The sequence below is a fragment of the Choloepus didactylus genome, chromosome X, assembly GCF_015220235.1.
Source record: "Choloepus didactylus isolate mChoDid1 chromosome X, mChoDid1.pri, whole genome shotgun sequence".
Lineage (NCBI taxonomy): Eukaryota > Metazoa > Chordata > Mammalia > Pilosa > Megalonychidae > Choloepus > Choloepus didactylus.
Window position 1 is genome coordinate 47,408,562 of NC_051334.1, and position 72,089 is coordinate 47,480,650.

Sequence of the window (72,089 nt, forward strand, 5' to 3'; positions counted from 1 at the left end):
GTGCCCAAGTTTAAAGAAAGAAGGGGGGACTGAGAAAGTTTCTGGAATTGGTGGGGTGCTGTGAACTGTGGGTGAACTCTTGTGCATCTCAAGCTAAGGGGCTGTGCCGGGAACTGTTAGAAGAGGAGCCTGGTGGATTAAAGTGGACAGAGGGGAGATGGAGGCCTTGGGGGTGGGCTCAGATATGTGCTGGTGCGAGCTCCTGTTCTGGCCCTCCCCTCCCTCAAGGGGTCTTTCCACCTGTTTGTTACAGTAAATAAAAGAACAGCCTTAGGGGTACCGACCCAAACCTGGGGAGGACAGAAAAGAACTATCGCCTTCCTTTCTAAAATTTTGGGCCCTATCTCTGGAGGGTAACCTGGATGTGTTCGGTCTGTTGCAGCAGCCACTCTCCTGGTGGAGGAAAGTGGGAGGTTGACCTTTAAAGGGGCATTGGTGGTCAGCACCCTTCATCTCAGGGGGCAGGGAAATAGCTGGCTAATTCCCAAATCCCAGAGTGTAGGGTGGTCCTAACGGAAAAAAAAATTAGCCCATGAGGAATTGGTAAAACAAGTGTTAGCTAATTTACTCTTAACTAGAAAAATATTGGTGGTGCATGTAAATGGACACCAGAAAGGTCATACTTTTAAAGCAAAAGGCAATAGATTAGTGGATGAAAAGGCTAAGGGGGCCTCCCTCTGTCCCCCTTTAAAGTTAATGGTTCTAATACCCTCCATTCCCAAAGAGTTTGGGGTCCCTACATTCTCTACAGGAGAAGTGAAAGAACTGGAGCAATTAGAAGAGACCTTAGATAATCAAGAAAAATAGTTCCTCCTGAATGGCAGACAAATGTTGAATACACAAATAATGAGGGAGGTATTAACAGTTTTACACCAGGGGAGTCATTGGGGAGTACAGGCCATGTGTGATCTTGTTCTTAAGCATTTTGAATGTGTGGGCTTTTATACTGTAGCTAAGCAAATATGTGAACGATGCATAATTTGCCAAAGGGTTAATAAGAAAGTCCTAAGGAAACAAGTACACGGGGGAGGAGAACCAGGCCTCAGACCATTTCAGACTCTTCAGGTTGATTACACTGAAATGCCCCCAATGGGTCGGCTAAAATATATCCTGATTCTTGTAGACCATCTGACAGGATGAGTGGAGGCCTATCCTCTTGCCTCAGCCACAGCATCAGGAACTTCCAAAATCATCCTAGAACAAATCGTTCCCTGCTATGAGTTAGTGAAGGATATAAACTCAGATAATGGTAGCCACTTCACCTCCCCTGTATTACAAAACATTATGCAAAGCTTAAATATTGCATGGGATTTCCATATACCCTGGCATCCACTGTCCTCAGGGAGGATGGAGAAAATAAATCAAACCTAAAAAAAAATATCTTTCTAAAATAGTCTTGGAGACAAAGTTACCCTGGACCAAGTGCTTACCCACAGCCCTATTAAGGATTAGAACTGCCCCTAAAAAAACAAACAAACAAACAAAAAAAAAAACTGGGAATTTCCCTTTAGAAGATGCTTTTTGGCTTGCCTTTTCCCAGAAGAACTGGAGAACTCCCTTCCCTATATTCAAAAAAATCTCTTCCTTAAGAATTATATACTGGCCTTGTCTTCTACTTTATCATCCCTCAGGCATCACGTTTTGCTAGCCCAGACCCCACCTCTTGAGTTTGCCATCCGTCAGCACCAACCTGGCAGCTGGGTCCTAATCAAGTTGTGAAAGGAGTCCAAACTTCAACCAGCCTGGAAAGGACCCTATCAAGTCCTGCTAACAACTGAAACTGCAGTCTAAACAGCAGAAGGAGGCTGGACTCATTATACCTGAGTGAAGGGACAAGTACCTAAACTGGATGATAAGTACCCAGCAACTCAGCCCAAATCCTAGAAAACAATTCAACCTCAGATCCTTTAAGGATCACTCTAGAAAGACAATAACTGAGAGGGTATATCAGGAAAAGGAGAAGGGGTGGGTCAAACCCTATATTTTACTAATCCAACCAAAAACTAATAGATGAAGGGTTTCAGGCTCAGCCTAAAAATGAAAATAATTATATTAATTATGGTGTTTCCAACAATAAGCCTTGCCAAAAACAACTTAGTAATAACAGTAAGTGAGGGCCTAGAGTCCCAAACCGTGCAGTTTAACACTTGCCAGGTAATACCCTGTGGGAATTTAAAACATCAGCGGGAGCTAAGTGGGGAAAATAAGTACCTTTGTCCAGGGGTAGAAATAAAAAAAAGTATAACATCATTTTCTTTTGCTCCAGATAAAAAAATGTATGGTGGACCACCCAGTATAAAGGGTGGACTGCAGAGGCATGGGGAAAGTGAAGCTTACTAAAAAGAAAATAATAATAAAATAACTTTTTACAAAGTTAGTGCCCCACTGGACTGCATAAACCTTCAGTGCAACCCAGTAGTATTAAAGGTCAAAAAAGCAGACAGCCTAATTAACAGAGTATATAGAATGGAAGCAGATGTCACTGGTGAGGACCCTCTAGGAATGTTCTGTATACAGGTCCTCCCCTCGCCAACAAATGCACTCCCAAAAACCTCTTCTCCAGTTAGTTTGTCAGTGAAACCAGGGAAAACTTGGCTAAAGACCAGCTCCCCAGTTCAGAATAATCCCAAAGACATTAGAATACTCAAGGCAGAAGACTTAAAGCAGACCATAGAAATAGAGACAGGTTATGGAAATACAAATGCCTGGGTAGAATGGGTAAAATATACAGTCCAGAATCTAAACAAAAGCAATTGCTATGCTTGTGCCACAGGCTGACCCACTGCCCAAATTGTGCCCTTTCCATTAGGTATGGAAAAGCATGAAAAGGAGTTTGAGTGTATAGTACTCCTCTTTCAAAATGCTACTCCTGGTGAAAATTGTAGCACGTCATCCTCTCTCTTCCCTCCAGTCCAAAAGGGAAATGTCAAGGCTGTACCAGCTTCTCGCCTTGGTCCAGGAAACCACTCTGCCTGTCTCTCTAAACAGGAAGAAGGGCTCCAGGATCTTAAAACCATGGCCTTGTGTACACAAGTGTGAAACATAAGCAAGGATAGTCCTGGCAATTTCTCCAGTTTAACCACACCTCTGGTGGTAGTGTGGAAAGGGCATCCTCCAGCCAACCTTACCTGAAAAGAGGGGAGGGACCTGTGCTCTGGTTCAATTGGCTATCCCATTCACCCTGGCATTTAAAAAGAAAAAGACAATGCAAATCCAGCAGGAGAAAAAAAAATACAACTGGCTCCTTTAATGAATGAATTTACCTAAATAATATAAAAGTTCCCCAGGGAATCCCAAATGAATTTAAGTCCAAAATTCAAGTAGCTGCAGGATTTAAATCATTTTTGTTCTGGTGGGTCACTATTAACAAAAATGTGGATTGGATTAATTATATATATTATAGTCAGAAAAGATTTATCAATTACACCAGAGACAGAGTTAAGGGAACAGCAGAACAGCTAGATGCTACTAGCAGAATGACATGGGAAAATAGGATGGCCCTAGATATGATGCTGGCTGAAAAAGGAGGTGTCTGTGTCATGACTGGGGGTAGTTGTTGCACGTTTATCCCCAATAATACGGCACCAGATGGAACCATCACCAAGGTTTCACAGGGCTTAACAGCCTTGTCTGAGGAATTAGCAGGAAATTCTGGCATTAACAACCCACTCATGGGATGGTTGGAAAACTGGTTCAAAAAATGGAAAGGAGTCACACTATCCATCTTAACTTCCCTTATCATTTCAGCTGGGGTACTCACAGCAGTTGGATGGTGCATCATCCCATGTGCCCAAGGGTTAGCTCAAAAACTCATTAAAACTGCCCTTACCAAACAAATGCCCATGCAGTATAAGCAGAACAACCTATACCCCCTCAAAAAGGAAGACCCCTATGATAAAAAAAAAATGTTAAAAAGCTCTTAACAAATTTAAAAAACTAGAATGTGAAAATTAAAAGAAGTTTAAAAGAAAGAGGGGGGAATCTGTAAGAAAAGGGTTAAGTTTAGCTTTCACATAAAGGTGACAAGGAATAGGGGAAATAGAAGCTAAACACAACTAGCACAAACTGACTCTGCGGTTAGAGGGAAAGAAAGGGCCTCTGACATAAGACTAGAGTTAATGCCAGTAACAACCAAGGTCACTGAAATGTGAAGGAATATGAGGTGTAATCAAAGGCGGGTTAGTCAGCTCTCTCAGATAAACTGTAACCTCTGGAGTACCCAGCCAATGGGGAAACAGGGAAGGGACCTGCGTGTTAAGCTTAGGAAATAAATTATGCTGCTTTCCTTTGTTTGGGGCACCGACCATTTCATTTTCTTTTGATCATGCACCCGCTCTTACAAGAACAAAAATAAATTTCTTTCCTCCTCCACAATCGGGTGAATTTTTGTTTTCTTCCAGTACAACTCTCTTTCTAACAGTATATACCCAGAATATCTGAGATCAGTGACACAGACATTTGCCCATTGATGTTCATAGTGGAATTGTTCACAATTGCCAAGAGATGGAAAACATCCAAGTGTCCTTCAACAGACGAGTGGATAAACAAAACATGTTATATACATACGATGGAATACTATGCAGCAGTAAGAAGGAACAAGGTTCTGAAACATATGACAAAATGGATGAACCTTGAAGACATAATGCTGAGTGAAATAAGGGAGACACAAAAAGAGAGATGGTATATGTTACCACTAATGTGAACTCCCTGAACGATGTAAAATCAATGTCTTGTAATGTAGAATATAGGGGACCTAGAGATAGAACCTAGTGAAGTGGGATAATGTATTTTGTACAGACACGATAATGAAGATGACCGTAAAGGTATGGGAATGGACAGGGGTGATGATTGTTCGTTAATGTGATAAGTATCAGTGCTGCATTGAAGCTGAACATGATCAAAATTGGTTATTTAAAGGTATGTATCCCACAAATTAGCACTAGAAATATAAATGCATGATATACTTCTAAGGTTTGACACTTGTACCAAGAGTTAACAACAGAGTAGCATATGGCAAAACTACCTATTACATACTATAGACTATATTTACTAGGAATACCTTACCATACTACACTAATACTAGGGATGAATCATTAGGGACTGATAAGGGCTTTGGGATGTTTTGTGTTTTGATAGTTTAAAATTGAGAGTGATGATGGTTGTATAACTAAGTGAAGATAACTTGAGACACTGATTGTTTATCTTGGACAGAATATATGCTATGTGAAATTAGGAGCCCCCTACTTAATAAGGCAAGCCCTCAATCTTGTGAAACTTACAGCTGTAAAAGGAAGGCTAAACCTTCCTATAATTATGCCTAAGAGGCACCTCCAGAGAACCTCTTTTGTTCCTCAGGTGTGGCCTTTTTCTAAGCCCAACGTGGCAAATAAATTCATTAACTCCCCCCCCCCCACATGGGACATGACTCCCAGGGGGTTAAATCTCCTTGGCGACATGGGACATGACTCTCAGGAATGAGCCTGGCCCTGGTATTGAGGGATTGAAAATGCCTTGTTGACCAAAAGGGGGAAAAGAAAGGTAACAAAATGTTACAGTAGATAAGATATTTCAAATAGATTCAAGAAGTTATCCTGGAGGTTACTCTTATGCAAGCTCCAGCTAGATATCCCAAATGGTCACAGTATGCCAAGCCCTAACCATCAGTAGTCCCAAAATACTGAGACTCTATAAAAGTTTCACTCACAAAGTTTTTCAGAAATTTAAATTCACCAGAGTGTTCCTATGCCAGAAGAGTCCTAAAACCCAGAGGCAACAGCCTCTTTAAGAACATCAACCAGATGCAGCCCCCTTCCCCATAATGTTGACACCCCTTTTCAATATGAACAAGTTAGGGTGGTTGCTGCCTAGACACCCCTGAAGATCAAGAAAGTGATTAAATGAGAGGAAGGGGTAGCAACAGACAAGATAGGATTTAACAAAGGATTACAAATACTGAATCTTTATATAATTTTTTTTCTTAGTTGTTAGGGTATCAGAATAGCTAGAAGAAAATAACTGAAACGGTGGAACTGTAACCCATAATATTCTTTGAAACTACCTATATAACTACTTGTTAAATTGTATTTTGAATGTTATCACCTTTCTGTATATATGTTGTATTTCACAATAAGGAATTAACTGAAATTGTGGAACTGTAACCCAAAACATTCATTGAAATTTTCTAACTACTTTTTAAATTGTACCTTCCAAGTTATCACTGTTCTGTATATATGTTAAATTTCAAAATAAAAAATTAAAAAAACAATACCATCTTCTACTGATAACTTTTCTTTGGAAAAAAGTTTCTAGCTTGCTATTGACTCTAATCAAGGATCTCTTTGTCCTTTCCCAATCTTACCCCTCAGAGTTAATAAATATTCCAAATTCTAACAACAGAAAAAAGGGGGAGTCCATGGATTAGATAATACGTTTGGAACCCTGGAAAAACAAACAAGGGGGGAAATGGCAATTAGAAATTCCAGGAAAATTTAAAAACTAACCAAAGAAGGAAATTATTGGAAATAATTAATTTTCTTAAGATTTTCATCTTACCATATATATTCATGATCATTGTGCCAGTTTGAATGTATTATGTCCTCCAAAACACCATTATCTTTGATGCAATCTTGTGTGGGCAGACGCATTAGTGTTGATTAAATTGTAATTCTTTGAGTGTTTCCATGGAGATGCAACCCACCCAACTGTAGGTGATAACTCTGATTAGATAATTTCCATGGAGGTGTGGTCCTGCCCATTCAGCGTGGGTCTTGATTAGTTTACTAGCATACTATATAAGCTCAGACAGAAGGAGGGAGCTTGCTACAGCCAAGAAGGACACTTTGAAGAACACACAGGAGCTGGGACAAGAGCTGCAGCTTACAGAGACATTTTGGAGATGGCCTTTGAAAGCAGACTTTTGCTCTGGAGAAGCTAAGAGAGAACAAATGCCCCAAGAGCAACTAAGAGTGACATTTTTGAGGAACTGCAGCCTAGAGAGGAACATCCTGGGAGAAAGCCATTTTAAAACCAGAACTCTGGAGCAGACGCCAGCCACATGCCTTCCCAGCTAACAGAGGTCTTCCGCACACCATTGGCCATCCTCCAGTGAAGGTACTCGATTTTTGATGACTTACCTTGGATACTTTATGGCCTTAGGACTGTAACTTTGTAACCAAATAAACCACCTTTATAAAAGCTGATCCATTTCTGGTGTTTTTCATTCTGGCAGCATTAGCAAACTGGAGCAGTCATATTATTCACAAAGTCCATAACTTGTAACTCATACCTGAATTATCTGCAGGTGTGCTTCTACTACTTTTTTCTTAGTCCTGACTCTGGGTATGCCTAGAAATGTTTGATTGAAAGTTACTAGGTATGAGAAACTGTAGAGCCTCTAGAGGACCTTTAGTTTCTGACAGGCAATTATAGTCAGGACAGATTACCTTAATTCAGTTAGCTAGTGAGCTAATTCAAGTTGGATGATCGATCATTTTAAGACCTGGTCTATTTTTACTTCCCCCTAATTCCTAAGTAACGTCCTTCTGAGGTTCCAACTGAAAGCCTGTGGTATTTACCAGGGCCCATCAACACTGGTAGGATCTAAACTACAGGTTTGATCGCTCTGGTATATAATACTGCTGAAAGCGCTGACTAGTACCTCAGCCATTTGGCTGCTATCTCCAAATTTTTTCCATGCCACTTACCAAGTCAGTGAACTCCTTCAGAGGAAAAGTAGCTGAGACTATTGGGATTACTTCTCTCCACTTTTCTTGTCTCCAGGGTCTTGTCATTCAAGTCCCAGCTGCCTTAGGTGCTCAGGGATACCTCAGGTCCTAGAAGGCACCTAGTTTCTTGCCACACAGGGCTTCCTCACCATGGCTATTTCCTCATCACACAAGCAAGGAAAATCTCACTTCTGTCTGCTAAGGTAGTCTTATACAATGTACTATAGTCATGGGAGTGACATCCCATCACTTTTGCATAATCTACTGGCTAGAAGTCACAGGTTCTGCCTGCATCCAAGAGTAGTGTATCATATATGGCATAGATCATTGGGGTTATCTTATGGTGTGTCCACCACATCTGGTGACAACGGGAGAGGAAGAAGACAGGGAATGCAAACATTCAGCAGTCACTAATATAGTGAAAAGAGCTTTGTATTTGGTGTCAGAAGTCAGTTTTGTCTCATTACTTGTGCTATCTTTTCCATTCACTTCATCTTTCCTTATCTGTAAACTGTGTTTTATGTCACAGGATTTGGTGAAGACAGAGTAAAAAACTACAGAGATATTTTAATTTTTATCAGAAAAATCACTTCCAGATTTTAAAATTACAGGATACTCATTCTTAAAGATGCAAAATATATACTCATCACCATAATCACATGAAAAAAATAATAGAGAATATGTACACATGTGAAAATGGGGTCATCTTTACAAGAGGATAATGTCATATATTAAAGACAAGGCTGAAAGGGAAAACAGATGGGAAGACAGAATCATCAAAGTATGCACAAGGTTACTTTAAACAATATATTTTATTGGTAGTTCCTGGAGACTACATTTAAAAAAGAATTTAAAATAATCAAGAATTCCAGTACTCAAAATGGTAACATACTTAACATGGCATATTTTCTTCCTAGCTTTTTTCTCTATCTACACAAACACACGCAAATGCACACGCACATGGCTAAAAGAGACATAATACAAATATATATGTGTGTGTGTGTGTATATATATATATATATATATATATATATATATATAAAACTTTCACTAATCATAAAATTGCCTATATTCCTACCACCCAGAAACACTGTTATCATAATGGTGCATATCCTTCCTCTCTCTGTGTATTTTATACAATGCAAATCATACAGTACACCGTTTTAAAATATTTTTCACTTAACAGCTTACTATGGACATTACCCCAAATCCTCAAACATAATACAGAAAAGACAGAACAATAAGTTGTAATCATTGTTCTCAAGCAAGGCACATCAAAGCTTCCTATATGCCTTTTCTGTAAGAAGTTTGCTTTTTGCTCTGAAGAGGGAAGAGTAGGTATAAGCTCTCCTGTCTGAGTTCCTTTGCTTTGGGGATCCTGCTGACTCATCTCTCACCCTATTTAAGGAAGCACTTTTTCTATTTGTTTAAGGAATAAACGTGGGAGGTTGCCCCAGCAAGGACAGATATATTTTGTATATATTGTTCTCCTTTCAAAAACTTCATACTCTACCCCACAGTGAACATAACTTTATAATTGAATGCTTGTTTGCAACTTCTGCAGCCTTTTCCACAAAATGCTTGTTACAGAAGCTGGAACATGATTTCCCTCATAATTTCTAACACAGTTTTATGAACTCATTAAATTTTTCATCAGCATACTCTTTTAGACAATGTTATTTAAATTCTTTCTTACGATTTACCATATTAGGACACTTACAGTTTTGCCCCTTTAAGAATCTTTGATATACAATTCTTCGAATTTATCATATTTATTGCATGCTTTCTGCCTTTTATGAAGTTAAATGAACATTAAACAAATATATAAATAATTTCTGATATTCTTTAGATTTACAAGGTTACTCCCCAGGATGAAGGATTTGGTATATAATACAATGAGGTAAAACTACTGGTAAAATTATCCCAATCTCAAGTATCAAGTATATTCAAAGATTTTATCTCTTGCATGACTTCTCTTGATGTTTAATAAGAGTTGACTTCCCACTGAAGGCTTTCCCACATTCCCTGCATTCATAAGGTTTTTCTCCTGTATGAGTTCTGTGATGTACAATGAGAGTTGATTTCACACTGAAGGCTTTTCCACATTCACTGCATTCATTGGGTTTTTCCCCGGTATGAATCCTCTGATGTTTAATGAGAGTTGACTTCCTACTGAAGGCTTTCCCACAGTCACTGCATTCATAGGGTCTCTCTCCTGTATGAATTCTCTGATGTTTAATCAGTGGTGACTTCTCACTGAAAGCTTTCCCACATTCATTGCACTTGTAGGGTTTCTCTCCTGTATGAGTTCTTTGATGTACAATAAGGGTTGACTTCTCACCAAAGGCTTTCCCACATCTTTTGCATTCATAGGGTTTCTCGCCTGTATGAGTTCTATGATGTACAGAGAGGTGTGACTTTCCACTGAAAGTCTTCCCACATATGTTGCACTCATAAGGTTTCTCTCCTGTGTGAATTCTTTGATGCACAGAGAGGTGTGATTTTCCTCTGAAACTTTTCCCACATTTACTGCACTCATTAGGTTTCTCTTTCGAATAAACTTTCTCACGTGCAATGGGGGTGAGCTTCTCATCAATATCTTTCCCATGTTTACCGCACTCAAAAGGTTTCTCACCTGTATGAGTCCTTTGATATGTAAGGCTGGTCTTACCACATTTGGAACCTTTATAAAATGCTTTTCGAATGTGTGTTTTTTCATGTCTGATAAGGTGATATGAACTCTTAAAGGCTTTTTCACATTCACTGCATTCAAATGGCTTCTCTCCTGTATGAGTTCGCTGATGTTTAATTAGAGTTGACTTCTGAATAAAGGTTTTCCCACATTCACTGCATTCATAGGGCTTCTCCCCTGTGTGAGTTCTCTGGTGTGCAATGAGAGTTGACTTCTGGGTGAAGGCTTTTGCACATTCACAGCATTCATAAGGTCTCTCTCCAGTGTGAGTTCTCTGATGCACAACAAGGTTTGCTTTCTGGATAAACACTTTCCCACATTCAGTACATTCAAAGAGTTTCTCCCCAGTTTGAATTCGCTGACTTTTATTAAGGGTTTGCTTATGTTGGAGGGCTTTTCCATGTTGATTAGGTTCAAAGAACTTCTCTCCAGGTTGAGCTTTATCAAGACTAGAATGGAAGCACAATTTCCAATGTGTCTTACTTTCATCGTCTTTCTTTCTTACATAGCTTCTCTTTTGACTAAGAAAGTTTGAATTATGTTTTAAACACCTTCCACATGAATGAAATTTAGGGAGACTTTTTCCTATAGAAACAAAGCCTGTGCTCAGATAAATGAATTTTCTACATGTTCTGCATTCTTGACCACTTTCATCCTTCAGTGTTCTCTTGTCTATGGATGCAACTTGCCACAGAGGATTGTCTTGGCTTTCCTTGTAGTCATCTATCTGGTCATCAACTTGACAGACTTCTAGAAAAAAATACAATGAAATGTCATAGTTGTAAATATTGCCACCATAACTTTATGGGATAAAATTAATTCATAAATATCCTTCTCTGACCTCCTAACAATATGACTGGGCTGCCCCACACCCACCATCTCTCCTGACTACAAATACAAAGAAATGCTGGCCCAAATTAAAAAAAATAATTTAGTATGCAGCCAAGCTCAAAACCAAGAAAATAAATTTATTATTGTCAGAAATGAAATAGGAATGTACAGTGATGGGGTGAACAGAAATTGAAGCTGTGAGGCTTGGCAGGGAGAATCCAGACCATAGGGTACAAATGTTCAGAAAACTAGAACTTAATTTCTGCTTCAAACTAGAATCAAAAGGGGCTTCCATGCTTATTAAACGGGAACTATAAAGACTCCCCACTGGCCAAGGAAATTGGCAAGAAAGATGTTATACGTAAGAAATCAAAAGCCTAGTTCTGTACCTCAATCCAAATGATACAACCTTAGTACAGAGCCCACAAGCTGGAAAATTAACATAAAAATTAGTCATGTATTAGTAGGCTCTTAGAAGTGGCAAACTTTCCAAAACAGCTATATTATGATGTTTTTATAACTCAGGGAACACAGAACTTCCACAGAAAACCAACTCACTGAAGAGGAGTTCACAATAAAAAATGATCAATCTCAAAAGGAAATGAACCATCATGAAGGATAATCAGCAGATATATTTAAAGATACTCTCATTCCTAACTGTAGCTAATAGAACAATCTGTATTTTTTTTAAAATACAGGCATAAGAAACTCTAAATAGAGAGGTTGAATATTAGACTAGTCAAAGATGAAGACAGATTTAATGAATTAGATGACAGATCTTGGGAAATCACCCAGAATGTAAAATAGAGACAGAAAGAAATGGAAATATAAGAGAAATACAAATATAATAAAAGTTCCAATATAGGTTCAAGAGAAGAGAGAGAAAAGAAGATGGGAAATGTGCCAAGAAAAGGGTTAACATAGCATCCCTTACTGCTATAATTAGAAAGGTAAGCTCACAAAGCTGGCCTTTGGCTGACACTTGGAAATTTGGATTTGGGGGAATTTGGATTGATTCTCTGTACTTTCCTGCAGTTTTGAAAGAAATGCCTTGAAGCAGAACTTCTGGAATAGCAATGAAGATCTCTGTAAATCCCCTCCCCAGTAAAAAGCAAAATTATCAAATTCATCCATTTCTGGACTTTGGAAATTACCAAAAGGCATACATCAAATAAAATCAAGAAAAATCACTGAATGTCAGAAAGAACAGCCAATAAGAACTTGGTTCTACTTACATCCCACTCCACCCAACTCTGTGACACAGGAGCTATGAAAACTGGCAGCCTCACAGCCACCAGAGAGGGCTAACCTGTTTTGAAGCTCCACCAAAAGCCCTATCCCCAGAGCACCATCATTATTTGACCTAACTTGGAACTCAGTAACAAGAAAAGAAGGGACACTATATGGTAACTCAAACTACACAAATAAATAAAGAGTACCAGTAAAGGTGATGTACAGGAAAGAGTTATCAAAGCAAGCCTGTGGTTGCTATTTTTTAGAAAGGCCTACTTGCAGGGTTGGCTCCTGGCTAAAGTCTGGAAACTTGACTTTGGAATGTTCCCCATGTTGATAAGACTAGTTTGCCTGCCTGGGGCACTAATCACCAGTTTTCCTTTTAGAGTCTGTATGCCTGACCCTTAGAGGCTGAGGATTTTCTCATGTGGCTATTTTGCGTCTATTTTGAGTGGGGGCCAATTTGAAATCTCCACCCAAAAAGGTGAAAAGGGTTTTTTTTTTTTTTTTTTTAAAAAAAGGCTTGCTTGCCACTTGGACTTGAAATGCAGCTGCCTCTCCCTGCAGCATCTTGGCTTTGCAAGAGAAGGGGGCAACTATCCCTGCTGGGGTTTACCCCCTACCAAGTACCCAGCAATATTGGTGAAAATGAATCCATATCAAGGAATGTGGCAAAATGTCAGAGCACCTGAGATAAAGAGAAAAAATCTTACAAGCTTACAGAGAGATAAAAACTCAGGTTGCAAACAAAGTATCAATAATCAGAACAGCTTCAGAGTTCTCAAAACGAACACTGGATATCAGAATCCAATGCAGCAGTGCTTCAAAAGTCTAAGGGAAAGAAATTTCCATCCAAGAACTCTAGTCCATGCCAAACTCTATCTAGGATGAGAGTATAACAGAGACTTTTAGACATTTAAAAATCTCAAAAAAAAATTCACCTCCTATGGACCTGCCTCCTTTCTTAAGAAAGTACTGAAGAATGTGCTCCAATGAAATGAGGAAGAAGACATGGCACACTGACCCTGGCATTGACGGATTGAGAATGCCTTTTTGACCAAAAGGGGTGAAAGACAGGCAACAAAAAAAGGTTTCAGTGGCCAAGAGAATTCAAATAGAGTCAAGAGGCTGTCCTGGAGGTTATTCCTGTGCAAGCTTCAGCTAGATATACCATAAAGAATACCTTGGTCCCTATCTGAGACTCTATAAAAGTTTCACTCACCAAGTTTATTTTTCAGAAACTTAAATCCTCCTGAGTGTTCCTATGCCAGATAAGTCCCAAAACCCAGAGGCAACAGCCTCTTCAAGAACATCAACCAGATGCATCTCCCTTTTCCATAATGTTGACACCCCTTTTCAACATGAACAGGTTAGGGTGATCACTGCCTAGACATCCCTGAAGATCGGGAAAGTGATTAAACTAGAGGAAGGGGTAGCATCAGATAAGACAGAATATAACAAAGCATTACGAATACTGAATCTTCATATAATGTTTTTTCTTAGTTGCTAGGGTATTAGAATAGCTAGAAGGAAAGAACTGAAATGGTGGAACTGTAACCCATACATTCTTTGAAATTTGCCCTACAGCTACTTGTTAAATTGTACTTGGAAAGTTATTACCTTTCTGTATATATGTTATATTTCATGATAAGGAAATAACTGAAACTATGGTACTATAACCCATAACATTCTTTGAAATTTCCTATATAACTACCTGTTAAATAATACTTTGAATGTTATCACCTTTCTGCATATATGCTATATTTCACAATAAGGAAATAACTGAAACTGTGGAACTGTAACCCATAACATTCTTTGAAAATTGCTCTCTAAATACTTGTTAAATTGCACTTTGAAAGTTATCACTTTTATGTATATATATTATATTCCATAATAAAAAATGAAAAAAAGAAGAGATGGCATAAAGAAAACAAGAAATCCAACAATGGAGAAAATAAATGGAATCCCCAGAATGATGGGGAAAGATCTCAGAATGACAGTTGTACAAGAAGGAACAAGGAGTATCTACCCAGATGGAGGTAGATCAGAAGGCTCTAGACAAACTCAAGGATATGAAATTGATAAATCACTTGACATCTCAGAAAATATTCCAGAGTCACTCTAGACAACTAATGATGTAGTGTTTAAGTTGAAATGGTGGTAAGTATATAGGGAAATAAGCAAATGAAATAAACCAAACAATTAACCAAAGAAAACAAAAAGTTACATAGGAAAGGTAAATTAATCATAGATTACTACATGGTGCAGGTGAGTACAGCATTTATATAGTCATCATATTGTAACCAATAGTATTGATGAAAACCAAATTTATGGTATAATCATATAATCGGGGGTAGTGGTGCAGAAGGCAATGAAGTGAGCTAAATCCTAATCTTCCATAGCAGGAAATTTTAAATAATATTGGTAAGATATATATAAGTTATAGAGAATAGTGATATAAAAATAGGAGTCAGCAAGATGGCGGCTAGGTGAGACAGACCAAAAATCACCTCCGTGGAAAACACTAGATAAAAAACCAGAAAGTGACCCAGAACACCCCTTCCAGAGTAGCACCAGCCGGACAAGGTCTGCTAAAGCCACAGGGAACGTGCGTTTGGTGAAACCAGGAGTCTGCATTCTGAAATGAGTGACTGAGTTGGCTGAGTCCCTCGGCCACGATGAGGTGTGGGGAAACGGTGGGTTGGCATTTAAAAAAAAAAAAAGAAGCCCGGGAACAGCCGCAGATAAGACGGGGGCGGTCTGGACTAACGCCTCGGTGTCTGGGGTGGAGGATACCCCTTCCCACACCCACTGCTGATTGTCTCGGGTCCAGGGGAGCAAAGGGGAGCCAAAAGGGGAGAAAAAAAAAAAACAAAAAACGCACGACTTGCAGCCTTCTCCCCAGCGGGTGGGGCTACTCCTGCCTGGGGCCGAACACACAGCACAGAGCCGAGCCAAGAAACCCAGCCTGACAGGGAGTCTTTCCCGCAGCACCGCTCACACAACACAATATCGGCTGTGGACAGTGGCCTTGAATACACCCACAGCTGATTGTCTCAGAGCTGGGAGGGCAGAGCTGTGCGGAAAGGGGGAAGTTAACGTGTCCCATTCAACCATCTTCGAAGCAGGCTGGGAACACCCCTACACAGCTCAGTGGCCCAGGGCTTCCCTGGAGGCCGGCGCTCACTTGTGATGTGGCACGGCCCTCCCTGCCTCAGCAGAGGTCCTGGAAAAGCACAGCAGGGAGGGGGGAACCACTCGGAAATCCCAGGTAACCTACGCCAATACCAAGGACTTTTGGGTCAGGGGCAGAGAACAGCCTTATATCTCCGGGAACACCTGGGAGGTTTGACTATTAAACCTGCCCTTCCTCCCTAACCGCTCAGGCACACGCCCCTCATTGAGGGCAGACAGCACCAACAACATACCCAAATTAAGTGCACCAATTGGACCCCACAAGAATCAGATCCCCACACACCACAAAGTTGGGGAGAACTGACTTGAGGGGAATAAGTGACTCACGGACACCATCTGCTGGTTAGTTAGAGAAAGTGTATGTCACCAAGCTGCAATTCTAACAAATTAAAGATCAAGTAAAGCAAATGCCAAGAGGCCAAAAACAACAGAAAATCTTAAAGCATATGATAAAACCAGACGACATGGAGAACCCGAACCCAAACACTCAAATCAAAAGATCTGAAGACACACGGTTCTTGGCCCAATTAATCAAAGAACTACAGACAGGCAATGAGAGCATGGCACAGGATATAAAGGACTTGAAGAAGAGCATGGCACAGAATATAAAAGACATAAAGAAGACCCTAGAAGAGCATAAAGAAGATATTGCAAGAGTAAATAAAAAAATAGAAGATCTTATGGAAATTAAAGAAACTGTAGGCCAAATTAAAAAGACTCTGGATACTCATAATACAAGATTAGAGGAGGTTGAACAACAACTCAGCCTCCTCGAGGAGCACAGAACAGAAAATGAAAGAACAAAAGAAAGAATGGAGAAAAAAATTGAAAAAATCGAAATGGATCTCAGGGATATGATAGATAAAATAAAACGTCCAAATTTAAGAATCATTGGAGTCCCAGAAGGGGAAGAGAAGGGTAAAGGTCTAGAAAGAGTATTCAAAGAAATTGTTGGGGAAAACTTCCCAAACCTTCTACACAATATAAATACACAAAGCATAAATGCCCAGCGAACTCCAAATAGAATCAATCCAAATAAACCCACTCCGAGCCATATTCTGATCAGACTGTCAAATACTGAAGAGAAGGAGCAAGTTCTGAAAGCAGCAAGAGAAAAGCAACTCACCACATACAAAGGAAACAACATAAGACTAAGTAATGACTACTCAGCGGCCACCATGGAGGCGAGAAGGCAGTGGCATGACATATTTAAAATTCTGAGAGAGAAAAATTTCCAACCAAGAATACTTTATCCAGCAAAACTCTCCTTCAAATTTGAGGGAGAGCTTAAATTTTTCACAGACAAACAAATGCTGAGAGAGTTTGCTAATAGAAGACCTGCCCTACTTCAGATACTAAAGGGAGCCCTACCAACAGAGAAACAAAGAAATCAGAGAGAGATATAGAGAATTTCAACAGACATATATAGAATATTACATCCCAGGTCACTAGGACACACGTTCTTCACTAGTGATCACGGATCTTTCTCCAGAATGGACTGCATGCGGGGACATAAAAACAAGCCTCAATAAAATAAAAAACAAAAAAATGAATTTGTTCAAAGCACATTCTCTGACCACAATGGAATACAAATAGAAGTCAATAACCATCAGAGACTTGGAGAATTCACAAACACCTGAAGGATAAAAATGAGGGGGAGATGAAAACACTCCCGGATAATCAAAAGCTGAGGGACTTCATCACCAGTAGATCAGTCCTAAGCAGGCTGAAAGGAAGGGACACGAAACAATTGACTGAAACCACATGAAGAAATAAAGATTTCCAGTAAAGATCACATGGTAAATATAAATACCAATACTACTGGATTGTTGATTTATAACTCCACTATTTACTTCCTACAGGATCTAAAATACATAAACTGTAATGATAAATCGGTGGTTTTGGACTCAGTGTAAAATATGTAATTTTTGACAAGAACTACATAAAGGTGGGGGAATGGAGGAGTACAGGAACACAGTTTACGTGTCCTATTGAAGTTAAGTTGGTATCAAAGAAAAACAAGATTGTTATAGATTTAAGAGGTTAAATTTAAGCCCCAGGGTAAACACAAAGAAAGTATCAGAGAATATGCCCAAAGAGATGAAAAGTAGAGTAGGGGTTCCAAGAAGTGGGGGAAGGGGCAATGGGGAGTTAAGAAATGAGAGTAGGGCTTTTGTTTGGGGTGAAGGGAAACTTCTAGAAATGGATGGTCAGAAGGCGATAGCATTGCAACATTCTAAATGTGATTAATCCCACTAAGGGAATGCTAGGGAGGGGTGGAATAGGAAGATTTAGGCTATATATATCTTTCCACAATTGGAAAAAAAAAATAAGACAGTCTAAATAGATGACAATTAAATGCCAAGGATGATCCTGGATGGGATCTGAGGTCGGAGGAGAGGAGGCTCAAAGGGACACAGACGGGACACAAGAAAAAAAAAAGGAAATATAGAATGTAAGCTTTATATCAATGTTGAATTTCTTGAACTTCTTAGCTGCACTTAATGACATTGCATAAAATAATGTTCTTGTCCATGGGAAAGGTATATGTGAATTATATTGTTTGTTCAAAGATATGTGCAGCTTGCTCTCATATGTTCAGAGGACAGAGCAATAGATGATGGGTGTTAGGGAGGGAGGGAGGGAGGGAGAGAGGGAGGGAAAGAAAGAGATGGTGGTGTGACAGGATCTTAAAGGTGATGGATCGGGGTATGATGGAGTTCTATGTATGGGGTTTGTACTGTTTTTGCAACTGTTCCTGTAAGATTGAACTTATTTCAAAATAAAATTTATTATAAAACAAAACAAACAAAAAAAAGAAAACAAACAAAAAAAAATATACCTGAGTATCCAACACCCATTAAAAAAACAAACCATTACTATCTTTGAAGTTCTTCACATGCCCATTTCATTCTCTTTCTTCTCAGATAGATAATCACTAACTTGAATTTTGTGTTTATCATGCATGCCCTTGCCTTTTTTAAAAGTATTATCACTTTTTAAAATTTTTACTCTTTAAACCTCAGGCATGATTTTCTTTGAGATAAAAATAAAATCAATTTTTAAAAATCAAATTTGCTAGATCCGGAAATCTGAAATCTCAGATGAAACATAAGAAAATGGCAACTGACAGAAGATTAAAAAATATGAATGAGTCAATAATTATTTTAAAAATTGACTCCATACTCAAAAGTCTTACCCTTATAAAAGGGTTTATATCCAGATGATTTTGCAGATGATTGTTATCAAACTCTCAAGAAACAGGTAAGCTTCACTCAATTCAGTTTTAAAGACTAGAAGAAGGAAAAGTACCCTATTTTATGCAGTGAGTACAACTTTGGAGACCAGAACATGAGGACAGTACAAGAAAAGAAATGTCAAAGGTCTATCTCACTTCCAAACATTAAAGCAAAACTCTTAAAGACTAGTAAAAAGAATTCAATGAATTTAAAACAGTAAAATGCTTCACAACTAAGTACAGTTTAGCACAGGAACACAAGAACAGACCAATACCAGAAAATCTATTATGGTAATACACTGTTAATAGACTAAAGGAGAAAAAATTATTTTCTCAATAGATGCAAAAGAGAAGCATTTGATAAATTCAACACTTGGTAGTGATTTTAAAGCCTTAGCAAACTAGGAATACAAATGGAGTTTTTGATGAAAGGTATCTTTCAAAACACTACAGAACATATTTTATTTAATGGTGAAACTTTTAGAAGTTATATCACTTCCCTGTGTCTCAATTTTCTCCTCTGTGAAATGGATAACAATACGATGTACTTTACTGGGTTGCTGGGAGGATTAAACTAAATAATATATGGAAATTATAAAGAACAGTGCATTTTTGGCGCACAGTAAGCACTCAAACATTGCCTATCATTATGCTACTATCATTGCCCGCATCCTATTTCCATTGAACTCAGGAACAAACAAGGAGCTTACTGTCACTGCATCTGTTAAACATCATACTACAGGTCCTGACTCACACAATGAGAAAAGACAAAGAAATAAAATGTATAATTGACAAGGAGTGGACCAAATTGTCTTTAAGATGATCACTGTTTACACAGAAGACCAGAAGACCCAACAGAATCCAAAAACTGTTAGTTAAATAAAAGCATTCAGAAAAGTTTCCATACACAAGATGAATATATAAATATCACAAGCATTCTCATACATTACTAGTTACGAATTAGGAAGTATAATAGGAAAAAAGGTCCCAATCACACAACAATTAAGAAGTATCTAGGAATAAATTTCACAAAAGATGTGCAAGATCTTCCCAAAGATAAGTTCAAAACATTACTAAATGACATAAAAGAAAGAAAAGAAAAAGAAAAGAAAAGTTCATTGATAGGAAAATTCAATAGTGTAAAGATGGCAATCTCCAATGCACCCAACTCATCTCCAAAGACAATGCAGGTGCAAGAGAAATCCCAAACAGGTTTTTTTGTGCGACTAAACAAACAAATCCAAAATTCCTAGGGAAGACCAAAGTGTCAAAACAGATAAGGGAGATTCATCCTACTCGCTATTAACAGCATCAGTAACCAAAAAATAAATGGTACAACAACAGTTAATGCTTACATAGCATTCATGAAGTGTCAGTCACTGTTTTAAGTACTTTCTGTATTTTAACTCATTAGTAAAAAGTTATAACAACACAACAGCAAAGGGACAAATAGACCAATGGAACAAAATAGAGCCTAGGAACAGACCCACACGTATATGGAATCTTAACATATGGCTAAGGGGGCATTGCATATTACTGTGGAAAGGATTCGAGAAAGTTGACTCTCTTCCTCACAAGATACATAAAAACAAATTCCAGACAGATTTTTAAGAACATAAAAGGCAAAATTTTAAATTTTTAGGGGAAAATTATATGAAAACACTTTTATGAGATCAGCCAGAAGAAGTTACTTAAAATTACACAAGAGTTACTATTTTTTAAAAATGGTAAATTTACTTACATTAAAATTAAAACTTCTACTTATAAAACACCATAAACAACCAAGACTAAAAAAAGATATTGACTCTACACAAAATTGAAATCTAGAATATATAAAGAATCTCCACAAATCAATAAGAAAAGTCAAACAACCCAACCAAAAAAAACAGATAAAGGATATGAATAGGGAAACCCCAGAAGAAATCCAAATAGTCAGTAACATATAGAATGATGAACACCTTTGCCAGTAGTCAGGGAAATAAAAATTACAGTGAGATACCAAGTCACACTCACCAGATTACCAAACTTGAAAGTGTTAAGACAATACTACAATCCTATACACTTACATATATACACCCACATATACATATATACATATATATATATATATATGCACATATATGCACACACACATATTCATAGATACACAAAATACAAATATGCATGGCAATGAAAAACACCAAATCCAGGACAGAAGTTATCTTTAAGGTGGAAGAGAGGGAAATGGTATCAGCAAAGCAAAATATTACAAATACAGCTGATCCTTCACATGTCACTACTTGAAAAACTACCAGAAAAGTCACCTGGGCAGGTGCACTCACTGCCCTCCACCCTACGTGAGACCTGACTCCGAGGGGTGTAAATCTCCCTGGCAACGCAGGATATGATTCCCGGGGATGAATCTGGACCCGGCATCGTGGGATTGAGAACATCTTCTTGACCAAAAGGGGGATGTGAAATGAAACAAAATAAAGCTTCAGTGGCTGAGAGATTTCAAATGGAGTCAAAAGGTCACTCTGGTGGACGTTTTTACGCACTATATAGATAACACTTTTTAGGTTTTAATGTATTGGAATAGCTAGAAGTAAATACCTGAAACTATCAAACCCCAACCCAGTAGCCTGGACTCTTGAAGACAACTGTATAACAATGTAGCTTACAAGGGGTGACAGTGTGACTGTAAAAACCTTGTGGATTGTACTCCCTTTATCCAGTGTATGGATGGATGAGTAGAAAAATGGGGACAAAAAACTAAATGAAAAATAGGGTGGGATGGGGGGGATGATTTGTGTGTTCTTTTTTACTGTCATTTTTTATTCTTTTTCTGATTCTTCCTGGTGTATGCAAAATGTTCAAAAATAGATTGGGATGATGAATGCATAACTATATGATGGCATTGTGAACAGCTGATTGTACACCATGGATGATTGTATGGTATGTGAATATATCTCAATAAAACTGAATTTAATTTAAAAAATGGCAAAATGTTACAGATTTAATAAAGCTGGGTGTTGAGCATAGTGGCATTTATCTCTATAATTTTCTCTTTGTAATATTTTGTAAAAAAATATATTTTTAAAAGAATTTATCAGATTTTTTTACCTTGGACCTAAATCATTATCTACCTATTATTTTCTTTTATCAAATCCGGGCAGTACATGACCATTGATGAGTGCTGTCAAATATATCCAATGCAACAGTGTTATTTATATTGTTAAAAACCTACAACTGTCCAGAGCCCACACCCACAATTCTACAGATAAAATCCAGAACTGTCTAGAAAGTGAAACTTTACTCCAGCTGAAGTAACACTTGAAGTTTCCATGCTTGCATTCACCAAAGAAACATCATCTATTTCACTCAGGCTAGAACACTGTGTCCTTACATACTTCTCTCTGTTCAGAACTCAGATATCCTTTATGCCAAAGCTATAATTGTTGCTTTTGAAAGAGCATTTTCCAAATTCTTCATACCATTTTAAGTTTTATTTTTCTCTAAAACTTCTAAATCTGTTCTGCTCAATACAGTAGCCACTAACCACATGTGGCTATTTAAATTAGAATTAAGTAACATAAAATAAAACTAAAAGTTCAGTTTCTTAGTCACACTAGGCACATTTCAAGTGCTCAAGAGAAATGGAACATCTTTTAAAGTACTGAAATAAAAGAACTGTCAACTCAGAAAACTATATTCAGTGAAAATATCCTTCAAAAATGAAGATGAAATAAAGAATTCTCAAGTGTAGGAGAAGAAAGAGATTTTGTGGCCAGCAGACCTGTCCTGAAAGAAATGCTATAGGAACTTCTTCAGGGTGAAGGGAAATGATATCAGAGGGAAACATGGAACTTCAGGAATAAATCAAGAATAAAAGAAATGGTAAAATATCTGGGTAAAAATAATAGACTGTTTTTCTCCTTTTGAATTTTTTAAGATACATATAAGAGCTGTAAACAAAAAGTCCAATATTATCGGGGGGGTTAAAATGTATATAGATGTAATACAGTTGAAGCTATAACATAAAGGAGTGAAGGTAAAGGAACCTATATGGTTATAAACCTTCTACATATTACTTGAAGTGTTAAAATATAACTCTATAGTGTGAAAGATTAGGTATGTATATTGTAATCCCCAGAGAAACCATTAAATTTTTTTTTAAAAAAAGGAAATAATGAAACAGTAAATAGATATGTTGAAGTGGAGTATTTAAATTGCAATTGTACTCCTGGAAACTTATCCCAAAGAAAACTTATGTTCAAACAAAAACCTGTACATGAATGTCTATAGCACCTTTATCCATAATAGCAAAAACTGGACACAACTTAGATGTCCTTCAACATATGAATGCTTAAATAAACTATGATACACCCATACCATGGAATACTACTCAGCAACAAAAAGGAACAAACTATTGATACACCTAAAAGCCTGGATGAATCTCCAAAGAATTATGCTGAGTGAAAAGAACCAATCACAGAAGGTTACATATTGTATGATCCCATTTATATAACATCCATCAAATGACAAAATTATCGAAATGGAAAACAGATTGTGTAATTGCCAGGGGCTAAGAAAGGGGTAGGGTTGGGAGACAAGAGGGTATGTCTATAAAAGGGCAATATGAGGAATCACTGTGGGGATGGAAATATTCTATATCCTGACAATATCCATACCAATATCTTGGTTGTGATATTGTACCATAATTTTGCAAGATGTTACCATTGGGGGAAACTGAGTACACGATACACAAGATCACTCTGTATTATTTCTTACAAATACATGTGAATTTACAATTATCACAAAATAAAAAGTTTGAGTCAAAAAATTTCAATAGTCCAAAGAAAAGAACGCGTGGCAGAACAATAACTGGGGAAAAAAAGAGAGAAAGAGAGACAAACAGAAAAGAAATAATAAAATGGTAGACTTAAAATCGATAATATCAATAATTATCTTAAGTATTAATGGTCTAAACACACCAATTAAGAGATAGATTGTCAGACAGGAGTTAAAACACAAGATCCAACCATATTCTGTCTAGAAGAAACCCACATTAAATATAAAGAATCTCTATTCAGCAAAGCAAGAGACACAAGAAAGACAGCCAAAAGACAATCTGATAGCTACTGGGACAGAATACTTGCAATTAACTTCTAATACATACCCTATTTAAATACTGCTATAAATAAGAGGAAGGCAAATACCATATGAGAAAAATGGGTAGAAGACTTATACAGGCACTTCAGAAAATGGGGACACAAATTCTCTACAAAGACATGAAATAATGACCAATTTCATTACTAATCATAAAAATAAAAGTTTCAATCACAAGAAGATACTATCACACACCTGTCAAAAGACAAAAAGTAAAAGCCTGACAACATTAAATGATGGGGAGGGAGCAAAGGAAAGTCTCAGCCACTGCTGGTGAAATTGTAAACTGGTACAAACACTTTACAAACCAACAACCACCGCAAAACTGAGCTACCTCAACCTAGGCATATACACAAGAAAAGCTCTTGCAGCAAATGTTTCCAGCAAATATGTAAAATAATGGCAATATTAATATTGGCTATAATAGCCTTAAACTGGAAATCCCTCAAGAGAAGAACAAAGTCTTTTAATTGTGGAATAGTCACATACTAAATACTATCCTGCAATGAAAATGAACAAAGTACATCTACACACTTCAGCATGGCTGAATCTCACAACTCTAATATTGAGCAAAAGAAACACATCACAAAATACTAAATACAAAATGACTCATTTTTTATAATGTTCAAACAATACATTGCCTGGGGATGTATAGACAGATGGCAAAGCTGTAACAAATATCATGGAAATAATTATCCCCAAATTCAGGATGGAGGTTAAATCCAGTTCTTTATCTCAAGCTGAGTGGTGATTACTCTGATGTTAGCTGTGTAATTCTTCTTAAAAATGTATGTATGTGTTCTAAATGCTCTTCTGTCTGTAATATAATTCTTTATTTAATGCAATTTTATTGAATATTGACATATATCATATCATCAGATAATCTTAAAAAATGTACAATGAGTGGTTCACGGTATCATCATATAGTTGTGCATTTATCCCCACAATCAATTTTTGAACATTTTCATTACTCCAAAAAAACAAGAATAAAAATAAAAATAAAAAAGAACACCCAAAACATCCCATATCCCATATCCCCCCCATTATTTATTTATTTTTTGTCTTTATTTTCTTACTCATCTTCTTACTTAAACTGGATAAAAGGAGTGTAAGTTTTCACAATTACACAATCACACCATAAAAGCTATATAGTTATACAATCATCTTCAAGAATCAAGGCTACTGGATTATAGTTCAACAGTTTCAGGTATTTCCTTCTAGCTATTCTAATACACTAAAAACTAAAGAGGGATATCTATATAATGCATAAGAATAACCTCCAGAATGGCCTCTCAACTCTATCTGAAATCTCTCAGCCACTGAAACTTTATTTTGTTTGGTTTCTCTTCCCCCCTTTTGGTCCAAGAAGGCATTCTCAATCCCATGATGCCAGGGCCAGGGTCATCCCTGGGAGTCATATCCCACATTGCCAGGAAGATTTATACCCCTAGGAGTCATGTCCCACATAGGGGGGAGGGCAGTGTGTTTACCTGAAGAGTTGGCTTAGAGAGAGAGGCCACATCTGAGCAACAAAAGAGGTTCTCTGGGGTTGACTCACAGGCATAATTACAAGTAGGCTTAGCTTCTCCTTTGCAGGAATAAGTTTCATAAGGGCAAGACCCAAGATCGAGGGCTTGTCCTATTAAATTGGTAGTCCCCAATGCTTGCAAGAATATCAGGAATTCCCCAGGTGGGGAAGTTTAATATTTCCATATTTTTCCCCAGTCCCTCAACGTGGCTTTGCAAATACATTTTTATTCTATGCTCAAATGTAACATAATTCTTGATATGGATTACAAATAATGAAAATAAATCAAAACATCAAAAAAATAGGGAAAAAATGGGAAAAAAGTGATGTAATTAATGCGGATTTTTGAAAAGCTCAATAAAATGGATAAATCTCTAGCCAGACTGATCAAGAAAAGAGAGATGACATTATCAATATCAGGAATATAATAGAGAACAACACTACATATCCTACAAATGTTAAAGGGATAATAAGGAAATGTTATGAAACAACTTTGTTAAAAATTAGACAGTTTAGAATGAAACAGATACATTCCTTCAAAGCCACAAACTACCAAAGCTCTCTTAAGGAGAAACGGGTCAACTGAATATCTCTATAACTATTAAAAATTGAATTTGTGGTTCAAAACCTACCCACAAAGAAAACTCTTAGGCAAGATGGTTTCACTGATAAAGTCTACAAAACATGTAAGAAATAATGCTATTTCTCTGCAAATGCTGTCAGAAAACAGAAGAGGAAACATGCCCCAACTCATTCTATGTGGCCAGGATAATGCTGATGCCCAAAGCAGTCAAAAACAGTATGAGAAAAGAAAACTACAGATGAATATGCCACATAAATATAGATTCAAAAATATTCAACAAAATATAAGCAAACTGTGTCTAGCAATATACCAAAAAAAAAAAAAAAAAAAAAAAAAACCAATATGCAATGACCAAGTGGGGTTTATCCTGGAAATGTAAAGCCAGTTCAATATTTGCAAATCAATGTAATCTCACCACTCCTATTCAATATTTTAAGGAATATCCCAACCAGTACAATAAGGCAAGAAAAAGAAGTAAAAGGCATACGATTTGGAAAGGAAAATATAAAACTGTCCTTATTCACAACTACATGATGATTTACCTAGAAAATCCCAAGATAACTACACAAAAGCTACTAGAACTAATGTGTGAGCTCATGAAGGTCCCAGGATACGAGATTAATATACAAAAATAAATTACATTTCTACAAACTAGCAATGACAAATGGAAAACTGAAATATTAAAAAAATACCATTTACAATATCTTACAAGAACATAAAACACTTTAGGGGTGAATTGAACAAAATATGGGTAAGAACGGTGCATTCCAAACTACAAAATATTATTGACACAAATTTAAAAAGACCTAAATAAATGGAAAGATATACTATGATCATGAATCAGGAGACTAAATACTGTTAATATAGCAATTTCCACAGATCCAGTGTAATCCCTAACAAAATCCCTGTAAACATTTTTGTAAAACTTGACAAGCTGATTCAAAAATTTATATGAATATTCAAAGGATAAGAACAGCCAGAACATAAAAGAAGCAAAAAATTGGAGTACTCACACTATCTGATTTTAACACTTACATAAGGCTACACTAATTTAAAAAGTGTGGTAATGGCATATAGATCACGCATATGTGTTCAACTGATTTTCCACCAGGGTGCCAAGGCAAATCAATGGAGAAAGGATAGTCTTTCCTAAAATGTGGCTTTTCTAAAATGTTGCTGGAACAATTAGATATGCATGTGAAAAAAAAAGTTGACCCTTACTAACACCAAATACAAATATTACATATATATATTATATGCCATAGACATAAATATAAGAGCTAAAATTATAAATCTTCTGGAAGAAAATACAGAAGGAATTCTTTCTTATCCTCGGTTAGATAGAGATTTGTTTGATAGGACACAAAAAGCATGAATCATAAAAGAAAACCCTGAAAAATTGGGCTTTATCAAAAATTAAAACATCTGTTCTGCAAAAGACACTGTTAAGAAAAAACAAGCCACAGCTGAGTAAATACTTAGAAAGCACATATCTGATAAAGGGCTTGCTCTAGAATATATAAAGAACTCTCACAATTTATTAACAAACAAAAATGGCAATACATAACATCATAAAGTTCCCAAAGGAGATATACAGATGACAAATAAGCACATGAAAAGATGCTCCACATCATTAATCATTAGAGAAATGCAAATTAAAAATTACAATGAGACACCACTACCCACATACTAGAAAGACCAGCAATTCCAAGTGCTGGCAAGGGATTCTCACACATTGTGGGATGGAAACAAAAGTGGTTCAGCCACGTTGGAAAACACTTTGGTAGGGTCTTATAAAGTTAAACATACAATTACAATATGAGTAAGCAATCCTACTGAAAGTATTGACCCAAGTGATATGAAAACACAAGTCCACATAAAGACCTGTACTGTATCCGAATGTTCATACCAGCATTGTTCATATTAACAACAACAACAAAAAAGCCAGAAACAACCCAAATGTTCACTAACTGGTCCATCAGGAGATAACTGAACAATAAAACTATGTGAAGAGCTAGGGAGCAAAGGGCCATAGTGTAAGTGACTAAATCCTTATTTTTCATAGAGGGGATATGTGGTGACTTAGAGCTACGTACCCCTGGAAAACAAGTTCTTAATCTTAATCCATTCCTGTGGGTATGGACCCTTGAAAATAGGACCTTTTGATGAGGTTATGTCAGTTAAGGTGTGGCCCAGCTTAATCAAGATGCTTCTTAATCTTATTACTGAAGGCCTTTTAAAGAAGGCCACAGAGAGAAGACATGTGGAGAAGCCAGAGCTGGAAGTCAACAGCAATCAGAAGAAAAATCAGGAGAGGCCGCCAAGTACATTGCCACATGAGAGAAAAGCCAAGGATCAAGGATCGCCAGCAGCTAGCCCCAGAACACGACAGCCGTTTGGGAGAAAGCATAGCCTTGATGAAGACTTGATTTTGCATATCTCCTAGCCTCAAAATTGTGAGCTAATAAATTTCCATTGTTTAAGCCAATCTACTGCATGCTCTTTTTTTAGCAGCCAGGAAACCAAAACAGGAGATAAAACTGAAAATTCAAGAAAGAGAGATCTAAAGTTGTTACCTAGACACACAGAGGTGCTCACCAAAAGAAATGAAAAAAGAAACTTTTAGAAAAGGTTGTCCTTGGGACATACCATGTGCAAGGATTGGAAGACTAAATATAGTTAAGATGTCAATTCTACCTAAATTGATTTATAGATTCAATGCAAAACCAATTAAAATACCAACAACTTAATCTGCAGAAATAAAAAACCAATAACAAAATTTATTTGGAAAGGCAGGGTGCTCCAAATAGCCAAAAATATCTTGATAAAGAGGAATGATGTGGGAGTTCTCACACTACCTGACTTTGAAGCATATTACAAAGCTACAGTGGTCACAACAGCATGATACTGGCATAAAGATAGATATATTGACCAATGGAATCGAATTGAGTGTTCAGAAATAGACCGTCTCATCTATGGACAACTGATTTTGGTTAGCTGGTCAAACCAACGTAACTGGGACAGAGCAGCCTCTTCAATAAATGGTGTTTGGAGAACGGGATCTCCATATCCAAAAGAATGAAAGAGGACTCCTACCTCACACCTTATTCAAAAATTAACTCGAAAAGGATCAAAGACCTAAACATTAGAGCTAAGACATAAAACTTTTAGAAGAAAATGTAGGGCAATTTCTTAAAGATCTTGTGATAGGAGGTGGTTTCCTAGACCTTACACCCAAAGTGCAAGTAGTGAAAGAAGAAATAGATAAATGGAATCTCGTCAAAATTGAACACCTGTACATCAAAGGACTTTACCAGAAAAGTAAAAAGGCAGCCTACATAATGGGAGACAATATTTGGAAACCATGTATCAGACAAGGGTTTAATACCCAGGATATATATAGAGATCCTACAACTCAAGAACAAAAAGACAAACAATCCAATTTAAAAATGGGCAAAAGACATGGACAGACACTTTTCCAAAGAGGAAATACAAATGGCTCAAAAACATATGAAAAGATGCTCAACTCACTGGCTATTAGGGAAATGCAAATCAAAACCACAATGAGATATCATCTCACACCTACTAGAATGACCATTATCAAAAAAAAAAAAAAAAAAAAAAACCCAGAAAATTACAAGTGCTAGAGGGGATGTGGAGAAAGAGGCACACTTACTCACTATTGGTGGGAATGTAGAATGGTGCAACCACTCTGGAAGGCAGTGTGGTGGTTCCTTAGGAAATTAAGCATAAAATTGCCTTATGATCCAGTAATTCCACTACTAGGTATATATTCAGAGGAACTGAAGGCAAGGACATGAATAGACATTTGCACACCAGTGTTTATAGTAGCATTATTCACGATTGCCAAGAGATGGAAATAGCCCAAATTCCTCAATGGACGAGTGGATAAACAAACTGTAGTATATACATACGATAGAATATTATGTGGCTGTAGGACAGAAAAAAAGTCACAAAGCATATAACAACATGGATTATCCTTGAGGATGTTATGTTGAGCAAAACTAGCCAGAAAATGAAAGGACAAATACTGTATGGTCTCACTAATACGAACTAACACTTATGAGCAAACTTTGAGAGTTAAAGTTGAGAACACAAGTTACCAGGAGATAGAAAGAAGATATATATCAGGCATTTGATACTGAAGGAGTACAGAATGTTCAACAGCATAGATTGTATAAATCCAGAAACAGATAGAACAATACTGTATGATGGTAGCACAATATTGTAAGTACACTGAAAAAAGATGAGTGTGAGTATGGTTGAAAGAGGAAGGCTACGGGCATGTAAGACAACAGAAGGAAAGATAGAAGATAAAGACTGGGACTGTGTAACTTAGTGAAACCTGGAGTGGTCAATGATGGTGATTAAATGTACAAATATAAGACTGTTTTTACATGAGGGAGAACAAATGAATGACAACTTTGCAAGGTGTTGCAAATGGGATGGTATTGGGGGAAAAATACAATCAATGCAAACTAGAGTCTATAGTTAGAAGTAACATTGCAATATGCCTCCACCAATTGTAACAAAGGAAATATACCAAAGCTAAATGTCCTAAGAAGGGGATATAAGGGAGTGATATGGGATTCTTGGTGGTGATGTTGCTGTCTGAACTTTTTAATGTATTTTTTTTTATTTTTTCTTTTATTTTTTTATTCATCTTTTTTTTCTTTTGTTTTTCTTTCCTCTTTTTTCTCCTTTTTTTTTGCAGAAAAAATGGAAATGTTTACATATAGATTGTGGTTGTGAATGCATACCTATGTGATTATATTGGGAACCACTGACTGTTTACTTAGGATTGAATGTTTAAAAAATAAACAGAGGGATATATGGAACCTTGAAGAGGGAGTGAGATCTGGTTTGTTTGTACAGGTTAGTGTGAAGACCCAATACATCCCAGAGTAATCTGGGCAGAGAATAAAAATGTATTTACAAAGCCCCGTTGAGAGATTGGGGAAAAATGTGGAAATATTAAATTTACCCACCTGGGGAATTCCTTATATTCCCTAAAACATTGGGGACTGCCAATTTAGTAGGCTGAGCCCTCAATTTTGTGGCTTGCCCTTATGAAGCCTGTTAAAACAAAGGAGAGGCTAGGCCTCTTATAACTGTGCCTAAGTCACCCCCAGAGAACCTCTTTTGTTGCTCAGATGTGGCCTCTCTAAGCCAACTTGGCAGGTAGATGCACTGCCCTCTCCCGTACGTGGGACATGACTCCCAGAGGTATAAATCTCCCTGGCAATGTGGGACATGACTCCCATGGATTAGTCTGGACCCAGTATCGCTGGATTGATAAAGTCTTCTTTACCAAGAGAAGAGAAATGAAACAAAGTAAAGTTTCAGGGGCTGAGAGATTTCAAATGGAGTAAAGAGTTCATTCTGGAGGTTATTCTTATGTATTATATAGATATCCCTTTTTAGTTTTTAGTGCATTAGAATAGCTAGAAGGAAATATCTGAAAGTGTTGAACTGCAACCCAGAAGCCTTCATTCTTGAAGACAAGTGTATAACTATACAGCTTATATGGTGTGACTGTGTGACTGTAGAAAACCTTGTGGTTCACAATCCCTTTATCCATTATATGGACAGATGAGTAGACAAATGGGTAAAAAAAAAAAATAAATAAATGAATAATGGGGGTGGAGGTGGGGGGATGGGTACTTTTATTTTTATTCATCGTATTTTCTTTTCTGGAGTAATGAAAATGTTCAAATATTGACTGTGGTGATGTACGCACAACTATATAGTGACACAGTGAACAACTGATTATACACTTTGGATGACTTCATGGTACATGAATATAACTCAACAAAATTGCAAGAAAAAAAAGGAAAAGGTTGTCCTTGGGTGGTAGGACTGGGACTACTTCCAAGATTACTTTTGCTTATATTCTGACCTTCGCTTTTGACTGAACGTGCACAGGTATTACTTTTAATAAAATGAATTTTTTAATATAAAAGAATTCTGATTTAAGAGGGTAGACTGTTCCCTGGGTTTGTTTTCCTTTCTTCCAGGATACCACTGAAACAAGAGTAAAGAATCAATGGCACACAACCATTACCATTCTAAGGTATCGCTGGAAATGAGGAAGCATGCTACCAGCAGACCAGGAATCCTGACTAATTTCAACGAGGCAGCAGATATGGGGCTGCACTGATCCATAAAGAGGAATTACAAATCAAGGCATTCCTGGGAGAAGCCACAGCGAGGTGGGAGCCCCACATTCCAGTGCAGGGAGCTCAGAGCAGGGAGTAGGCCCATTTTCTGAGGAGCAGTGGGCTCCGGGGAAGCCCTCCAGGGAGTCACCAGCAGAACAGAGGGCCGGCATCTCACTGCAGCCAGAGGTCTGGAACTCAGCTCCACAAAGCAGGGCTTCTCAAACTTGAGTGTCCTACAGGTCCTTGGGGATCTTGTTCAAATGCAGATTCTGATTCAGGAGGTCTGGGTGGGGCTGAGATGTTGCACGAATAATGAGAGCTCAGGGGATGCCCCAGCGCCTGGCCCTTGGACCACACTCACACTTTCAGGAGCAACAGTGCTCCAAAAGGACTTGGCAAAGGGCCCACTGAGTGGGTACAGTGAATGAGGAGCACAAAGAGGCAGATGAACACCTGAAGTGCCCAGAGCAAAAAAAAAAAAAAAAAAAAAAAAAAAAAAAGACAAGAAAAAGCAGATCTATCCATGACTAAAATACTGCCCATAAAGCATTCCACCAGGGGAGTCAAGTCCTCTCAACTGATTTATTTTTTAAATAAAGACCTAAAACAAAAAAACCAAAATAGTTAATTGAGAAGTATTGATAAGAGGTGGAATCTCTTAAGAGGAAGAATCTAGTTAGATTTTTGAGAAGAAATAAAAATGAGAAAACAGAGAAAAGTGTGTCAAGGTGACACACAAAGTTTAGCCACATCGTTTAGCCACAAAGTGAGGGCACACAAGAACCTGGAGGGTACCTGATCTGGTAGAGTTAAAGGTTACCATCAAAGTTTTTTTGTCCATACCCAACTCCAAAAAAATCATGTAAGAAAATTCCTTGATGTGAGAAAAAAGATCTAAAGTTTCAGCGTGTAAGAGCTCACAGCATGCCCAAAAGAGGAAACTGGGACACCTGTGCCTAGTTTGGTGAAAAACGCACAAGCCCAAGCAGGGGAGAAAATCATAAAGGTGCCCTGAAAGGAGGGCAGGGAAAGGAATGTAAGTGGGCTTGGCACTTCTCACTAGCAATCCAGGATGCTGGAAGGTAGTGATGGAATCTAAATAGTGGCCACACTCTGTCTAACCCCAAGCAAAGAACACGGAGACTGTAAGAGGGCATCAGGTAGAGGCACTATTTGGCTGTGAAACAGCTCATTTCCTCAGATCTGAGTCACTTCCAAAGGTCTGAGGGTCCTGAGAAGACCTCCTGAGCACATGCAACAGGCTAACCTCCCAGGGACCAATGGGATCCTCTTCCCCCCTGGCATGACTTGCCAGGCAAGGGCTCACCTTGACCACTCTGCACTGCGCTTTCTCCATCTGCCATCCAGGCCTCTTCTTGTCCCAACCTGAAGACTGCATCTAGTTTGGCAACTAGATATCCTGTTCAGGGGAAATGACACAGGACTTCATTATCAAAACTGGAGGCATTCCAGAACCAAGCTCCTCCTTGCTGGCTGATATAGTACAGCCTCAGTGAGTGCCAAGGAACAGGGCTGTTGGGACCTCAGTACAGAACATTCACACAGAAGACGAGGGCATAAACATCCTGTCCCTTGTCCAAGGGATTATGAACTCTTGACGGTGAGCCTTAAGCCCACACTCATGAAGGGTTTCAGAAGCCCCTGAGTGCACAGCAGCTAGAAAGGAAGATACTACTTGGTACATTCTAAGTCTTCCGTGGAGTGGTTCCTTACCCACTGAGACCAGGTGGCTATAGTTCTCAAGCATGACATCCCTGTAGAGATTCTTCTGAGCAGAGTCCAGTTGCTGCCACTCCTCCAGGGTGAAGTCCACAAACACATCCTTGAAGGTCAATGATTCCTGTAACAGCACATTCCTTTTTAGACCAAAGTGCTCAGTATGAGGGACTGGGCCAGAATCTCTCACGTACATGGAGTGGTTACTACGTGCCCCATATACATCTCCATGGATTAAAGATTTTGATTCTCACAACCACCCTAGGAGATACATGGCAGATGAGGAAAGCAAGGCCCTTAGAGTGTCAAGTAGCTTACCCAGGGTTACACAGCTAGTCATTAGGGATTCAAATCCAGGTAGCCTGATTTTTCAGTCCATGTTTTTAAACACCACACTGTATTGCCTTTCTGTGTAAACTTGTTTTCATCTTGTTCTCTGTTCAGAATTTGACATGGTATTTTATATAAAGTGTTTATGTTACCAAAATTATTTGAAACTTTTTAGGAGGAAGAGTAGGGTGTTAGAAATATCTTACCCTGGATATTCATCATTCAGCATATATTCATTGAAGACAGAACCAAGCTGGTAAGTCCCAAGAGGGTAAAGATTAATAAAATATACCTCCAGAATTCAGAGAGGTTCAGTCTAGTAGAGTGAAAGAAAAAAAAAACACTTCTATACATATATATGAAAGGAAAGAATGGAGGAAGGGACAAAGTCCTGCCTTACAAGGCTAATGACAATTGTATGACTGGGTACAGGTAGTGCAACATGGTAGAAGGAGTCAATTCTGATGGGACTGACAGAGAAAGCTCTATAGGGGATATAGAGGTAGAACAAACAGTTCTAATCTAAGCTCATTAATCATGAGAGAAAGAACAGAAGTTGGTGGGTTTGTGTCTGGCCTGGTCAGCAGATTGAGGGAAAGGGGGAAAGATCTGTTTTGGTCCTTGTCACCACCAAACAAGTTCTCACTTCTGATAAGTACCCTAATTCCTATCAAAGACCAATAACCCATTTATTTATACTCTGGAAGTCAACCTGTCTTCCTCACAGGTGGTAGTCTTAAATTCAAAGAGACATTATATACTCACAAGGCCCAAATAGGCCACACCAGGCAGGCACCAGTTTGCTCGGCTCTGAAGAATACAAGACAGGAAATGCAGTGTGCCAGAAGTGCAGTGTTGAGTATGTTTCTCCAGCAGGAGTTCTCTGAGTGATCCAGGAGCTGTTCGCAGCCCAATCCACTGCCCTGTGATTCCCCCCACCCCTTCTTAGTGGCAGCTTAGGTGCCAGGGAACAAGAGCACACTGCTTAGTGCAGGGAGCCACCTGGCTTAGAAGCCCTAAGCTGCTCCATATGCTAATATCTCTTGTAGCAGTCCCATGGACATGGCTTCCAGGATCCCGGCAAAGGACTTGCCCAGTAACAACAGTTACAATGTACTCACGGAAACCCAAACCAATGCTTCCCACCAGCTATTTATAGTTTATTCAAGTCCTCTCAGTCCAGATGCAGTTTGTTTACTGCCAATTAGGGGTCATTTTTACCGTAAGTAATGTTGCCTGGTAATACAGCTGTCATTTCAACATTATTAAGTTTCCAGGGACACAAAACTAAAAGCAGGAAAACCCAAGGTCATTTTTCCAGAGGGAAGTAGAAAGAGTTGTTAACCTCATATTCAATGTTATACATCAGTAATAAGGATGATGATGGTGGAAGGTAAATAATACCCAGTGTCTGAAATAAATCAAATAAATAGTCCATTATAAAAGTATCATCTCAAACCACTGCAGAGAAAGGCATCATTATGAAAATATGGCTCAGCATTTAAGGGAAAAAAACCATTCACCACAAAACTGGATTTCCTCTCTGTGCTGGTTTGAATCTGTTATGTACCCCAGAAAAGCCATGTTCTTTTAATCCAATCTTGTGGGGGCAGACCTATTGTTGGGTGGGACCTTTTGATTAGGCTGTTTCCATGGAGATGCAACCCGGCCCATTCAAGGTGGGTCTTGACCATCTTTACTGGAGTCCTTTATGAGAGGAAAAAAGGAAGAGACATACTGGAGAGAGCTCAGAGACGCTAAGGTATGTAATCCAGAGTTTGCCCCAGGGAGAAGCAAGGAGGACCCACAGGAGCTGAAAGAAGCTAAGACAGAAGCCCAGAGACATTTTGGAGAAAGCCACAGAAACCAGAAGCTAAAACTGGAAGAGAGGGTTCAGCAGAGCTAGCCATGTGCCTTCCAGAGGAACCCCAGATGCCACTGGCCTTTCCTCAGAGACGTTATCTACAGCTTGATGCCTTAATTTGGACATTTTCATGTCCTCAGAACTGTAAATTTGCAACCTAATAAATCCCCATTGCAAAAGCCAATCCATTTCTGCTATATTGTAGCAGTTTAACAAACCGAAACAGTATCTCACTCTGAAGTCCAAATAAATTTTGGATGGATTAGAGATTTAAATGTGTACAAGTAAACCATAAAACAGATAATTAAAATGCTTTTATAATCTTGAAGTGGTGAAAGCATTTATAAGGCATCCCCAAATTCAGAAGACATACAGCTGAAGACTTATAAATATGACTACCTAAACATTAGTATTTTCTAAATGGTAAAAAGAAAACTACAGAAAAATCATCAAGCATCAATAGTAAAAGTGGGGGGAAAATTGTAATGTACATAACAATGGTCTAACTTCCTTCATGCACTAAAATTTTAACAGATCATTGAGAAAAAGGCCACAAGCTAATAACTGAAGGAACGTGAAACAAATTTATAATAGCATACTATTTATCATCCTTCAAATTCTTAAACATCAAAAAGACTGATAATAACTACCGCATTCAAGTAGAAAAACACCAAAGAAGCTATAAACTGTTAACAGCCTTTTGGGGGAGTAGTTAGTTAACAAACATCAAAATTTATATGGAAATTCCCTTTAACACAGAAACGCCCTTCCTAGAATTTTACTCTATACCTCAATAAGTCAATAAGAAGGACAATCAAACAGAAGGGACACAGATTCATAACAACAAAAATACAATTTGCTGATAAACACATGAAAAAAAGATTCTAAACCTTATTAAAATTCAAATTAAACAATAAGATACTCTCTTTTACCTGTGAGATTGATAAACATTCAAAAGCTAGATAAGAACCAGTACTCATGAGGGTACTGGAAAATGATCTTTCATATAAAGTTGGTTGACAGGTAACAGGGCAGTACATACCCAATTTTTTCTCATATTTTAACTAACAGTTGCATTTCCAAGGCTCTATTCTACTGAAATATTTATATGCACATAAGGATGTTCAAGGCAGCATAATTTGTATTAGCAAAAAATAGGAGGAGAGAGTCCTAAATGTCCATCAATAGCAAACTGGTTCAATTGTTACACCTATCATCTGGAATTACAACTGCCATTTAAAAAAATGACTGCCACGAAAGGATATTCATGATGTTGTTAAATGAAAAAAAAACAAAATTCAAGATATGCATAGTATGTTCCTATTTTTGTTAAAAACAACCCATGCTCAAGTTTGTTTTTTTAGTACATACATTTTAGAAACTTGGTAGGGAAGACAAAACAGTTAGTGGGAAGACAGAGATTGGTTGCATTTATTGGATGCAACAGAAAAGGAGGAATAAAAATGAGCCCAGGTTACTGGCCTGAAACCTGGGGAGGGTAAACATCTTTTCATATGGCATTGCACCTTTCCTACAAATTGCCTATCCTGTCATTACTCTATTTTTCTACTGCATTATTTTTCTTTTTACTTATCATTTTAAATTTTCTGTATATAAATCCTGTGTATCATATGCATTGCATGTATGTTCTCTTAGCCTGAGACATCAGTCGACTACACAGATTTTAACATTTTAATGCAGTCTAGTCTGATGACCTTTGCCTTCATAACTTGTCTTCCCATCTTTATTAAAAATGTTTCTTGCACTGAGAAAAATTATCCAAATACCCTCCTAAATTCTCATCTAATTTTTAACATATATATTTAGCTCTTTAATCCATCTGGAATTTACTTTTTTATAATTTAGAGGAGTTTAACTTGTTTCTATCCAGATGGAGACCCAGTTGTGCCACCATTATTCACTAACCAACCTTTTACCACATAACTGAAATGTCATTTTTATAATCTTGACTCTCAGAAGCCTTTTAAGGAATACACAAAATGTAAAAGCCACAAAAATTGTTAAATTCAAACATATTAAAACAATTTAGGTATCTACTTTCCAAGTTATATGATAAGTCAACTCAAAACAAATAACACTGTGAAAAAATATTTATACCATATATGACAGAGATCTAATTAAATTAACATAAAGAGCTGTTGTCTAGCAAAGTAATCACAAACCCAAAAGAAAAGTGGGGAAAAAACTAGAATAAATGTTTGAAAGACAAAAGTACAAATAGCTTTTGAAAATATGAAAAGATACTCCACTCAACTCAATCTGAGAAATGTAAGTTAAAATGCACTGCTCTTTTCTCCCCTCACTTTCCCAAAGATAAAAAGGTTGGATAAACAGTATGATTGCCTATTTACAAGGAAAAGCATTATATTGTAAATTAGGACTAAAAATTGAAGGCAATTTGACAACCTTGAATCAAAATTCCAGATGCACATAGTTACTGACCCAGAAATCTCACTTCTAGAAAGTTATTCTCAGTTATTCTCACATGCATACAACCTGGAATGTACATAGATATTCACTGCTATGCTGCTTACAGTAACAAAAGACTAGAAATATCCTAAATGTCCATAACTGGGAGAAAGGTAAATAAATAATGGTATTTCAACCCAATCTGGAGTATAAAGCAGCCATTTTTGTAAATGGGAAGACTAGTGGTTTTCAATCTTTGGTGATTTTGTGCCCAGGAGACACTTGGCAATGTCTGAAGACATTTTTGGTTGTCACAACTGGAGGTGAGGGTTACGAGTGGTGACTGGCATCTAGAGGGTAGAGGCCAGGGATGCTGCTAATCATCCTGCAATGCCCAGCACAGCCCTGCCCCCCAACAAGGAATTATCTGGCCTAAAATGTCAACAGTGCTGAGGCTGAGTAAACTTTGGGTACTACGCAGTGAAATGGAATGATCATTAAGTTAAGAAAAGGAAAGGACCAGAATGTACTCTAATTTGTTTAAAAAAGGAAACAGATTTGTTTATTTAGATTGATGGGTATACAGACATTATCTCTGGAAGAATGAACAGGAAATTGAAGAAGGATACTTGGGGACGGATGAGAGGGAGAATTATTTTTTGTCTTTTTTTGAATAAACCTTTTCTTTGATTTTTTACCATGTGCACACATAACTTTAAAAATGCTCACTTTAATTTATTAATATTTTCTTCAGAATATTTTTCACAATTTTGGCATCTGTATTCTGAAGTGAAACTTGTCTATAATTTCTTTTTTCATAGTATCTTCATCAAATATAAGGTTAAGCATTTTCATAAAACAAATTGGGTACCTTTACATCTTTCAAGTCTGGCAATTTTCAATACAGAAATTATCTGGTCTTGCAAAATCTGTGAAGGTATTAATTAATCCAGGACTTGGGAGGCCAAATTAAAAGTGTGAATACCTTTTATTCAAAAATCTAGCTCCAGGTGTATCTCCTATAAATACTTTTACAATTGAACAAATATATACACAGACAACTTCATGAGGCACTGTAACAGGAAAAAATATTTAAAATTCAAATATCCATCAAGGGATAATTATATGACACATCATATTAAGAAATCAGAACTGAAATAATTTTATGTCTTGACAAGGAACACCATCCAGAATATAATCAGGTGAATAAAGGAAGGGTATGGGAGTATGATGTCATTTGCGAAAAAACAGACATACAGTGCATATGTAAGTGGTTTGGGTTAATTATACTGATGCACATGCATCTATACCAGCTATACCAAACTGTTAACAGTGGGTATCTCCGAAGAATGTGATACTAGAAGAAGAAATAGGGATCTTTTGGCTTCTTTTTTATTTGTATGCATAATAAACATTATGCATGAATTTACTTTTACCATGTTAAACATAATTAAAAAGAACAAGGTGAACTGGAATTGAAGAAAAGATAAAGTGCAGTTCCCAGAAGAAGTAGATGAGAGAGGAGAGGTATGTCTTTCTCCTCTAGCTCTTTCTTCCTATCTTCCTCTTTTTTTCTTTCTGTCTCTTTCTTGTCAGCCTTTGTCAGTCTTTCCCTTTCACTGTCTTCCTTTCTTCCTTCTCTCCTTACTTTCCATCTTTTTCTTCCTTTTTCTTTCTTTCTTTCAGTCCTTCTACTTTTCTGTCTTCCTATCACTCTTTCTTTCCCTTTCTTTCTCCCTCTCTCTCTTCCCTCCCCCACCCCCTTTTTCTTTGTTGAGAGGGGAAAGAATGGAGAAACCTAAGGATTGCAGGTTGAACAGAAAACAGCCAGAACAGAGGGGAATATAGATTTTTTTTTAAGTCTACGATATAGAGTCCTAAAAGCAGCCTCAAGTTCATTGGGATAAAAATTGGGGGGTAAATTAGGAACTCACCTGGGTCATGGCCATTCTGCTCTGGAGAATGGAAGGAGATCTAAGAAAGCAGAATTAGGAGAGTTGAGATCAGTGGGTACAGCCATGAGACCACAATCACCAACAAAACTCCTTGTACCCAGGGGACAATGATCTAGAAACATGGTCTGGAAGCTCCAGATTGTTCCCTTGGGACTCTGCTAGGATCACGTAAATTTTGAACATGGAATTTTTTTCTCTTACTGGACATCTACTTCAGAAACCAATAACAACATGATACTTCCTTTATCTCAAGAATTGCATTCCTAGAAATTATCATAACAAAACAATCATAAATGTGCACAAAGCTGCAAGGATGTTAACTGAGCTGTTCCCAAGATGCAAAAATTTGGAGACAAACTAAATGTTCAGCAAAGGAAACTCTGTTAAATAATATGACACATAAAAAAAAACAGGAATACTACCAGGCTTTAAAAATGCTATGGAATTATGTTTTCATATCTGAAAATGTTTAAAAGCAGTTACAAAAAAGCAAATGCCACGTGATCCCATTTTTTGTGAAGCAATATATATGTATGTGATGTCCAGAAGAGCATTTATTAATATGCTGATATTATCTTTGAGTAGTGATTTCATTTTCTTTTGTTTACTTATATCTCATTTTTGACAATGAACATTACAGTAAAATGAATATTGAAATTTATTACAAATCACCTATTACCACACTGAGTCCTGGAGGTGTCCTCAGCAGTCATGAGGAAAGGGACAGCTTCAGATGATTTGATGGAAGGAGAACAAAACGGAGTTCAGAGCACTGGGGGAAGGGAAGGGAGAGAGCAGTGGAGGATAGTTAACAGCTCAGGTATATTAGGAGCCGAAAACCACTGTACTTTTCCACACACTCCCTCCAATATTCACTGGCCCCATCACCACCCTGTTCCTGCCCATCACTTCCTTCCTTCTCATGATTTTCAATTTGATTGCCATGTTCTTCCTGGTTTGGCAGTTTTTCAAATGAAAGTTTTAGCAAGGGGTGTTTCTGCAGAATAACCATTTTATACTGCAGCAATCACTGCGCAAGCATCTTGACAACAGGGTTCAGCAATGGGTAGCTTAACAAGTCATGTTCTCAGGCCCAGTTTCATTAACATGAAAATGAGGCAGCAGAACTAGATGATAGGACACCTAGAGACCACTCTGAACTAAAAATTAAAAAAAAGTATCTTCATGCACTTCATTCAGGATGGAGGGAGATTCAGCATTTCCCCTAGAGGAAGGTAGGATGCTGCAGCTATGGAACGAACTAAATCCAAACATAGCCAATGACAAAAGAAGGGAGCATAATGGTGTCCTTTGTGGATGGCGGTGATCCTTCCCAGACTGATCCTGCCCTCACAGGGACTACAGCAGAGCACCTTCTCCCATGGAGGCAACCCCCCATCCTTCTCTAACTTGCACCTCTCTCTCACCAAAAAAGGAAACAAACTGCCCAGTGTCTCACAGTCCTTGACAGTGGCTGAAGTTGACCAGCATGCTGACCTAGCTCTCTCTCAGCTGGAGAGAGGGTGAGGGGCCACTGATGGCCCAGCACTTTCAGAACCTGCTACATATGAGTTCCCTCCCTCTGCCTTTGAGCATCTGTGGTCAGGGCTCTGGGCTGGGGACTATCCTCCAATTCACCTCAAAGGAGCTCTCTTGTTCCTACTGGGGCAGAGCCAAGGGAGAGACAAACACACTTCAGTTGGGACCATTATTCCAACACCAGGTCTCTGCCTCTGACCAGGGTACTTGCTTCCTTCTGAAGTCTCAGACTGCTTATGTAAACTAAGAAGCAGTTTACAGAAGGTGTAGATAAGGTGGAGTCTGAATGAGGTAAACAGTGGTCTCGGTTATGCACTGACTGAAAAAAAAACAATGACCTTACAGGGAGATTCAATTAGCAACCACTTATGCTACCTTCCAGAGAGAGAAACTGCGTAAAACTCAACTGTTTTACTCAAGGACGCATAGGTCTTCATTCTACTTTTAAGAGTTAACATTTATTAAGAGCTCAGTTATCCCCAGGCACTGTGCTAACCATCGTGTTACTTCATAAGAGTCTGGGCTCTGGAACCAACCAGACTGCCTGCTCTGCCATTTTTATTCATCCAACAAATAAGAACCGAGTACCCACTATGAGCCTGTTCTAACGTTCTAGTATTTGAAATGCATCAGTGAACAAAATCTCACGATTTCCCGCTCATGCTTAGCTTATATTCTAGCAGGCAAGACAGACAAACAATAAATATGAAAATAAACTATAGGGTACGTTAGAAAGGGGTAAATCCTAGAAAAAGAAAAACAAAGGATCATTCTGGATTACAAGCTATGTGATTTTGGGCAGGTCACCGAACCTCTCAGTGCCTGTTTCACTCGATAAAATGAAGTTAATCCTAGTACGCATATCAGAGGTTTATTGTAAAAATTCATGCAAAACACTTAGAACAGTGTTTGGCATTTACTAGGCACTCAGTAAATATTCCTGAACGAATCAATCAATCGCTGACCCCGCAGTCCCACCTACTAACTCACCCCCACGCCCCGTTACTCAATTCCGATAAGGGCGCTAAGCAATTACCCACCCACCTTCAATCCTACACATTCAAACCCGTCATCAACACCCCCCTCCTACGCCTCCCGCCCTTACTTGGCTACCAAGAACCCGAAATCTCAGGACCGGATAAAAACAGCCAGCCTAAACTCGAGCCACTTTCCCAGGGCCTTAGAGCACTTCCGCTTCCCGTCCCTGAGGACGGCGCTCTGCGCAAGCGCAGTAGTAGTTTGGAGGCCCGCCTCGCCAATAGCCAATATCGCGCTGTTGGTGGACAGTGATTCTGACGGGGTTTACCGTAAGGCAAGATGGCTGCATCCAAGGAGGGGCAAATAAATTGTTGAGGCCTTATTCCGTGTTGAGTCGCACAGAAGATCTGGGGAGGCGTCTGTAGGCAGCGAGCAACTGGGCTCAGAACGGACTATTGCAGCTGTCCTGCTCCCCGCCCCCTCACGCTTTCCGCTTCCTTCAGCTCTTCGGAAAAGGAAGAAAAAAATAGTCGCGCCTGGTGCGTCGATAGCGGCACAACGGGCGCGACCATCTTGGGGGCTTCTGGTTCCGTATAGAGCAGGTTTCTGGTTTCAGGCCTGGAGCCTGCTGAGAGCTGGGGTCCCGCTAAATCTCGGAAATGTCTTGGAGTAGGGTCTTTGTTGCTGGTCAGGAGGGCCAGCAACCTCCAGAAGTGAGGAGAAAAGCCCTTTTGAGGAGTTCCAGTTTCTGGGGCCCTATAAACCCAGGGAGAATCTGGTTTTTCCTTTTTTGAAAACTTAGGGTGGTAGCGGACAGCTGTTCTCTCTAAGCATGTCAGCTAGAGGCAGCATGACCTGCTAAAAAAGGCCTGTGTGCCCTCAAAGAAAATTTTGTTTCCTGTCAGGGTCTGAAGTAAGAGGCCAACTGTGTGGTCTGGGCTTGCTCCACCTTCCTGGTCACCAAGCAGGTCCCTTTGGACCGGGCATGGCAGGGTCTTAGCCAGACATGCCAGGATACCTCCTGTGCTGGGGCCAACACACGCTAGCCACTATTCACAGGCGCATGAGTCAAAGACAATCATGAAATTCATCACACGTTTAATCTGTCACTTGAACATGTTGCTTTTCCTTCTCTTTCCCTTTCTCCCCTGCAGGTTAACTCACATTCCCCAGGTGGTTTGAATGAGTCATAGATCAAACCTGCCACCTAAGGCTGAAGTTCTGGCAAGTGACTCTGCTAGCCATGTCCAGAAGTCTCAGGAAAAGAGCCTCTTTTCTTCCGGGCATGTAAGTGGTGTATTGTGACTTTTGTATGCATGTGAAAATGAAGGCCAGGTTTGGAAATACCCACCTATTCTTTTGTAGAGTAGATTTTACCTGATAACCATCTTTTCAGAGATCACTTTCACAAGGCAGGAAAGGGTTAATAGAGATAGTATGACAGTTTCCGGAGGATAGTTTGTGGTCCTGGACAGACTCTCCCCATATCCTGATTCTACAGAATAGGTGTTTGATGCTTTGGCTGAGGTGTGCTGCTATTGTTCATACAATGCCAGCAGTTCCTAGTCATGACATTGGCCTTCAGAAACCAAGACATGCTGAGTGGTTTTCCAAGACCACATTCTGCCTAGGCTGCTGGGATCTTCCAATCCATTGAAGAGAAAGCTTGGATCCCATCTCCACCACTTACTGGCCTCTTGGGCCTCAGTCCCCTTTTGTTTACCATAGCCACAGAACCACTTGCCTTAGATGGCTGCTGTGAATGTTAAAGGCAACATCTGTAGAACCCCAAGCCCAAGACTTGACCCATGGCAGGTGCCTGGTAAATGGTAGCAGTTTCCAATTTCCTCTTCCACACACTGGAACATGCTGATGCCATTGGCATACCTTCCTATACCTTGTCACCTCCTTGCACAGTTGCACCATTGCCTGGCACCAACCTTGCCCAGGACCACCATTCATATCCAGCTGAAAATATTTTTTAAAGCACAAATTAGGCTTCTTATCAAATTGAAATTCATCTATTTTACTCCTTACCATGCAGTAAAAGGTTAACTCAGCAGGCTCTGGTTTACAAGCCCTGTACTTTACAAAGAATGTCCTATTTTCAGGAAGACTGGCCCTTGGTTGGCTCTGGAGTGATAACCTCTAACCCTTGGAATATTTTTGAATTCCTGTGGTCTTGGGCCATGCTGTACCAGTTTGACTAGATAGTTTATGCTAACAATATTGATGATAGCAACGATAAGGGAAGACTTGTCTTACAAGATATCACTTGTTGGATGTTTGTCAGAAATTTCCAGACCAAAGCAAATACTGGGGCTCCTGTGATGACCATGGTGACAGGCCCGTCAGACAATGCCTTGATGATGTTCCATTCTTTAAACTGCATGCATTTCTTTACTACTCATTTCTTTACTACTCAGAAATTAGCTCTGTGTGAATTTCCTGTTAGTAATGTGTGAACCACAAAACAAAATTCTTAATATTTGTCTCCAGTGTGATTATCACATACTAAACTAGCGATTATCAGTGAATTATAGTTATTTAAATTTTATTTTATTGTCTATGTTTTAGTTTCCTTGGCTGCTCAAGCAAATACCATGCCATGGAGTAGTTTAAACAATGGGAATGTAACAGCTCATGGTTTTGAGGTTAGGAAAAAAGTCCAAATCAAGGCATCATTAAGGCGATGCTTTCTCCCCGAAGACTGTGATGTTCTGGGGCTGGCTGCTGGCAATCCTTGGTCCTGGGCTCCTCTCTCATGTGGCAATGCACATGGCAGCCTCTCCTGGCCTCTCCCTTCTCTTCTGGATTCCACTGATGTTCAGCTTCTGTCTACTCCCTCTGAGGCTTTCTCTCCATCCATGTGAATTTCATTCTGCTTATAAAGGGCTCCAGTAATAGGATTAAGACCCATCCTGATTGAGGTGGGCCACACCTTAACTGAAGTAATGTCACCAAAAAGGTCCTACTTACAGTGGGTTCATACCCACAGGAATAGATTAATTTATGAACGTGTTTTTTCTGAGGTACATACAGCTCCAAACCACCACAGTGTACAATAAATTACCTGATATTGCATAAAGTATGAGCTATGGTTAACAGTACATACATTAGGTTCATATTATTTCTCTTTTATACGAATTCTCTGATAGTGAATGAGGAATATGCACGTTCCTCCCTATGCACATTCACTACATTCATAGATTTTTTTTCTCCAGTATGAATTTTCTCATGCTTGGCAAAAGTGCAGCCCATGTCTAAAAGATTTCCCAAATTGAATACATCTGTAAGGTTCTCTCCGACATGAATTATCTCATATTGGCAAAGGTAGAGTCATGTCTAAAAGCCTTTCCTCATTCAGATCATTTACAAGATTTCACTTTGTTTTGGTTTGCTAAAGCTGACGAAATGCAATATAATAGAAATGGACTGCTTTTAACAATGGGGATTTATTAGCTTACAAATTTACAGTCTAAGACTGTAAAAATATCCAAATTAAGGCATCAACAGGATGATACCTTCTCTGAAGGAAAGCTGCTGGCAATCCAGACTCCTCTGTCATGTGGCCAGGCACATTGTTCTCTCCTGTGTTTCATTGCTTCAGTTTCTGGCTCCTCCGTCTGTGGCTTCCTTTCTCAGCTTCTGTGTCTTTCCTGTGAGCTTCTCTGAGTTTCATATCTTAGTTTCTGAATGCATTTTATCGTCTTATAAAGGACTCCTGCAAGAGGCTCAAACCCCACCCTGAATGAGGTGGGTCACATCTCAATTGAAATAACCTAATCAAAAGATGCCACCCACAATAGGTCTATACCCACAGGAATGGATTAAAAGAACATGGCCTTTTCTGGGGTACATAACAGCTTCAAACTACCACACACTTCAATATGAATACTATTCTGTTTAATAAGATATGAGTATTGGCTAATTCAACATATTTATAAGATTTCTCTCCAGTGTGAATTCTCTAATATTGAGGAAGGTGTGAGTATTGGCTAAAGCCTTTCCATGTTCCTTAATTTAATAGGATTTCTATCCAGTATGACTTTTCTAATGCTGAATAAGATGTGATCCAGAACTAAATGCATTCACAAATTGATTTAAATTGTAGGTTTTCTCTACACTGTATATTCTCTGATGTTGAATAAAGTCTGAGCATTTACTAAAAATCTTTGGCATTCTTCACATTTGTAGGATTTCTCTTCAAGTGAAATCTCCACCCTTGATCAGAAAAGGAAAATTCTTTTCACATTCATTATGTTCCAAGGATTTTTATTCTGTGTAAAAAAACTTTGTTTTGTTGTGATTAACTTAATGGGGATTTTTAAATCATATACATAATATTTGAGGTGTTTTTATTCATTTAATGAAAACGTTCTTGTTTAAAATCAACTGACTTCAAATGGAAACCTTCATCAGGTTTGTTACATTTGCCTCTTTTTTCCCCAGTGTTTTTCTTTTTATTATACCCTCTTTTACCTGAAATGTCTCCCTTTTCTACTCTGTGTGTCCAATCAACCTTTGCATTGTCATTGTTTCCCTGAAGTGAAAATAGTATCATGGCTAATATGCACAAATATCCTAGCTAGATATCAACTAGAGACGGTGTAGAATCTGAATAGCTGTCATGTATGTATAAATGACAACTAGTAATATATATATAGTAGGAAAAATGATGCACATCAAAAAGTAAGAATACAGCTATGAATAAACCTAAGAGTATTGCACATAATCTATATAAAGAAAATACATAGACTATATTCCTGAATGAAGACTCAACACTGTAAAAGCTCAGTTTTTCCTAAAACCAATCCATGAACTTAAGGCAATTTGAATCAATATCTAAATGCAATGAAGGGCCTTTAGTACAATTATTCTTAATTTTAGTTGACAGAAAAAATATATGAGAACAACCAAATTATTTTGATGATAGCAATAATAAGGGAGTACTTGTCTTACAAGATATTTCACTGCATTTTATGTTTTTAAATGCATTTTATTGTGAACTTTAACATATATACATAACAGTGATAACTTTCAAAGTTATCACTAGTTAGAGAGCAAATTTCAAAGAATGTTATGGGTTACAGTTCCACAATTTCAGTTATTTACATTATTGTAAAATATAACATATGTACAGAAAGGTGTTAACTTTCAAAATATAGCTCAACAAGGAGTTATACAGGTAATTTCAAAAACTGTTATGGGTTACAATTCCACAGTTTCAGTTCTTTCCTTATTGTGAAATATGGGATATATACAGAAAGGTGCTAACTTTCAAAGCACAATAGGTATAGAGCAAATTTCAAAGAATGTTATAGCTTGCTGTTTCACCATTTCAGTTATTTCCTTCTAGCTATTCTAATACCCTAGCATTGAAATATATATGTATGTATTTATATAAAGTTTCAGTATTCATAATCCTTTGTTAAATCCTATCATGTCTGTTGCTACCTCTTCCTCTCATTTAATCACTTTCTCTATCTTCAGGGATGTCTAGGCAGTGACCACCCTAACTTGTTCATATTGATAGGGGGTGTTGACACTATGGGGAAGGGGGCCACATCTGATTGTTGTTCTTAAAGAAGCTGTTGCCTCTGGGTTTTAGGACCTGTCTGGCATAGGAATGCTCTGGTGGATTTAAGTTTCTGAGAGATAAAACTTAGTGAGGGAATTTTTTATAGAATCTTAAATAGGGACCTAGGTATTTCAGAACTACTTTTGGTAAGGGCATGGCATACTGTGGCCATTTGGGATGTCTAGCAGGGGCTTGCATAAGAGAAACCTCTAGGATTGCCTCTTGACTCTATTTGAGATCTCTTCACCACTGTAACCTTATTTTGTTACCTTTCTTTTCCCCCTTTAAGTCAAGTGGGCATTTTCACTACCTTGATGTCAGGGCCAGGCGTATTCCTTGGAGTCATGTCCCACATCGCAAGGGAGATTCATTCCTCTGGGAGTCATGTCCTATGGGGGGGGGGGGGGTGTCCTAGTTTGCTAATGCTGCGGAATGCAAAACGCCAGAGATGGATTGGCTTTTATAAAATGGGGGTTTATTTCACTACACAGTTACAGTCTTAAGGCCACAAAGCATCCAAGGTAACACCCCAGCAATTGGGTACCTTCACCAGAGAATGGCCAATGGCATCCGGAAAAACCTCTGTTAGCTAGGAAGGCAGCTGGCATCTGCTCCAAAGCTCCGGCCTCAAAACGGCTTTCTCCCAGGACGTTCCTTTCTAGCAAGCTTGCTCTCTTCAAAACATCACTCCCAGCTGCACTCTCTTTATTCCCCCCGAGTCAGCTCATTTATATAGCTCCACTGATAAGGGCCCACCCTGAATGGGCGGGGCCACGCCTCCATGAGAACATCCCATCAGAATCACTGCCCACAGCTGGGTGGGGCACATTCCAAGCAAATCCAACCATCACCAAAAACGCCTGCCCCACACAAGACCACAAAGATAATGGCATTTGGGGGGCACAATACACTCAAACCGGCACAGGGGGTTATTGAATTTATTTGCTGAGTTGGGCTTAGAGAGAGAAAGGCTACATCTGAGCAACAAAAGAGGTTCTCTGGAGGTGACTCCTAGGCATAATTATAGGAAGGCTTAGTCTCCCATTTACAGCCCTAAGTTTCACAAGAGCAAGCCTCAAGTCAAGGGCCTGATTTATTAAGTAGTGGGTTCCTAATTTCACATAACGTATATTCTGTCCCAAGATAAACAGTTTGTCACATTATTTTCCCTTAGTTGTACAATCATCATCATTCTCAATTTTAAACAATTATCATAATATAAAACATCCCGGAGCTCTTATCAGCCACTTATCACTGCATTTTAAAGCAACAGTAAGTAAAATAATGTGGTCTACAGCACAATTAAAGAGACCACTGGATCAGAATTGTAAAATCCAGATTCAGAGTCAAGTATATAGAGGACTGAATACCTGGACTTTAACTAAGTAAACAATGAAAAAAAAAAGAAATTGGGAGGGAAACTTGCCTTACAATATATAGTTTATAAAACATATTATAAATCCACTTAATGCTAGGTTATAATGGCTGACAAACGAATTAATAGAAGACAGAGTTCCAAGCATATCTGTGTATGTATAGAAAATAATATTTGACAAAGGTATTATTTCAAGTTTGTGGAAAATAATAGGGTTGGTATGATGTAAATCTATTCATAAGAAAAGAAAAAACCTGCCCCCCCACATCATATCATATAAAATGACAAACTCCATATAGATTAAAATTTAAATATTAAATATTAAAATATAACAATAAAATGTAGTAATAAAATATAGGAGAATATCGTATAATTGTGATGAAGGATATGCAAGGACACCCCAGAAGCCATAAAGTAAATCTTAGACCTCATAACAATTTTTTAATTCACAAGAGAATATATGCTATAAAAATCAAAAGACAAGCTTTAAATTGGGAAAAATATTTGCAACACTTATGACAGGAAAAGAATTAATATCCCTAATAAACTGTCTCCACAAATTGCTATGTAAAAACAAACATACAAATGGACAAAGAATATGAAGAAGCAAGTCACAGAACAAGAAAAAACTTGTAATATTTTGAAGTTAGTTTTGCTTTTCTTTTGAAGGGTACACCCTGGGGATATAGTTTCAAAGGTAGTAGAAAATAAGCCCATATTTATGTGCAGGAAGTACAGTGATCTCATATCCACATCTCCATGCCTGACCATTTTCTGAGTTCTAATCCCACATTTCCAATTGCCTGCTACACTTTAATCATGCTAAAAAGAAGCCTGATAGCCACTGGCAAGGGAAGAACAAGGTTGCTGTTCCTTCAAAGCCCCATTTCCAGAGAATTATTATTTGAATTTGCTGATGATTCCTTGGAGGACCACCTCATAAGTCTGTCTTGATTTGGTCTGATTTGAAGTTGCCCAGTGCAGGTACTCTCATGTATTATTGTCCAACTCCTCTGATGGGCAGTTTAAAAATATCTCTCAATATTAAAAATATATACTCTTTGATGTAGAATTTACACATCTGGAAAATTTTCCTATAGGTATGATTGCATCTGTACTAAATGAAAAATTATGTGGTTATTCATCACAGCATTATTTGTAATAAATGATTAGAAAAAACAAAATTCCTGTCAATATGGGATTAGTTATATAAATAAAGTCACATCAATGTAGTGGAATTTTATAATGCTTTAGAAAGGACTATCAATAATAAATGTTGAGTGAAAACACCAAAGCATGGATCAGAATGCATTAAAAGAGAAAAAAGTATGGATATCTATTTGTATTTGCTTATATATGTATAAAGAAATTATAAAAGAATACACAAGAAATTCTTTACAGTGGTTACTTGTTGGAGGGATTATGAATAATGAGGCAGCTAAGGGAATTTTTGTTATACATATTTTTATATTTTTAGTTGGAACCATGTGACTCTATTATCTAATCAAACATATATTTAAAAAAAGAATGGTGTTGATTTAGATGCTTCCTCCGTTCTTCTCCTTCCCAGAGAGAGAGTTTCTGTGTCCATCTGTCTCAGAGGAAAGGTCCTTGGGGATCCCACAGCCAGTGCTTCAAAATGTTGTTTTTACTGATAGTTGTTTTTATTGATAGTTAGCAGCTGTTTAGAGGCTGTGGAGGTAGGGTGAGGTTGGGAGAAAGAAAACAAAACACAATAAAAGCCAATTTAGAGCTAAAAATTTCCCTCTCAGCACTGCCTTTACTGCATCCCATAAGTTGGTACATTGTATTTTCATTTTCATTCACTTCAAGATATTTCCTATTTTCCCTTGTGACTTCCTCTTTAACACACTGGTTATTTAAGAGTACATTGCTTAATTGCCACATATTTTTAAATTTTCCATGTCTTCCCCTGTTATTGATTTCTAGCTTCATCCCATTGGGGCTGGAGAAGATACGTTGTATGATTTCAGTATTTTGAATTTATTGAGATTTTTTTTGTGACCTAAGATATGGTCTATCCTGGAGAATGATCCATGTGCAATCAAGAAAAATGTGTATTCTGTTGCTTTTGGGTGAAGTGTTCTTTATGTGTCTGTTAGGTCTACAGTAGTTGGTTTAGAGATTTATTAAAGTCTTTTATTTCCTTATCGATCTCTCTAGATATTCTATCCATTGAAAGTGGTGTATTAAAGTCTTGAAGTGTTTTAGAATGCTCGTGTTATCAGGAATGTGGTAAAAGTACTAATTTTTAGAAAGCTCTAATAACTCAAGGATGCATGATATAATCACTAAGGTCAACCATGAAAAGAGTAATATAAGAACTTATCATTAACAAGAAAATAGAGGAAAGAATGTCAATAATAAAAATTATTTAGTTTAATCCAAAAGATGGCAATAAAAGAGAAAAATTTAAGGAAATTGGGGCGAATAGAAAACAAATAGTAAGATGGTAGATTTAAACACAAATATATTGATAATTACTGTTATAAAAGTGGACTGGTTCTACTTCCAGGATGAAAGAATGAGCTTCTAATAAGTGGATCTGCCTAAAAATATAGCTATAAAATCTTGATCAAAACAAACAAAAAAAATGAACAAACTACTTAATGGAGACTGAACAAAAGCAAGTAGTCTTTGGAAATGAGTCAAAAGTTGAAGCAAGTAGCCAGCACAGAGTTTCTCCTCGGATTGTTTTTCAGGTTTCCCCAGAGGGCTGCTGCAGTTAGGGCAGCAGTGACAACAGTGATGGGAATTTCAAATTGTACAACCACTTTGGAAAACAGTTAGCAAGTTTCTTTTTTTAAATGTCTCTAATCTGTTCCATTGATTCAGTACACTGTCTTGATTACTGTGGCTTTATAATAACCTCATCAGTTTCTACAAAAAAGCCTGCTGGGATTTTTATTGGGATTACAGTGAATCTAAAGACCTGTTTGGGAAGAATTTATATTGTATCAATATTTAGTCTTCCAATCTCTTGGCACAGTATATCTCTCCATTACTTAGGTCTTCAATTTCCCTCAGCAATGTTTTGTTGTTTTCAGTGTACAAGTTGCACATCTTTTGTCAGATGTACACATAAATATTTCATATTATTGATGGTATTGTAAAGGGTTCCCTTCTATTCTTAGTTTTCTGAGAGTTTTTGTCAGAAATGGATGTTGAATTTTATCACATGCTTTTTATGCAGCTGTTGAGATGACCATGTAGTTTTTCAGTTTGCTAATATGGTGAATTACATTGCTTTTCTAAGGTTAAACCAACCTTACATTCGTAGGCAAAACCTCACTCGGCCATGTTGTATTATCCTTTTAATGTTTGGTGGCTTCAAGTTGCTAAAATTTGGGGAGAAAATTTTTAATCTATGTTCATGAGGGGTATTGGTCTATAGTTTTCTTTTCTCATAAAGTCTTTGTCAGGTGTTACTATAAGAGAATGGTTGGTCTCAATGAATGAGTTGGGAAATATTAAATATTCTTCAATTTTCTGGATGGGTTTCTGTTGAACTGGTATTATTTCTTTGTTAAATGTTTGGTAGAATTCACCAGTGAAACCATATTGGCCTAGAGTTTTCCTTGTGGAAGTTTTTAAACTACTAATTCAATTTCTTTAACAGACACAAGGTTATTCAGGTTATCTCTTTCTCCTTGAGTGAGTTTTTGTGGTTTGTGTCTTTCAAGGAATTTGTCCATTTCATCTAGGTTTTGAAATTTAATGGCATAAAGTTGTCCACAGTATTCTCTTATTATCTTTTTAATATCTATAGAATCTATAGTGATGTCATGTCTCTCATTCTCTATGTTGTTAATTTGTGTCCTTTCCTTTTTCCCTGATCAGTCTGGCAGCAGGCAATGTGAAGACAAAGCAGAGAGATATTTGAAGATGCTGGCCTTGAAAACTAGAGTGATGTGGCACAAGCCAAGAATTGCCAGCAGCCAGCAGAAGCTGGAAGACATAGGGAAGAAGCTTCCCTAGAGCTTCTGGAAGGAGAGCAGCACTGCTGAAACCTTGATTTTGACTTAGTGTTGGTGATTTCAGACTGATCTCAGAACTGTGAGAGAATAAATTTCTGTTGTTTTAAGCCACTAAATTTGTGACAATTTGTTAGAGTAGCCACAGGGAACTAATACACACATTTTGTATGATTTCCACGCATTTAAATTGGGGGGGGGATGTTTTATGGATCAGAATTTGTTCTTCTTGGTAAATGTTTCATGTGCATTTGAAAAATGTGTATTCTGTTATTGTTCAGTAGAATGTTCTATGAATGCCAATTGATTGTGTTGTCCAAGTCTTCTATATCTTCTTGTCTACTTCTATCAGTTATTGAGAGAGAAGTCTTAATCTCTGACTATAATTGTGGATTTATCTATTTTTCCTTGCAGTTCTATCAGATTTTGCATAATGTATTTTAAAGTTCAGTTGTTAGGCTCATAAATGTTTAGGATTGTCCTATCCTCCTGATGAATGGACATCTTTTTAATTATGAAATTATTTTCCTTATTTCTGCTAATATTCTTTCCTCTGAAAACTAGTTGTTAGATACTAAATAACCACTTAAGTTTTCTTTTCATTAGTGTTAGCATGATATAACATTTTCCATCCTTTTACTTTTTACCTATTTGTGTCTTTAAAGTACATTTCTTATAGGGAACATATAGTTGGAGTTTGCATTTTAAAAACTCCAATCTGACAATCTATCTTTTAATTGGAATGTTTAGATCATTTAAATGTAATGATATTATTGCTATAGTTAGGTTTAAATCTATCACCGTACTATTTGTTTTCTATTTGTCCCTCTTTCTATGCTTTCTTTTGGTTTTAGTATTCTTTTTAAGATTTCATTTTGTCTCCCTTGTTGATTTATTGGCTATATCTCTTTTAGTGGTTGCTTTAGGTTTTATAGTATACACATTTAACTTATCATAGTCTCCTTTCAAGTGATCTTACACATTTTCCCTATAGTACACAAAATTCACAGTAATATACTTACATTTCTCCCTTCCTAAACTTTGTGCTATTTATTAGCATACATTTTGCTTTTACATATATTATAAATGCTATACTACATTGTTATTATTTTTGTTTAAATTCTCAAAAATCTTTTAAAGAGATTTAACTAATAAAAAATCTTATATACAGGCAATCCTCACTTTGCACAGTAATGCAGGGACATAAAAATGACCATATAATCTGAAAACATCTTAATAATCAATGGGAAAAATTATGGTTTTTCCATGACCTTTAAATTTTTTTGTCAAAACTTTTACAACTCTCTTACTGTCTGTTATAAATGTACAGGGAAATGGAAAAAATAGTAAAATTAATATTTATTTAGTATACTGTAATTTAAAATGTTAGAAACATTGAGAATTAAAAGGTGTTTTATTTCTTTGTAAAAAAAATCATACCAAGATCAAGATGATGGGAGTGAGAAGTTTCAGGGCTCCACCCCTCCATAGAAGTTTTGAACAACCAACAAGAACTGGCAGAAACCTCTTTCTCAAAGCTCCAGAAAATAGTTAAAAACTTGCAGAAATGGGGTGAGTGCTGAATCAAGAAAAAGGTTACTTAAAAGTGGTAGGATCTCATGAAAACCTAGCTGGCCTCTCCTTCATCCCCTCACTAACTGGTCACAGAGCCAGCCTGCACTCCAAGTGTGGGTTGCTGGTCCTGGTTCCAGAAGGAGCAGAATAAACCTCATACACATACTGGGAGCATGTATGTCTGGCATAATCTTAATGGTGATGGGCTGAGGGACTGAACCAGAATACTTGTCACAGTCTCACCATCCCAGAACTTGCTCTGCATGTAGAAGACAGCTCACAGAATACTCCTACAGAACACTGTGAATAGCACTCAAGTCATGGCTGCCTGCAGCAAGGGATGTTTGCTGTAGACATTAAGTGCAGAGCCCAGGACCACGAGAAAACTGTTTCCTCTTCCTAGGGAAGAGAAGGCATTTGTCCATGTAAATGGGAGAATTGCTAGGTCCACAAGCCATGCCCCAGACGATAAACATGCTCAGAAAGGATCAGGGAGGATCCTAGACTTTGGCCTGGAGCCATTCTCTTATGTATGCATAAGCCCTGAAGGAGACCGCTCACACAGATTAATCTTCAAAGACTGGGAAAAGTGTTTTCATTTTTCTCTTCTTTTTTTTTTTTTTTTTGGTTAATTCCTGGAATTCAGGGAAAGCTCTGCCATAATACTAACTGGATACAAGCATAAGGAACAGGTGCCTCAGAGTCTAAATTCCAGTGATAACATGTAAAATATCAAAATGTCCAGATTCCAACAAAATGTTACAAAACATATAAAGAAACAGGAAGTGATGGCCCAGACAAAGGAGAAGATTAAAGCATTAGAAACCATCATCAAGGAGGACCAAACCTGGGACATATCAGACAAAGACTTTTTAAAAAAAAAAATGGTCCTAAATATGCTCAAAGAGCTAAAGGAAAACATGGACAAAGAACTAAAGGAAATCAATAGATGAACAAAAAGAGATTGAAATTATGAAAAGGAACCAAACAGAGCTGAAGACCACAGCAACAGAAATTTAAAATCCCCTAGAATGGTTCAAGAGCAGATTGGAGCTGGCAGAAGGAAGAATCTGTGAACTAGAAGATAAGACAATTGAAATCATCCTGTCTGAGGAGCAGAATGAAAAAAAGTGAACAGAGCCCAAGGAACCTATGGGACACCATCAAGTATACCAATATATGCATTACAGGAGTCCCAGACAGAAAAGAAAGTGACAAGGGGGCAGAGAGAATGTTCAAAGAAATAATGGCTGAAAATTTCCCAACTTCAATAAAAGACATGGGTATATACATCCAAGATGCTCAACAAACTCCAAATAGAATAAACCCAAATAAATCCACACCACACCATGTTATTTTCAAACTGTCAAATGCCAAAGATAGAGAGAGAATTCTGGAAGCCACAAGAGAGAAGCAAAGTGTCTCATACAAGAGGTATTCAATAAGATTAACTGCTAATTTCTTATCAAAAACCATGGAGGTAAGAAGGCAGTGGGATGACATTTTTAAAGTGCTGAAAGCAAGAAATTGCCAACCAAGAATTTTGTATCTGGCAAAATTGTCTTTCAAAAGTGACAGAGGAATTAAGTGTGATGGTTTGAGACTGTTGTGTACTCCAGGAAAGACTATGTTCTTTCAATCCACTCTTGTGGGTGTAGACTTACTGTGGGTGAGAGCTTTTGATTAGGTTGTTTCCATGGAGATGTGACCCACCCAGTTGTGGGTGGAACTTTTGATTAGATTATTTCCATGGAGATGTGACCCCTGCCCATTCAAGGTGGGTCTTAATTAGTTTTCTGGCATCCTCTATGAGAGGATAAAAGGCAGAGACATTTTAAAGAGAGCTCAGAGAGATGTTTAGAGAGAAAACACCCAGAGACATTTTGGAGAAAGTCATTGAAACCAGACATTTGGAGTTGCTGAGTTAAGAGATGAAGCCCAGAATTTGCCCCAAAGGACATTACTGGGGCGTATTTTAAAAATTGGAATATAGACTGAAAGTTTTATATCAATGTTAAAGTTTTGAAGTTGAGAACTGTACTTATGGTGGGTACATAAGTGAATATCCTTGTTCTTAGGAAATGTACATGGAAGTATTATGTGTTCAAGGATCATGATGTATACAGCCTACTCTCAAGTATTTAGAAAACTGATAGATGATGGATGGATTGGTAGAAGAATACAGCAAATGTGGCAAAATGTCTAATCAAAAGGTCCTACCCACAATAGGTTTACACCCACAGGAATGGATTAGCTTGAAGAACATAATTTTATGGGATCCATACACCTTCAAACCATCACAACTTCTTTATATATTCTGGATTTATAGTCTGTTTATATTGCATATATGGTTTCCAAATATTTTCTCACATTCTGTTGGTTGTCTTTTCAACTTTCTTGATGATGTCCTTAGATGTACAAAAGCTTTTAATTTTGATGAAGTCAAGTTTGCTTTTTCTTTTGTTGCTTATGCTTTTTCTTTTGTTGCTCATGCTTTTGTTTGCTCAAATCTAAGAATCCATTGCCTAATACATATTCCTGCAGGTATTTCTGTGTGTTTTCCTCTAAGAGGTTTATAGTTTTAGCTTGTATTTAGGCCATTGATGCATTCTGAGTCAATTTTTGTATGTTTTGTAATGTAGGGGTTTGCTCAACTTTTTGAACATATGGATTGCTAGGGATTGAATCATTTACCTCAAAAAGACATGTTCAAGTCTTAATCCATGTTCCTGTGGGTATGAATGCATTCATAAATAGGACCTTTGAAGATGTTATTATCAGTTAACGTGTGGACTCATTTGTGAATAGGATCATCAAAGTTCCTATTTAGATGAGGCCAGATTGAAACTCCATATGACTGGAATTCTTATAAGGCAGAGGAAATTCAGATGCAGTCACAGTCACAGGAGGAGACCCAGGAGACAAGCTGCCATGTGACAGAGGCAGAAATGCAAACCAAGGAACTCTAAGGAGTTCAGCAAGCCACCACCAGAATGCTACAGACTCCAGGAGAAAGCATGGCATGTCAAGACCTTGATTTTGGACTTCTAGCCTCCAAAACCATGAGACAAATTTTTGTTGTTGAAGCCAACCCATTGTGTGGTATTTGTCATAGAAGCCCTAGCAAACTAACATTTGGAATATAGTTATAATAAGTATTTTAGTGTCCTTGTCTACTAATTCTATCATCTGTGTCAGTTCTCCTCATTATGGGTCATATTTTCCTGCTTCTTTGTATGCCTGGTCATTTTTGATTGACTGCCATACATTGTGAATTTTACTTTGTAGGATACTAGCTATTTTTGTATTCCTATTCTTGAACTTTGTTCCAGTAGGCCAGACTATGAAGTTAAACTGAGGTTTCAGTCTCAGATCTGCTCATGGTTAGATGACCTTAAGCAAGTAATTTAACTTTCTGTGCCTGTGTTTTCTCAGCTATAAAGTATGGTTGATAATAATATCTACATTGTAGGGTTGTTATAAGTATTAAATGTGTAAACATTTATAGAGCACTTAGAAGACACCTAGCACATAAAAAGCACTATATAAGTGTTTGTTAAATACATAAAACTCTTAAGAAAAATGACACCAGAGCTTCCAGAAATGTTCCCTTCTCAGTGATGATCAAGGGAGAAGCCAGAAATCTGCAAGAGGACCAGTGTGGATTGGTTCCTTTTCTTTTCCCATAGCAAGGACCCTATATTTCTAAGCTACCTGTGACCTTCAGCTCTTTATTGCTTCTAGGGTTGAAACCCTAGAAAGGGATAAGAGAAAGTTGAAGAGTGTACCATGTGTCTTAGTTTCTCAGCTGCAAAAACAAATACCACACAATGCATTGACTTAACCAAACAAGAATTTATTGGCCCATGGTTTTCAGGCTAGGAGAAGTCCAAAATCAAGGCACTAGCAAGGTGATGCTTTTCCCCAAAAAGTCTGGCATTCTGGGGCTAGCTGCTGGTGATCCTTAGTCCTTGGCTTTTCTGTCACATGGAAATGCACAAGGTGATGTCTTTTCCTTTCTCCTCTGGGTTCTGTGGACTTCTGGCTTCTTCCTGTGGCTTTCTCTCTCTGTGTCCAATTTCCTTTGCATATAAGGATGTCAGCCATATTGGATTAAGGCCCACCTTTATTCAGTTTGGGCACACCTTAACTAATAACATCTTCAAAGATCCTCTTTACAAATGGGTTCTCACCCACAGGACCAGGGGCTGAGACATGAACATGCTTTTTGTTGGGGATATGATTCAATCCCCAACACCATGCAAATGTAGTAGATAAGGAATGGGGTCAATGAAAGCAGTCAAAAGTAACAAACTTCCCAGCTAGTCAGAGAGGATGCTAAGCCTTCTAAATGCTAATTGAAGGTGTCTAAAATGACCCATATCTGCTAGTGCTGCCAGGTGGGTTTCCTACCCAAATATTACTCTCCTGTTCTCCTTCATCCACACTTCCCGCATTCTTAGAGGTAGTGTCTGTTCTTCCCCCTGCCTGTTATCTGGATCTTGTTCCTGCCTGATTCTTTTTCCTCTTTGGATTTAGACATGCACTAGTTATTTTTCTATTTTAAAAAAAACTACCTTTTCAGTGGCACTCTGATCTTTTAAATTACCCTATTTTCACACACTTCCTCCTTTAGCAAAATGTTTTTAGATTCATTTTACCATTCATTCATTCGGCCAAGATTTATTGACATTTATCTTTGGGGTAGACATTATATTAGGTGCTGAAGAGTAACTTAAGTATTGAGACCATGAAGGAATTTACACACTTATTGGAGAATAACACATATCATGAACATTCACAGAGTAAGACATGTCAGAAAAGCTGTTTAAATAGGATATTCTCATGTTGATGATAGCTTATTTCCTGTTGCTATTTCAAATCTCAGTGAGAGGAAGTTGGGTTTATTCATAGAAACTGAGGAACAAAAAGTAAGAGGAAGGAGATGATTTTGGTTTGGGACATATTTGTTATGAGGTTTCAATTAGATTTCCAATTGTATTGTAGCAGAATGTTGGAAATATAGGAGGTCAGAAAATATCAAGGCTGGAGAGATAGATATGAGAATTACCTATCATCTACATATCACTGAAATAAATCTGGAGCCCTTTTTCTCAACCAGCTGATTATCCTCAAATGTGCCATTCTACAAATCTAATTCCTAACTCACTAGGAAGAATTATGTTTATTCTGTTACTTGCTTCTGCATAGCTTTTTCCCACTTTTCTATTCAATAAGCATATTTTATTGATTCATTTGTAATAATGTAATATAATAGGGACTTGAACTCTTAGAGTCATAAACTATACCACAATAAATGAAATACTCTCAATCTGAGAGATCACTTAGCACAATATTGACAAAGCAGGCCATTATTGAAATGTGTTACAATCATATATCTTCAATATAATCATCCATTTTCCATAGTAGTATTTTCTTACTTTTTCTCAGTAATAAACATAAGAAATATTTGGTTTCTTGATATTTTTCAGACTGAAAGCTTAGGTATATCCTCAAGGAGTTACTTTGTATCAGGACATCTATGAGAAATTATCCCATAGGGTGAAAAAGAAAAAAAAGCTACAAGCCGTAGCAATAAAAAATTTCCATTACATTTTTGAATGTGATGGTCCATTTGAGAAGCAGATGGGAAACCAGGGTGAGAATTCAGGCAAATGAAACTTATCCATAACAAAATACCCACTGGGAAAAAGAGAAGGCAAATATAACAAATTTGGTGAAAGCTTACATTTGCAGTCTGTTCTTTGTACACAAGTTCATTTTCCCACAAGGAAAAGAGCACATCAATAGGATGTACATGATAATAGTGTCAAGAAATGCATTCACAGTAAACAAAATTGCCTCTGCAGGAATAAACCTTTGAGTTATGAGTTCTACACAAAATGTCTTGAATTCTTTTGCTTGAAGGCAGAGATTTTATGCTGGAGAGAAATCCTATAAATATAAAGAATGCAGAAAGACCATTTGTCAGTCCTCAGACCTTACTATCAGAGACCACAGATGGTAGAAAGAAACAATTTAAAGGGATTTTAAACTTTATTTATTTCTGGGTTACACCATCCTTCATATCAGAGAAATCATGGCTGAGAGAAACTTGGTATCTATAATTGTGGGAAGGGTGTTAGCTATGGCTCCAGACTTATGCAATATTAGACAATTCACATTTGAGGGAAACTATGAGTTTAATGAATGTGAGAATGCATTTATGCCTGGATCCATATTAAACAACATCAGAATATTCACACTGGAGAGGAACTTTATACAGGTAATGAATATGGGAAAGCCTTTAACCACAACTCTGTTCTCACCCAACATCAGAGAAATAATAATGGAGGGAAACCTTATGAAGGTAATACATGTAGGAAGGCCTTTAACCAATTCTCACAGCTTTCACATCAGAGAAATCATACTGGACAAAAGTTCTGTAAGTGTGAAAAATATGGTAAGGTCTTTAACATTGCTCATACCTTCTTCTACTTATAGAATACAAATTGGTGAGAAAGCTTATAAATTTAATGAATATGTGAAGACCTTTAACATGTTCCATCCTCAGCCTGCCTCAGAGTTCAACAGGAGGGGAACCCAATGAGTGTAATGAATGAGGAAGGTCTTTAAACATAGCTCACACCTTCTTCCACTCATAGAATTCATATCAGAAAATATAATAAAGATGAAAAATCCCTAAGTAATAACTCATCTCTTACTTAGCACATAATTCACAATGGAGAGGAATGTTATAACTATGGCAATCTCTTTTGTCTTGGCTCAGACATTGACAAGCAGACTAAAGCATACTAGACCAGAACCCCAAGCATGAAAATATCAGTAAATTTTAGAATAAAAGTGTCAACAAAGCAGTGGGTAAGTGTGAAAATTAATTTGTCTTGTTCAGGTTAACAGTAAGCTTATTCTTTGTGAATTCAGCTTGCAAAAGACATTGTCAAATTTCAGCTTGAGGAGTTGAAATCAGATGGAGCAATGACTTCAGCATAAGCCTTTACTTCTAGGCAATAACTACAAAGAGTCTGATCAGTGGGATTTATTCACAATCTACATTTAATGAGTTTTTAAAGGTTCTGTCCTATAATAATATACTGTGTTTTAATTATAAATGAGGGCTTTTTATGTGTGGGAAATTTGGAATCTTATCCATTCACCCTGAAGAAATTCTAGAATTAGAAGTTTTAAGCTAAAAGATACCTAGAAATACATAGAGACAGATGTTTGTCTACCTACAGTGAAAAGGAAGAAGCAAGACAGGCCTAGGCAGTCTTAGTAATCATAAAGTCAAAATAGGAATGATTGGTGGTGAGTGTAGACTCATGTGATAGAAAAGAAAAAGCGCTCTGATGGGCTTTGGTCAAGATGTTGTTCATTGTCTTGTCTGAATGACCATAGCATTTTGAAACATAACTTTAGTGTAAACCCAGCCCTAGCATCAGAACCATATAGAAAGCCAGGATGATCCAAAGAGATTGGAAGAGAAGGTGCAAGATGCGCATGGAAGATAACTGAAACTTGCATTTGAACCAGGAAGAACATAGGGATTTGGGTTTGGTATTGTTTTGTTTGAAATTAAATTAATTTATTATATGTGGTATAAGTAAACATTAATTCTTTTGTACACCAGTGAAGAGCAGAGAAACTTGAGTTTATGAAAATACCAAACCCATTTTACTTAGTTTGCTAACATAATTGATAGTAAGAACTTGCTCTCTGTAGCCAACTGTGAATGGTATATTCCAACAAGTCTTTTTATTGTTGATCTCAAATCCACAGACTATTAGAAAAATGAGATTTACTTTTGCCATTATAGTCCAACTTTCTCCCTTCTCTTGTTTTTCTGCCCTTTCAGGCATCACTGGGGTCTCCAAAAACTCAAGTTCCTTCTGTATAAAGACCTTCTTGACTCTAAATCCACTATTTAAATCCTAACGCCTTCATTCATTTTTTTCTTTGTAAACAGAAGCATCTACATGCACACTTCTGGTGCAACTACAAGAAACACACAGCCATATTATATAGGTCTTGAGTTATAAGAGCTCAAAAGTACCAAAACATCAAGTTTTTAAAACTTCAAGTGAAACTTCCTGTTACTCATTATGCTTCATTAATACTGGCTTTCTTGCAGCTTTTCCAACAATGCCAGACCTGCTCCCATCTCATGGCCTTTGAACGGGCTGTTTCCTCTGTCTAAAATGCTTCTCACCTGATAGTGCTATACTCTCTCTCACTTCACTCAGATCCCAAATATCACCTTATCAGAGAGGCCTTCGGTGATCAACTTAATTTAAATATCTCACACATCCCATCACTATTCTGTTACTCATGCTTTGTTTTCATCAAAGCACTAATCATCAAATTTCACATTTTTTTAAATTATTAGTCCCCCTCCTTACAAGAATGTGAGCTTCTTCTAGGCAGAGTCATTACCTTTTCATTCACCACCGTATACCACAAACCTAGGAAACCATCTAATGGTACTCAATTCATGTGCGTGGAATGAATGTTATCAATAGAGAGAACAATGAGGTAAAGTTACCAGTATTAGTGAGCTGACAGACCAGTAGGTTAAATTGGTAAGTATATAATTAAGTTATGGTTACCAAGAGTCCTTCCTCATTTACTTTTGGTTGTAACACCAGAGGCCTTTTGCCTGGCAGGTCCTGATGGCATTTTTTGACTGTATAATTCAGACAATAGTAGCCAAAAAGGCCTGACTCAGAGGGGGAGAAAGGCTTGCACAATGAATTTATAAGCCCCCCAATTAAAATGAATTCCCCACTTCTCAGATTTCCACCCTTCTCCCCAAACAACAACATAACCATCTGCATCAGGAATTTGCCACTGTCAGTAACAGAAAATACAACAGTGGCTGAAAATATAAGGGGTTCATTATTCTCATATGACATGGAGGTGGCACTCCAAAATCAGTATAGCTGCTGAAGTAAATTATCAAAGACCCTTGGACCTTTATTCTTTATTCTCTAACCACATGGCTTTCTTTTGCATGGTTTCAGGGTAGCAGTAGCACCTTCAGGAAGAAGGAGACAAGTAAAGGATAAAATCCTTTTCCTCATGGGGTTTCCATTTTGTATTTGGAGAGTAACTCTCTCCTCAAGGACCTACATCTATTGGCTAGATCTATGTCACATGGCCACCCCTGGTTGAAGAGAGGCCAAACATTCAAGTATTTAACTTTCCAGATTTTAAGTAAACAATGGAAAGAGAGAAGAGTACTGGAATGGGTGTTGAAAAAAACAGCCTGGAGTATCTGCCACACAACTCATATCTGTATGACAGGAGGGTTAGGGCATTTTATTAAGCCATAAGCTTTTCCTCTGATCTCAAAAGTTGTGATATTCTAAATATCCCAGGGCCCTAATCCTCAGTGTCTCAAAACAGATATGCTTCACTTTTAACCTTCTATAGACATTATTATTTGGAGTTATAACCACCTAAACAAACAAGTCTCAAAGCCTTAAGGTAGGGTTTTGGACTCATGAGCTAGTAAACAATAAATGTATGGGTATTTTCCCAACTAGTTTTGCTTTCTTTTTCTGGAACAAAACATTAAGTGCTTGCAGAGTTTTTCAAGTGAGAGAAAAACAATTTTAAGAAAAGCCAGGAAACTTTCTCTTTTTTCCCCATCCTTCATCTTCATTAGATCAAATTATTTTGCAAAGCTTGTCTGGGTTCACAGAGGGGCAGCCTCTGCTGTGTTAACTGGCTAATTAAAATATATTAGGAAAATCTTTACAGCCAGAACCAACTTAGTCATCAAGTAGCAAGTGAAACCAAAATGTCACAGGAATTACTGTGCTTGGGAGTTTGTACTATGTCCCAAATGTGAACAAGGTAATTTTATGATTTATTAAATCAGCTTGTTTGTAGAAGATTGGAAATCCTACTAGTAGATAATCACTGGACTAGCTTTGGACTGAAATGCTCCCTTTTAATTCTTTTCTTATTATTTTTCCCCTCTTGTGCCCCCCCCCCCCCGTTTTTCTTTAAAGTCAGCACAGTATTGTATATTAATCTTTCATGTGGTATATACATCTACCATTTGTCTGATTACTTGATGTACTACATCTTTACAATAGAATATTTTAGCTCTAGGCCCTATTGCCCCTTCAACCAAGCACATGCCAAATTATAAATGAGACCTGCTGGCCTTTTAAAGTGTCTTTATGAGACGGTTCCTAATTGTCAAGTGGTTTTTCAATTTTTAGGCTATTGCCATTTTCTTTTTACTTTGTGTCTGAAATTGAGTTGATCTCTTGTTTTGAATGTAGCAGTTGAATTTTGAATGTGAAAGTCTCTTACAGATGGTCAGAAACATGTGGCTAAGTTGACTGAGAACTGTTGTATTCCATGTCTTAAAGCCAATAAGCTTTTTATATTCCATTCTCTGCTGCCCTTGCTGAGGCATCTAGGGAGACAGGGATCCTTAACCCGCTGCTTACATTAAAGGAGAACTGTGGTATTTAACCTGCTGTATTCCTGATACCAAAGATGGGATGATTCCTTTAAATATTGACTTATTTGGATAAAATATCTGCCTAGGTTTAGATTTCTTGCCATTTTTCCAGATAATTTGGACAAAGTCATATTTTATCAACAACATGAATGTTTCTGTGTTCATTCCTGTTTATGCTGTGTACAAAATACAGGCCATGTAAAGTCTGCCTTTTGGAGATTTAGGAACTGCTTCCCCAAATCTGTATTTTATTTAGTAGGTTAGGGAGTCAGTTCTTTTTCTGTATTGTGTGTTGATAATCTACACACCATCTGTTGGGCAAGGGTGTGGCTCAGTCACCTGTCATGAAAGAGAGCTCCTTCCCTTGTGTACAAGGAGGAGGTCCTAGGGAGGCCCAGAGAAGAGAAGCATGTCCTTTGATGAGGTCTCATTCGCCTCTGAGCTCACTAATGCTATAACATTGACCAGAAAATTAGAGAGTGTTCCCTAAATGCCTTTTTCTGGCTTTTAGTACAAAACATGATTGTATCAGCTCCTGTAGTGTTTTCTTCATCCATATAGAAGGTATAAATCCACATAACTTCTCTTTAGAGAACTGGGAAACTATCCTAGAATAAACTGTGTACAGTTGAGTGGGCATAATGGGCAACAATTTGTTACTTTGGTGGATTTGTTCCTTGGTAATTGTTTTGTGTATCTTTCTGTAAATATTTATGGTAATCTGTTTTTATCCTTTTTATATCACTGGTACTGAACTGAGTAGAAAAATAAATTGACAGTTCAAAAAAAAAGGAATCTAATTTGTAGTTGTCCTTTTTTTAAATTTCAAAACATTTATTTTCCTTGCCTTTATTTCAGCAAAATCGCCAATTATGCCATAACATATTTATCACATGATTTGTGTTCTATGGACAGTATTGTCAAATTGGACAACCTGTTCAGTCATTTTGGTTCTTATGTTTTCTAATGCAATTTTATTGAGATGATTCACACACCATACAAACTATCTATGCTGGTTTGAATCTATTATGTACCCCAGAAAAGCCACGTTCTTTTAATCCAATCTTGGGGCAAACCTATTTTTGGGTGGGACTTTTTGATTACATTGTTTCAATTGAGATGTGACCCAGCCCATTCAAGATAGGTCTTAATCACTGGAGTCCTTTAAGAGAGACAGAAATCCCCCAGGAGAAAGAAGCAAGGACTCAAAGAAGCTAAGATATGTAATCCAGAGTTTGCCCCTAGGAGAAGCTAAGAGAGAAACAAAGACAGAAGCCCAGAGACGTTTTGGAGAAGGCCACAGGAACCAGAAGCTAAACCCAGGAAGGACCAGCAGAACCCAGCCATGTGCCTTCCCATGTGACAGAGGAACCCCAGATGCCACCAGCCTTTCTTCAGAGAAGGTATCATCCTGTTGATGCCTTAATTGGGACATTTTCATGTCCTTAGAACTATAAATCTTTGAACCAATAAACCCCCATTGGAAAAGCTAATCCAATTCTTGTATATTGCATTCTGGAAGCTTTAGCAAACCAAACACCATCCGAAGTATACAATCACTGGCTCACAGTATCATCACATAGTTGTGCATTCTGTAGTTGTCTTTTTTCCAGTCCCTTCCTGCCTTGAATGCTCTGGTTAAGTGGGGGTAAAGTTTGTAAGTTTATATATTCTAAAATTATGTATAATTTTTTTAAATGTATTTATTGTATAATTTATATAAATTTATAAAGTTACATAATTTTAACATTTACTATTGGAGTCTCATATCAATATGAATAACAGTTCAAAGAACTGCAGACATCATGGTGAAACTAGATAAACTGGTTTCCAGAGAAGCAGTGAGAGATTTTCATAGCATCTTCAGGCCTCAAATGCCACACTTCCTTATAGTTGATTGCACATCTCATTTCCATGTACAATTAAGTCCTTCTGTATACTTCTTTCACTTTGCAGGGCCTTTACCCAAGAGCATGTTCTAGTACAAAGGGCATTTCAGTTAGCTTTTCCGGCAGAACAAACCACTCCAAATTTTAATGGCTTAACCCAACAATAATTTGTTATTGCTCACAGTTCTGTAGGTTATTGTTGGTCTTGCCTGGGTTCACTCACTTGGCTGGGGCTGGGCTAATAAGTGCATGGAAAAGTGGTGAATACCATTGTCCATTAGGGAAATGCAAATCAAAACCATAATGAGACACCACTTCACACCCACTAGGATGACTATAACTTTTTTAAAAAACAGAAAATAACAAGTGTAGGTGAGGATTTGGAGAAATTAGAACTGTCATACATTGCTGATGGCATTGCAGAATGGTTCAGCTGCTGTGGAAATAAGTTGGCAGTTCCTCAGAATTAAACATTTAGTTACCATATGACCCAACAATTCCACTCCTCTACACATACCCAAGAAAATTAAAAACATATGCTCATGCAAAAATGTGTACATGAATGTCCATAGCAGCATTAGTCATAATACCCCAAAAGTGGAAACAACCCAAATGTCCATCAAGTGATTAATGGGTAAACAAAATGTGGTATCCAATAGTACATTACTCAACCATAAAAAGGAAGTGCTGGTACATGTTAAAACTTGGATGAATCTTGAAAGCATTATGAGAATTTAAATGAGCCAGACACAAAAAATCAGATACTTATGATTCCATTTATATGAAATATCCAGAAGAGGCAAGTGCATAAAAACATGACATAGATTAGAGGTTGCCAGGAGATTGGAGGAGGGAGGAATAGAGAGTGACTACTAATGGGTATAGGGTGGTTTCTTTTTGGGGTGATGGAAATCTGCAATTAGATAGGGATGATCATTGCACAACATTGTGAGTATACTAAAAACCACTGAATTGGACACTATAATGGTGAATTTTATGTTATTTTGAATTGTATCTCAATAATAAAAATTACAAAACATACCTCAAACCCTCTGGCATCCTGGGTACAATGTTATTACCCACCACCTCTATAAAATACAACCTCCCCTGAGGACAGGGAGTTTTGTATATTTTATACCCCAGTGCCTAGAATACTGCCTGGTACATAGTACATGCTCAATAAATATTTATTGAATGACTCAATCAATAAATGGGGGGTTGTACCTTGTAAAAAAATTTGTGCAATTGAGAGGTAAAACATTTTAAGTATGTAACCCCTGAAATTAAGCTGATTTCAAAGGCTACAGTCAGGGCCTAGACTTACAGAAGAGTTTCCTCCATTTTGATAACAATTAACATTATTTCCTAATTTGGTGTTTGGTGCTGTACAAACAGGGCCAGTTTTGGAAGAAGATCTAAGAACCCACTGATTCATTGCAAAATTTTTAACAAGCGGGTACTATGCTAGTTTATATAATATGTATATTTAGGAAGAAGGGTAAAAATTTTGATTTTATTTTTATAGAGACTGACTGCCAACATTTGATGACCTTGCCACCTTATCCCTGATTTAAGAACTCATAGCACTTTAATCCAGAAGGAAATCTGACCAGGTTGGGCTTGGAGTCAGATTTGGCTCAAAGCATTTCAGTGCCCCCTCCATCCTAGCCCTTGAAAATCTCTGGGCCAAACCAGTACCTTAATAGTATTATCATTTACAATTTTTAAATGAAAATAAGAGGAAAGTAGCAGAATTCATCACCCCTGAAAAACTGCCTCTCGGATGGACTCCTTGACCACCTCCCATGTTTTTGCTGTTAATCCCTGCTTTTGGTTTTTCAGTTTTTCAACTGCTCTTCTACCTTTCATGTAGCCTCTCTAGATGAAGCCAGGGGTCAAGGCAGTGGATGCAGAGGCTAGCCTTCTAAGGCTAGCAGAGTAGAGAAGGGTAGAGAGTGGTTGTGAAGGAACAAAAGCGGGGGGAGAAAGCAGAGATCCTGTTGATTGATGGTGTTGTTGAGTTCTTCTACATCTTTGGTGATTTTCTGTCTAGTGGTTCTATCAATTACTCAGAGAGGGGTGTTGAAGTCCACATCTATAAATGTAGGTTTGTCTATTTCTCCTTTCAGTTATTTCAACTTTTGCCTTATGTATTTTGAAGTTCTGTTGCTTGGTGCACACACATTTAGGATTGTTATGTCTTCTTCTTGATGAATTGACCCTTTTATTAACATGCAATTTCTCTCTTTATCTCTGGTAATTTATTTGCTTTGGAATCTCCTTCGTCTGCTATTAATATAGCCATACAGGCTTTCTTTTGACTCTTGTTTACATGGTATATCTATTTCCTTTCTTTCACTTTTTTAAACAATTTTTTTATTAGAGAAGTTGTAGGTTTACAGAGCAATCATGCATAAAATACAGGATCCCCATATACCTCCCCACCACCAACACTTGCATTGGTGTGGAAAATTTGTTACAATTGATGATAGCACTTTTTTTGTAATTCTACTATTTCTTTTAACAGTAGTTACATTTGTTACAATTGATGAAAGATTATTAAAGTACTACTATTAACTATTGTCCATAGTTTATTTAGGGGTATTTTCCCCCATATTCCCAACTTATTTTTTTCCATGCATAATCTTCATTTTATTACTCATCTATCCATACCCTGGATAAAGGGGTTGTCAGTCACAAGGTTTTTACAATCACAGGGGCACAAGATGAAAGCTATATGGTTATACAATCATTACCAAAGATCAAGGCTATTGGATTACAGTTCAACAGTTTAAGGTATTTTCTTCTGGCTATTCTGATACACTAGAAACTGAAAACAAATATCTATATAATGAGTAGATAGTCATATTAATTTGTTAAATTCTAACTTCTCAGTTACAACTCCTCTCTCTCATTTGATCATTCTCTCAATCTTCAGGGATATCTGGGCAATGACAATTATAACTTCTTTGGCTAAAAAGGGGGTATCAACATTATGGAGTAGAGGAACAAAACCAGTTGATGTTCTTGAAGAGACTGGTACCTCTGGGTTTCAGGGCTTATCTGGCATAGAAGCCATCTGGAGGTTTTAAGTTTCTGAAAAAAATAAACTTACTAAGTAAAACTTTTATAGAGTCTTAGATAGAGCCCAGTGTATCCTTTATGCTTTTCAGGAATGCTGTTGTTTTGGGCTTGGCATACTGTGGCAATTTGCAATATCTGGCTGAAGCTTGCGTAACAGTAACCTCCAGAATGACCTCTCAACTCTATTTGAAATCTCTTAGCCACTGAAACTTTATTTCGTTTCATTTCCTTTCCCCCTTTTGGTCAAGAAGGCATTGCCGATCCTATGATGCCAGGGTCCGGCTCATCCCTGGGAGTCATGTCCCACGTTTTCAGGGAGACTTACGTCCCTGGGAGTCATGTCCCATGTAGTGGGGAAAGTAGTGAGTTCATTCGCAGAGTTTGGCTTAGAGAGAGAGAGGCCACATCTGAGCAACAAAAGAGGTTCTCTGGGGGTGACTCTTAGGCATAATTATAAGTAGGCTTAGCTTTGCCATTACAAAAATAAATTCCATAAGGGCAAGCCTCAAGATGGAGGGCTTGGCTTGTTAAATTGGGAGTCCCTAATGCTTGAGAGAATGTCAGGAAGTCCCCAGGTGGGGAAGTTTAATAGTTACACATTTTTCCCCAGTTCCTCAAGGGACTTTGCAAATACTTTATTTTCTGCCCAGAATACTCTGAACTGTATCAGGGTATTACAATAACCTGTACAGAATAACAAGATCTCATTCCCTATTCTAGGTTCCATGTAATTAGGTTGTTTAAATAAACTGACCAGACAGGTTAAATTAGATAGTGTATTCTGATTTACCTTAGCCCTAACCAGATCAGCTTCATTCACTCCTTTCACTTTTAACCTGATAATATCATTATATGTAATGTGAGTTTCTTTTAGACAGCATATATGGGTCATGTTTTTGTAT

At 37.6% G+C, this 72,089-nt stretch overlaps 1 protein-coding gene and 1 long non-coding RNA gene across 7 annotated transcripts; one reads left to right on the top strand and one right to left on the bottom strand.

The window, feature by feature from the left end:
* Nucleotides 1-8,517: 8,517 nt before the first annotated feature.
* Nucleotides 8,518-43,611, bottom strand: ZNF674 (zinc finger protein 674). 5 transcript variants are annotated; one of them, XM_037821634.1, is made up of 6 exons: nt 43,516-43,611; nt 41,343-41,442; nt 40,650-40,689; nt 34,089-34,215; nt 33,682-33,774; nt 8,518-11,166 (listed from the first exon to the last, which is right to left on the bottom strand). In XM_037821634.1, exons 2-6 carry the CDS (start codon nt 41,381-41,383, stop codon nt 9,680-9,682), a joined length of 1,788 nt encoding a protein of 595 aa, XP_037677562.1. In that variant the 5' UTR covers nt 41,384-41,442; nt 43,516-43,611; the 3' UTR covers nt 8,518-9,679. The 5 variants fall into 5 exon arrangements, with proteins under 5 accessions (XP_037677562.1, XP_037677561.1, XP_037677563.1 ...); XM_037821633.1 differs by lacking the exon at nt 43,516-43,611 and adding an exon at nt 43,315-43,408; XM_037821635.1 differs by lacking the exon at nt 43,516-43,611 and adding an exon at nt 43,315-43,355 and having other exon boundaries at nt 41,350-41,442.
* LOC119522929 lies at nt 43,497-54,282 on the top strand. 2 transcript variants are annotated; one of them, XR_005214565.1, is made up of 3 exons: nt 43,497-43,726; nt 44,342-44,474; nt 54,005-54,282. It is a non-coding gene; the product is annotated as an uncharacterized LOC119522929 (long non-coding RNA). The 2 variants fall into 2 exon arrangements; XR_005214566.1 differs by lacking the exon at nt 43,497-43,726 and adding an exon at nt 43,803-43,900.
* The last annotated feature ends 17,807 nt before the right edge of the window (nt 54,283-72,089 follow it).

Bases quoted from the DNA above. Each gene is read 5' to 3' on its own strand.
- ZNF674 (XM_037821634.1), bottom strand. From the start codon at position 41,383: ATGACTGCTGAGGACACCTCCAGGACTCAGTGTGGTAATAG. The intron at 40,690-41,342 runs GTGATTTGTAAT...CTGCTTTCTTAG, and splicing joins AGGACTCAGTGTGGTAATAG to ATCTCCTTCCATTCTCCAGA. The intron at 34,216-40,649 runs GTGAGTTCCTAA...GTGCTGTTACAG, and splicing joins GCAGAATGGCCATGACCCAG to GAATCATTGACCTTCAAGGA.